We start from the raw sequence: 72,089 nt of genomic DNA on the forward strand, positions 1-72,089 counted from the left end.
GCGGCCAAACCGCCGCGGTCAGAATGCCCTGCGGGGCACCGCCAGCCTGTTGGCGGTGCTCCCGCCGACCAACAAGGACCGCCGGGGTCGGAATGACCCCCATAATCTGAAAAAATATTTATCCATATAGGCATATGCAGTTCATAGTTGTTTGAAAAAGGTGGTTATGAAGGAAAGAGCCAACTCTTGAGTAGTTTTCTGAAAACAAGAAAGTTATCTGTGGCTCTTATAGTTGGGGGTAATGAATTCCATAGTTTGGCTGCTTGGACAGAGAAGGATGTACCACCTACAGTCTTTTGCTTGTATGGTGGTGTTCTAAGGCGGGGTGCCAGTCTTGAGTGGAGGGTTCTTTTTTGGATGTATTTGGTAATTTTCTTTCTGATAAAAAGCGGTCCTGTTCCATGTATAGCTTTGTGGGTGATACAAAGCAGCTTGAAAGTGCATCTTCCGGCAACTGGTAACCAGTGTAGTGCTCTCAAGGCAGGGGAGATGTGGGCTTGCGGCTTTATATGTAGTAGTAGCCTGGCTGCGGAATTCTGGATACGTTGTAGTTTTTTCATAACAGATAGAGATGATCCATGGTAGAGGCTATTGGCATAATCCAGTTTGGATAATACAAGTGAGATAGTAGCTTGCATCTTGTGTGGAAATCCGAGGTGGGGGAAGATGCGTCGTAAAGTCTTTAAGGTGATGAAGCTTGTGCGTGCTAATTTGTCTACTTGGGTATTCATAGTTAGCTTGGAATCCATGGTGATTCCTAGGTTTTTCACTTCCTTGGATAATTGAGGAGGTGGTCCGAGATCTTCAGGCCAGACGCACAGAGGGTCATAATTTTTCCAGTCACCACATATGAGTATTTCTGTTTTGGAGGTATTTAGTTTGAGATGGCTCCAGGTCATCCACTGATCAACGGCTCTGTGGCAACTGAAGATTTGTGAGTTTTCAATGTTTTTGGGGTCTTCTAATTGAAGTAGTATTTGTGTGTCATCTGCATAGTTGTAGCATGTGAGATGGAAATCATTGATCAGTTCTGGTAAAGATATCATGTAGATGTTAAAAAGCAAAGGTGAGATGATTGACCCTTGGGGGACCCCTGTTTTGATTTACTAGTGATTTTCTAGTGTAGTGCACCAGAAGTGCCAGGGCCTGTAAATGAAATGCAACTAGTGGGCCTGCAGCACTGATTGTGCCACCCACATGAGTAGCCCTACAAACATGTCTCAGGTCTGCCATGGCAGTGTGCGTGTGTGCAGTTTTAAACTGCCATTTCGACCTGGCAAATACACCCACTTGCCAGGCCCAAACCTTTCCTTTTACTACATGTCAGCCACCCCTAAAGTAGGTCCAAGACAGGGTGGAGTGTATTTAAAAAGGTCGGACATGAACTGATGTACTTTATATGTCCTGTTAATGAAATACTGCTAACTTCGTTTTTCACTATTGCAAGGCCGGTCTCTCCCATAGGGTAACATGAGGATTGCCTTAAAATATCTTTTAGGTGTAATTTCCCATTAGGAGCAGATGGAGATACGGAGTTTGGTTTCTCTGAACTCGCAATACAAAAATACATCATTTAATGAAGTTGGTTTTTGAATTCTAGGTTTGAAAATTACACTTTTAGAAAGCGTGCCTTTTCTTCCTTAACCATTCTGTGCCTCTGCCTGTCTGTGGAATACATGTCTGGGTGAGGATGACAGTTGGGCTACTTCTGCATTCACTCTAAACAGTCACACAAAGGGAGTTGAGGTGTACCCTGCATATCTTGATGGCCCATCACCATGCTGATAGGTCTTTCTGAGCTAGAGTGGTGGGAGGAGCAGACACTTGCACATGAATAGGGCTTTGCCTTTTCTTACACAGTCTCCAATCCTCTGGAGTGTGTCTAGGGTAAGGCAGGGTCTTCGGCACTGCAGAGACTTCTCTTTGAAGTTTGCCTGCTTCAGAGACAGAAATAGGTAGAAGTAGTGGAGTCGTGGTTCCCACTGAGTGCAACGACCACGACCTCCAACACAGGCCGCTGCAGCATCTCCGAAGTACCGCCACAGCATAAGCCCTGAATGCCGTGTCACCAACATCTGGGACCCCCAACTTTGCCGCAGCACCTGTGGCCCCATTGTGTGTTCGATACATCGCAAATTTGACACCTCGCGTCTTGACCTGCTGGATTTATCAACCCCGCCTTGTCGTAAGTAACCGAACCCTTGCCACTGCATGGGCAGTGCAGGGGCCCCCAGGGACCCCACGACTCCCGTTCCCGCCAGCCCTTCCATGGCGGTCTCTACCGCCATGACAGGCTGGCGGAAAAGGGACTCGTTGCGTAATCCCCTACGCAGGGCTGCACGCAGCGCTGCCCTTGCAGATTATAACCGTCGGGACAACCATGGCGGTAAACCGCCAGTGCGACTGCGGCGCTTCTGCCACGGTCGTAATCCGCAAGATTGCACCGCCAGCCTGTTGGCGGTACAATCGTCAAAAGAGCCCTGTTGGTCTTTAACCGCCAGGGTTCTAATGAGGCCCTTATTCTTGACTGGGGAGAGTAGAATGCGCTTCCAGATGAAAAGTTGCAGATCTTTCTATAAATACCTCCTCCACCGACTTTCAAAGATTTGCTGTAAAAATCTCTAAAAAAATAATTAAACAACCAAGTAATACTCCCTGCCCAAACACCGACTATTGCTTTCACCTATCTATAACATTGTCCAAAATATATGTTAGGCTATACTACAATGATGAATACCACTGCTCATAAGGTGAATTATCAAATGTACAAAAAGTGTTCCTAATTCTATTAAAACCTTAAACGTTATTTCGATTTTTCAAGATATGCCCACCCAAATTATTATTTTTTTTTTTAATCAATTGATTCCGTTTTGTCTTCAGATGTTTTCATGGATTAAAAGAGGTTCAAACAAACAGACATTCAAAAAAGCCTGCAAATGACTATTGTTACTCAGTTCATTCCAGGCAAGGGTAGCTACCCCGTAACAGCGCATTTCTCATTTGCTTTGTTCAAAAGAGGTTTATAACTCAGCATGCTTAACTTTGAGAGGTTGGTGGACAGCCGTTTCACAAGATCTAACTGGGAAGTTTGAAGGTTTAATACAAAATGCTTTTGCAATAGACAATTCTTCCCCCTTTAACTTAAGAACTTCCATGTCAGCTGAATTTATTTTAAAATTCAGATGCCTGGCCATATGCAAGGATACAATCCAACACTTTCAAAAACATGGCATAGTTTATGCCTAAGTAAAGCATATAATCAGCATCTAGCTCAATTTTAGTCAAGCATGATTTTAGTTTGAAGATAATGTCCAGAAATATATGCCCCTTGTGTTAGGATTGGCACTGTTTAAAATAAAGACAGCTATCAAAAAGGGAGGGAAGAGGACACTCCTGGCATATCCTTCTAGTGATGGCAATCAAAACACCACTAGGATTGCCATGGTTTAAAAACAAAGGCAGCAACCAAAATGAAGGGAAGTGGATATCCCTTTATTATTAATCTAGTGATGTCATTCAAGCCACCACTGTTATAATTAGCTGTGCAGACACATCTTGATACAGATTACCTAACAATTTGGGTAACCAGCAGGGTAATCACATTTGTGTTAAATACATTTGCATTGAGTGGTCGAACACCTTATCAGCTGTCAAGCAGACCAAACTGAAGCAAAGCTAATCATCTCTTCTTGAACCATCTAATACTATTCAAGACCATCTTCTCCTGGTGCCTTGCCAGTCGTAAGTGAATGAATAGGAGCAGTTGCCTCTATACAGTAAATTACAAAATTACAGCTCCTGCCATGCTTTGGATAGTTTCTGGTGTCCCAGCTTTGTGAAATAGATCTCTTCTAACCTGAAAGGATTTGTTTCAATTGTACTGGTTTTAATAAAACCTTTAAAAAAATCTATTTTATTCTGGACTCCCTTCTGCACCACGAAAGCATCAAAATCTACTGTAATATGAATGGTGCTTTCCAAAGTCTGGGGAGTGAAAGGTTTACAGGGTTTGCTCCCTTCTGCAAATATTTTCTGTTTATATGTCCAAAGTTTAACAAATTTAGAAACCTCTATGGTCTATTCCATTACAGTTTTGATTGAACCATGTTAAGCCTAAATGTTCTCACTCGGTCCAGTTGAACTGCTTTAGAACTATTTCAGTTTATGGGGAGAGAATCTGTCTATACTTGTACTTTCTGCCTGTATCATCTGGATTTATAATTTCTATGAAAATAGGACTGATCTGTGCCCAGCTTACAAAGAGTGCACCATGCAGAGGTTGAACTCACTTGGGACGGGATATTCATATTCAATGGGAATATGTAAAAGTAAAAAAATGCTGGTCAGTTACCCTGGATGAGAGGCAGGAGAATTTGAGAACCACAATGAGTCCTCTCCCTGCATGAATAGTATGGCTTTACTAACCCACCCCTGAAGTTCTGGAAATTTCATACAGGATTAGAGGGCATTTATTCACATTTTTGTGAGTGGCCAAAATTGTCATTTCCCTCTATGGAAAACACCTACAATCATGGCTTTATGTGGGTAGGATATGTTCACCAAGCCATCCTAAGAAACGATCACATAAAAACTGATTTGAACAAATGATCCTGGACCCTTTATGCTCAGTCCTAATCACAGCTGCAGTAGTTAACCAAAACAATTTAATTATGTGCAGATCACAATCTGGATTCCCTACCTCTCACATTTTAAATAAAAATGTGAAGCCCTTTCTCCGGTTGCTTGTCTAGTTACAGGTTCATCATCAGAACTCTTGTTGGGTGTTGCTTTTTACCACTGTCTCAGAACTTTGTTACTCTTGTACTCCAACTGGATACCATAGTATGCACATACACTCCTGACTTCAAAAGGTCTTGGGTGAGACTTCAAGACTTACTTATCAGACTGTTGTAAGTTTGGAATTCAAGAAAATTAGACAATAATCCCATATCATATTTATTTTTTTAAATATATCTGGAAATGTAGAGCAGTTTTTCTAAGACCAAGATGCAACCTCAAGCATCATTGTAGTTTTACATAAATACAGTACATGGTCTACAGCACACTGCACTATGCTGTTCAATGGACTAAAAAAAAAAAAAAACTTTGCATTAACCTGCCAGTCCACCAGCCTCATCATTCAGCTTTAAAATAACTCACACAGTGGATAGGAGCTCTCTGCTCCAAACTAGTGTCTTCCCCTTGGAAAAAGTTATCCGTTTTACTTTGCCCCTCCATGCAAAGGAGCACCTTGAACTAGAATGTTTCTCCAAAGACAGTAGTTCTCTACTTTAGATAACCTACAGAACTGGTATAATCTTCAGTCACCAAGATATTCTTTATTAGACATTCTGAATGCAGCAACAACTTCAAATTCTTACAGCTGTAACAAACTCACAATTTAGGGTCGCGGGTTCTGTTTGCATGCAGTAGAATGCCAGATTGTGCATTGCGTTTTTCCATTCGGACTACAGAGGAAAGTGTCTCTATTTGCACTAAACAAACAAAGTTTTACTAAAGTGCAAATTAGGCACCACTGTGCCCTCAAAACACTAATCTTATTTACTATAACATCTGATTCAGGGACTCTAATGCACATCTCACAAGCTATAAGTAGCAAGCCAGCAGCTTTAAAGTGGGCAAGGAACCCAGTACACCACGTCATTTAGAGTTTCTGGTTAGCATGATGAGGCGGTAATCCTGAACCTTCAATGCACAAATGGTCCTTCTACAAGTACTGCCATAAAATAACTGGTTAACAGCGAAAACAGAACTCACAATGTAAAAGCTACTAATTGTGGTTTTAAATCTATATGTTAGCTATCCCCCTTTTACTTATATGTCCAGAGTCTAAACAAAATATATGCTTCTTCTCACAACAGGTCTAAACTAAACTTTCTGCTCCCTCTCACCCCCCCAACAAAAAAAAAACAAATAAAATCCGTGGTGGTTCACAAGTCCACTTGCTCGAACTACTAAAATCACCCCTCTGGAATTAAATCCAAGAGATATATCCCCTCTCTTTCTGCTTTCAAAGTTGACTTTAAGATTCATCTACTCAAGCTTGAAAGAGACGATAACCAATACTTACTTACTTATAACTCACTCCTGCACTCCTATTATCTACGATATAAATATGCATATGTCTGAAATTGTCTAGCATGTCTACTGTTAACTTTGTCCAGCATGTATTCTGTCTGATTTAGCAAAAACATGCATCTAACATACAAAAATCTGTGAATTACCACTTAAACTGTATGTGACCTTTTTAGTAGGTCTTTCTGCTGCTGAGTAGATCGTTATTTGAAAAGGGAACACATTTTCATATAGTCCAAAAGATGTCTGGTTTATACACTGTATTTCGCACAATGTGTGTGAACCCAGTCCCTTTTTGGTGTGTTGAGGGGCAATGTCCCAAAAGACCTTCATCCTTGTCTTATGCAGCTTAGCACTTTGCTGGTCTGATGATGTCAAAAAACCCCTAGGATGCCATGGGAAAGCCAGCACCCTGATGCCAGAAACCTTTTATTTTAGCTTTAGGTTGCCTGTTTTATTTTGTCCTGCCCCGGGGTACAAGATGCCTCCCCTTCCCAATGTCGAGACAGGAAAGTGGTCCAGTTGTCTTCTTCTGCAAGAGGGGAAACAGTAGCAGAACAATCCAATCCAGGTTTGTTTGGAGGATGTTGCGCTTTGTTGATATTTGCCTTGTACCTTTTTTTTCTTAGATAGATATCAGAGGCCCAACGATGTGACACAATGCATGTAATTTACAGTCCTTGCTGACCTTACTTTGGGTTATGACAATGAAATAAAGGGCACTGCAGGATGCATAAGGGGCACTGTTCATTAACATAACATGAAGTGTTTGCCATTGTTGTGGGTTCATTTTTACTTCCTTGCTTGGGCACAGCATTGGCTTAGCTTAGGTTTGCTGCCTGTGCCCTTTCACCAAGATAATATGCTCTGTTTTAATTTATTTGTTTTATTCATTTTAGCAGAGCTTGTTTTAGTGTTGTTTTATTTTTCATGAGCATTTGCAAAACTGCGAGAGCGCACTATCAATGTTATGCATTCCATATTTTCATGGTGTTCTTCTGCCCCAGGTTGATGAGAACAGAATGCGAAGAACACAGGATACTATTTTGTATTGCCACTGTAGTGAATCCTAGTTTGTTTTAACGGGATAACAGGAGTTAGCTTAGCCGTAGGCTTGTAAACTCGTGCCCCCGTCACCTAGTGACTTTTAACCTACTTAGCTTTCTCTGTCTTAGCCCATTTAATTATTTATTTCCTTTAAGATGGCGGCCTTGTTTATAGTTAGGCCACTTGTTATGAGTTTTCTTATCAGTGTCACTGCGCCAAGGCGTCAAGATCAAGCACGAAAGACAAACAAACAGTAGGTGTTCACACTTAGGGATTTTCCCTCTCTATACTTTCGAGGGATTCTGTTGATATTAATTGCCGTCCCAAGCATGCCTGTTATCTATTGTTTTGAATTACACCTACGTCAGGGGACCTTGTAGATCTGTATAAATACATCACACTTTAGACAGATAATCAGAGGGATTCCGACCAGGGGGCATCATCACCATCACTGATACCGATGCTGCAGTCATCTTGACGCTGACCCAGTCTTCGTCTCCCTGCGGAGTCTGAGATAGAGACCTCATTCCAAGGTAACGAGGGTTGGGGGCTCCTCTCATGGACACGGCTTTGGCAGATTAGGTTTAGCAAACCCAGCTCTCCTTTAGGTAGGAGGTTAGGCCTATTCTCATTAGGGTATTAGGGCATATTCCATCATATATATAATATATATATATATATATATATATATATATATATATATATATATATATATATATGTATATTTATATTTCTTTCATATATTGCAAAATGGTGGGGGTCTTCATAACAATGACTCTCTTCTTCACAATACTGGTGCTTGGTATATTCATTATCCTAATCATTGCAGCTCATGCAACTTATCACAAATTGCAGTTATGTTAAATTAAAAGCTATTATAACTTTACTGCATCTGTGTCATTGCCTGTGTTTGTATGAGACATAATATATCTGTGAGAAAAGGGTAATCTCCGTTTAACAACGACAACCTTGAGATATCTTACTTTGAGTCCATGCGTTATTGACTGCCATAAATCACCTTTTACTATTGTGTTTCTGGTGAGGTGCTGCTAGTGAGCCGGTAAGGTTGGGACAACAGTTGCGACTTGTTGTAGGAAAGACTCAGGCCCTGATTCTAGCCGCCCGCCAAGCGGGAACCGCCAGAAGACCGTACCGCGGTCAAAAGACCGCGGCGGTCATTCTGGGTTTCCCACTGGGCTGGCGGGCGACCGCCAAAAGGCCGCCCGCCAGACCAGCGGGAAACACCCTTCCCACGAGGAAGCCGGCTCAGAATGGAGCCGGCGGAGTGGGAAGGTGCGACAGGTGCAGTTGCACCCGTCGCGAATTTCAGTGTCTGCAAAGCAGACACTGAAATTCTTTGTGGGGCCCTCTTACGGGGGCCCCTGCAGTGCCCATGCCATGCCATTGCCATTGGCATGGGCACTGCAGGGGCCCCACGACACCCCATACCGCCGTCCTGTTCCTGGCGGTGAACCGCCAGGAACAGGATGGCGGTATGGGCTGTCAGAATCCCCATGGCGGATTCCCATGGGCAGCGGAAAGTCGGCGGTACACCGCCGGCTTTCCGCTTCTGGCCGCGGCTGTACCGCCGCGGTCAGAATGCCCGGCTGAGCACCGCCAGCCTGTTGGCGGTGCTACCGCCGACCCCGGCCCTGGCGGTATTTACCGCCAGGGTCAGAATGACCCCCTCAGTCGCCTACAAACAAAAGTACTGTTATCCTTAAACCAGCAGTCTTGCTCAGAGCAAGAGTCCAAACTACAACATGGTGCCACCAACAATGGTGTTTAGGCACTAATTTATAGGATACCCTGACTATCACTTTCTTACAGACAACAGGTACCCTAAGTACTGTTATACAGAGACGTCCGTGGTCTTTGGGCGAACCCTCCTCGGCTGAACAGGTAACACCTAATTAAGCTGTAGGTTGTTTGAGCTCGAACTCATAAAAAGGAAAAAAACTTCCCTCATTTTGGTGTTCCGTTTGTCTAAACAACTATGGCTAATACCATAGACATTCCTGCAAATGCTAGACATGCACTTACACAACATTTATTAACGCATGGCCTTACAGAAGAGGGCGTGGATGTTACGCTGATAATAGAGGCAACTGAAGCGTACCAAACAGAAATGTTTTACTGTTGGGTCACCTTTCCTGAGGCTGACCAGAGAACGCACACATTTCAAACATGTGACATTGCAAATGTGCCTGTAAGGTACGAAGCATACCAGTATCATGAAATATCGCTCATGTATCAGGAGCATCAGAACTGGTTTGAAGGCGCCCTACCACATGTACTACGACGAGTGAGGCTAGGTCCTTTGAGTAATGAGGGACCTACATGGCCTATGTTTGCCACATATACACCTCACCCAGGCATACAGACCATGCCGATAGCAGATTTACGAGTATTATATAATGAATTAGTGGCATTATTTAGACGATTGGTTCAGTTCGTAATGCGAACATTGAACACTACACCGGCGCGTCCAGCACCGCCAGTAGCTGGTGGTTATCAATTGGCTACTGGGATTAATCCACAAACAGTGCATACTATTATGGGTAAAGAGCCCACGGAATGGGAAAAAATACCGTTCTGGATAGCCCAGAAAACTAATCAGCTGGAAGCTGTGTTTCCCCATACGGGACCACAGGAAAAACATAGACTGCTCACAATGTGCTTGCCATTTGGGATGGTTCCCTCAGTGGATGACTGTGCCACATGGGGTTCAATCTTCGCTGCCGTTTATACTACCACACATGGTACCCAACACTTGCCAATTTACCGGAAGTGTTAAAACAAATACAAAATGAACATGGGGCTGCACCGGCCCTGGATTTGGGGATGAAATTGATGCGTAACTTTGACGCCGTCTCCTCGATAATACTGAGTAATATTAAAGGGGAAGCGGTGGCACTGGCAATACGCCAGCGTCTCCGGGAAACTCCAAATATGGAACAAGCGAGACAGCTACTGAAAATAATTTCCGATACCTATACTAGTATAGGACGGGATAGTTTGGGAGCCAAACCTAAAAAATTGGAGTTACAAAGTACTGCCCATAAGGAAGGTACAAAGCAGGCACAAGAGGGCTCTAAAAAGCGCTGGGACAAACACAAAGATTTAAAAGACAGGAGAAATAAGAGAGCTGATTCTCCACATCCGGAGTACTCCGAAAGGAGGTATAATCTCAGAAATAGTGAGCACATTAGAACTCCAGACAGATATACTGATGCACGTCCCTCTCGTTCCTTTCAGAACGCACCGGATAAACGTAGCGAGAGAGGGGGCCGTCAAGATCGACATCCAGAATAAGTGAAAGAAAAGAAAGACTCGCCACAGTCTACCATTAAAAAAGAAGAAAAGACTCCTCAGCAAAAGCCACAGTTTAAAAAGAAGAAGGTGGCGGCACTGACAGTTAAAAATGCCAGTAGTATTGAGAACACTGTTGAGGAACAAGAAGTGGGCCGTGACTCTATTGGACAACGTGGCAGAGGTCACGATATGTCGCCAGAGTCTGAAAGATCATCTGGATGCGACAGCAACTAGCGATTACATCGCAGTTGAGACGGCGGATGGCCGCGTTCTCCCACCCGATCGGGTTTATGATTTGACAATTCAGATAGAGGGAGACGTGGAACGAATTATTAGTGTCATATTTTGGAATGAACTTACTAGTGATATCCTATTGGGTGAGAGAGACTTGCCCCATGAACAGGTCAGCAGGCTCCTGCATGGGAAAGATGTAATTTTGCCTTCTTTCTCCTATCTTGTTCCAGAAGCAGCCAAAGAAGCCTATCCTGCTGAATGGGCTTTAGCGCAGGCACCTGCACTATACCGTAATCATGTAGGTTGGGACAAGGACTCTCCTTGTCATGTTATTCCCTTAGGTCTACACCCCAACCACAGCCACAATACCCTGTTAAACATGAGGCGAAAGCTCCGGTGAAGGAGATACTATCACAACTTGAGTACCAGGGAGTGACTGAGCCCTGTACATCGGCAATGACTAATCCACTATTCCCTGTTGCAAAGCCAGATCATTCATATAGAATAGTGGTTGATTATAGACACTTAAATAGTTATACACGCACATATGCTATACAAAATTCACATAGCACAGCACTGATAAACAATATAGTGCATAAGAAATATAAAACTACATTGGATATATCTAATGGATTTTTCCGCCAGAATTTAACAAATGAAAGTAGGGACGTGAGTGCATTTTCATTTGGAACTCAGAAACGCTTTTGTCGTTTACCTCAAAGCTATAAAAATAGCCCACGCCTGTTTTCAACCCGTTTTTGCACGAGCTTGATTCCGATGCATTGTCCTATGTGGATGATATCTATCTCACTGACGACGCCCTCAACATTCATCTTGCAAGGGTTGATCGGATCATTTTGGGATTTGCAGACCTCGGTTATAAATTTAATTTTAAGAAAAGCAAGATAGCCTTTCTTAATGTATTGTTCCTGGGATATGAGCTATCAAACGAGGGAAAGAGCCTGGCCGAGCCCTTCCTAGAAAAGTGTGCTCAACTACAACCTCCGAACACAATTAGGAAATTACAGTCATTACTGGGTTTCTTCAATTTTGACAGAACATACATTCCAGATTATGCAGAACGCATCAAGCCACTTTATGACTTAATTCAGCCCAATTTTTCTAGCAGAAGATGGACGATTGAACACACACACATCCTTAGGGACATGCAGCAGGACATGCTAGAAGCAAAACACTTGCATACACGTGACAATAAAACAAATTTGGTCATCAGAATAATTGCTTGTGCCCTTGGGTTTACTTATGTCACTTTTAATGAGGGTGACACAGTGCCGATAGCATATAAATCACATTTATACTCAAATGCTGAAAAACGTTTTGCACCCACAGAAAAGATTCTGACAGCAGTTCAGATGGCTGTCATAAAGGAGAGGCCACTTGCCCAGGGGAAACGTATTATTGTTGTCTACCCGGTGCCGGCCTTAGAGGCTGTCACTAAAGCGAGCGTTCCGAACGCTAGGGCATTACATCCACGCTGGATTCAACGGGCAAGGTCTCTGATCGCCACTGATGTTGATTATGTGTTTGACCCAAGACTTCAGACACAAGAATTTCTCCAGTATGAACAGGAGTACCCCGCTCCTCTACATATCTTGCCACTAGACAGTTATACTACTATCATTTATACTGACGAATCGGCACAACCGGCTGTAGGTACTAAACATCAATACTCGGCAGCTTGCGCAGCCGTGTGCGGGGTAATGGAAGACGGAGTTTTCCATCGTCACAATACCTACACGCAGACCTTAGGGGACTGCACAACCCAGTTGGCAGAGCTTAAGGCTCTTCTTCTAGCGCTCGAACATACTGAGGCAGGAAGCCAGACTTTGATAGTCTGTGATTCATATTACTGCGTCCAGTCATACAATGAATATCTCAATCATTGGAAACTTGAGGGGAAGGGTGGCTGATCTTAAGGATAAGTTACCATGTGTCCATGTAGTTCATACATTAGGACACCAATGTGTAGAAATACACGTTGGCGGCAATACATTGGCTGATGAAGCGGCCAAAGCATCAGTAGCTACAGCTTCTGTGGCTGCAGTGACTCGTTCTCGGATAATGAAATACTGATTGCTGTTAAAGCTTCGGCTGCAGGCAAGAACCTTCCGAAAGGATACCCTACGAACTATACTTACCATATCAGTGCACAGAATGTTGCTTATGCATCAATTCCTGGAGTTGGAGATCGAGTGATCCCCAATGAAGACCAGAGAGTAGAGCTGATTAAGGCCGCACATGAGGGTGTCGCTTCTGCACATGCTGGTATACAGGCCACTATACAATTCTACAGCTACGATACTGGTGGCCTTGTCTATGCAGACGAACTAAGCAGTATGTCCTTTGCTGTGACATTTGCCAGCAGATTAAGAGCTCTAATATCAGACACCCTCCGCAGACGTCCCTCTTAGTGTCTGGCAAGCCATTTCAGTGTGTGTACCTAGACCATTGTGGTCCCTTACAGCCTGATGGTGCATACAAATACATTCTAGTGGCTGTGGATTCCTGTTCTAGATTTCTGTGGGTATGGCCACAGCGGTCGGCTGACGCCCAGACTGTTATAAAAGATTTGCTGATCTTTACCGGTACATATTCGGTTGCAGCATTCCATTCGGACCAGGGTCCTGCATTTGCCTCTAAGTCATTTAGGGACACCATGGGGACGATGGGTGTTGAACTCCATTACTCCTCACCATACCATCCCAAGGGAAATTTGGTTCTGGAGAGGCAGAATCATGATCTAAAGCAGTCCTTAACAGCTCGAGTATTAGGTTCAGGCCGCAGTTGGTTACATCACCTATATGGGGTCCAGAGAGTACTGAATAATCTGCCAAGATGGTCCTTGGGGGGAAAGTCTCCATATGAGGTTCTCTTTGGGATACCTATGTATGTCCCCAATCTTGATGCCCCTGGTATGGTGGCAGCAGAAACACCATTTGACATAAAAGAACGTCTCACTGTTTTACAGGAGCTTCAACAATTTCGTGATGATAAATCATCTGCAAGTGCTGCCACCTTAGGAATAAGGGAATTGGCGAAAACTTCGACTGGCTGGATTCCTAACGTTGGGGATCTGGTTCGTGAGAAGATCGATGTGAAAAAAGAGTTCGGTCCATCATACAGAGTACCTGTACCGGTCTTGGGAATAAAAGGCACCAGGACTGTCATCCTACCACCATTGTCTGGTTCTAAATTGAATAGATTCATCTCCAGTGATGGCATCAAATTACACCATGTGGCCGATTCTTCACAGTAGACCAGGAGGTCCCTTGGGTGGTTCCCGATCCCCTCTCACTACCCAACAGGACATCCATCTACATAGTAGGATGAACATCACTGCTACTGACTATGCAACTATGTCAACTGCTGTTCCAGACACTTCCTCGACCATGGGGAGGGGGGAAAATGAACTTTTGTTGGTTCCAGTCACATCTTCAGTGACCACCCCGCTTCAAGATTTGGCTGTATTTTACACGAACACTTCCACAACTAATGATGTTGTCTATCAAGACCCTCCATTAGGGGTGGATCAGAATACAGCAGGTCCAGTATTTGCGGAGACTTCCTCTGGCTATTTCGTAGACATTGATGAATTTTCTTCGGATTCATCCTCAACTGTGACTGACAAGCTTTCGAAAAGTAGTAAGCTGTATCAATGGCTTAAAAAGAACTATTTGATCTACCCATGGAACTATCTATGGTTCTGTTTGACATTTATTGCATTGTTTTTATGGATTGGTTTTGTGACTGTTTTCATTTTGCTGATTAATGGTCACTATATTCCTGATCGCTCCTCTGTGGAGCCTGTTGATGAAATTAAAACACCACATCATTCTTCACATAAGGTCCGACAAGATTTTTCCCCTGTAAATATTACAGCTATACCAATTACTGATGGGATTGTGTGGGACAAAGTTCCATTTGATATATATGGGCCTACAGAGATTATTCAAGTACCATAAGTGTTCATAATTTCGATGTCTGATGTTATTATACCTAATGTTGTCTCTGATGATTGGGATGTCCAAACAGTTGATTCCATGCTGGCTGAAATGAAGGACTATTCCACCTTTGGAAGTGATGATGTATACCATTATACAATGAATTATGGGGAAATGTTCTGCTATAATAATTGGGGACATCACTACCTACACCGTGCAACTAGATATAGGCCCCTCTTAAACTACACACAGTAGGAACACTGTTCAACACCACAGGTGGGGAGTCCAAAGTATTACAGCGATAAATTTACATACTTTTCCGGGCATGATACAAAAAAAGCAGAGTCGTATTATTTTAAAATACCTCTGGCACCTTTGCTAACAGATACAAAACTGATTTATTCAGATCCCTTTGTTTCCCGGCTCTCACTTGAGGGTTACGAATATTGGAAAGATACTATTGATTTGAAAAGTGTATGGGGAACACAAGATTGGCAGATACAGGTAGAGAAATTAGATAAGTTGCCCTTCACGGTAGCAGAGATTCCTTCAAATATCTGGCTCTTGCACAGCATTATTAGTTTACCGATTTCGACCTTCCGTTTCTCGAGCTGCCTAAAACATCTTGCAGTGGGACAATATGAGCAGCTAGGAGATAGCTTTATTAAGGAAGAGTGGGAGTTGCCCTTTGACTATAGATGTCTGAACGGTGAACAGAAGGTCTTTCTTAGCGGAAGTGAATGTGAGACTGCTGTTCGTCATTCTATGATATGCAAACAGGTGTCTCTTCACGGTCTTTGCAATGCGGGGGTCGCAAATTTGGCCTGTTTTCTGAAGGTTACTCCCGTCCCCTTGATTCGTCCAGTATTTCATGTACTTTCCAATGGCAGTTATGTGGTACTGAACGATGAAAGCTGTTGCGGCTTGCGACCCGGAATTGCCTACGCAATCTCAGTCACGAAGGTTGTTACGTGTTGTGGACATGTTTTGTTTCCCTCCCCACGAGAGATAAAAGTATCTGAAATGTGGCCCCACATAGATACTATTAATGTGAACTATGACAAGTTGAGTAGACTAAAGGCGCTATCGTTTCAGAAACAGGTCGCCTTGACATCCGCAAAAGAGAAGTTTTCTCTCCAGATTGCGAGATCATCAGCTGAGATACAATCCCTTTTAAATACCGATTTCCCCAAACACTTTGGAGAGCTGGTATCCAGAATATTCAATGCTTCAAGCACAACTGGGATTGTTCATTTCTTTAAGGCTGTCGGGTCTGGTTTCGTGTCCATCTTCCAGACTGTCTTCGGAATCATCCCATCAGCCACCCATTCTCTCTTTTCCAGTGTGTTTGGTGGCTTTCCAATTATTTTGGCTTTAATTGGTGGACTACTACTGCTATTTCTTCTGATTCGCGGTGGTTGTTTCTTTCCAGCAACACAGAGCAATGGAGCCACTCCCGCCAACTCCACTGTGCCGTGAGCGCATGGTTCAGATCTTCAGTGCACCTTTGCTGGTGGAACTGGAGTTTGACTGGTCGTTGTCATTCCGGCCTCTACTCTGGGATGTACAACTGGTCTTCCGCTGCATATAGTGTCTCTTTGAACATCTGCCTATGGTCTGTCTTGCTGTTGCACCGACATCTCCTGTGGACCACGAACTGCTGATATCCCCGATGAGGTTTCATACACGGTTATGCCCCTTAAGACTGAGGTTGCTCCGCGAGGCCACCTATGAGCCTTCCGTTATAACATCTAACATGGATGAGGACGCTGCAGCAAGTATCGATGCACCAGTGAATATGGCTCACTTCTTATCTGTGGATCTGTTTGTCCGCCCAGCAATAGATTTCACTTCAGACGATGTTGACTCATTTTTTAGGTCCTTGACTGGTGACTTCGATGACATTCTTTAAAGAACCTGCGTATAACAAATAATTTGAGGAATTTGCTTACCATTTCCCGGTTCCAAAATATGCAATTATAATAAAAGTTTGCTGTACTTGTCATAGTTGATATTAACATCTCTGTATGTATTTTTAGACAGATTTGTTTTAACATATTTTAACACACAGCGATTGTTTTATTATTAGCTTCATTTATTAGCTTGTTTTTTATTTTATTTTTTTGCCTTTTGCTTTTAAGTTCAGAAGCAGCTTTTTTAGCGTTTGGGTTCCTGTACCTTCATCATACCTGTTACGGCAATGGGGAGGGTGTAGTGAATCCTAGTTTGTTTTAGAGGGATAACAGGAGTTAGCTTTGCCGTAGGCTTGTAAACTCGTGCCCCCGTCACCTAGTGACTTTTAACCTACTTAGCTTGCTCTGTCTTAGCCCATTTAATTATTTATTTCCTTTAAGATGCCGGCCTTGTTTATAGTTAGGCCACTTGTTATGAGTTTTATTACCATGTCACTGCGCCAAGGCGTCAAGATCAAGCACGAAAGACAAACAGTAGGTGTTCACACTTCGGGATTTTCCCTCTCTATACTTTCGAGGGATTGTTGATATTAATTGCCGTCCCAAGCATGCCTGTTATCTATTGTTTTGAATTACACCTACGTCAGGGGACCTTGTAGATCTGTATAAATACATCACACTTTAGACAGATAATCAGAGGGATTCCGATCAGAGGTCATCGCCATCATTGCTGATACGATGCTGCAGTCATCTTGACGCTGACCCAGTCTTCGTGTCCCTGCGGAGTCTGAGATAGAGACCTCATTCCAAGGTAACGAGGGTTGGGGGCTCCTCTCATGGACACGGCTTTGACAGATTAGGTTTAGCAAACCCAGCTCTCCTTTAGGTAGGAGGTTAGGCCTATTCTCATTAGGGTATTAGCGCATATTCCATCTTATATATATATATTTCTTTCATATATTGCAAAATGGTGGGGGTCTTCATAACAATGACTCTCTTCTTCAAAATACTGTTGCTTGGTATATTCATTATCCTAATCATTGCAGCTCATGCAACTTATCGCAAAATGCAGTTATGTTAAATAAAAAGCTATTATAACTTTACTGCATCTGTGTCATTGCCTGTGTTTGTATGATACATAATATATCTGTGAGAAAAGGGTAATCTCCGTTTAACCACGACAACCCTGAGATATCTTACTTTGAGTCCATGCGTAAGCGACTGCGATAAATCACCTTTTACTATTGTGTTTCTGGTGAGGTGCTGCTAGTGAGCCGGTAAGTTTAGGACAACAGTTGCGACTTGTTGTAGGAAAGACTCAGTCGCCTACAAACAAAAGTACTGTTATCCTTAAAGCAGCAGTCTTGCTCAGAGCAAGAGTCCAAACTACGACACCACCACAAGACTGTGCAAAGAGTGTAACACTTTTGCAAGAACAAAACAACTCCCTTAAATAAACACCTTGTAGGACAAAGGGTTTCCAGGCAGGATTTTGCATCTACACTGCATGTCAGTTTGCAGCCAACCTCAGCTGTTGTGTCTATACTAAACCTGATCTGGAGACTGAATGCCTGAACTTGTACTAAGGTAACAGGGGTGGGGTTGCTCTCATGGACACTGCATGGACAGATTGGGCATACACTGCCATGCTCTCACTAGAGGCTAGAGAATAGGCTCTTGTAGGAAATATATATTCATGTTTATTGAAATATGTTGGGATTAGTCATCTTTACATCTTTGATCTTCACAAACCTGTTTTTGTTATCCTTCATTATCCTAATAATTGCAGTTCATGCATTCCATTGTAGATTGCAGGCTTTTCAATGAATGTATTGAACACCATCCTGCATCTCCTTTCTTGTCTGTGTGTGTGTAAGAGACTTGTATTTATAGACAAAAGGGTAAGGCTTGTTCACCACAATTTCCCTGAGGGGTCTTAAGAGTTTCATATGCTAGGCTGTCACAAATCACCTTTACTGTTTGGGTGAGGTGATGCGAGAGAGCTGGGTGGTTTAGGTCGGGGAACTGCCAACTGGTGTCAGAGTGACTCAGTTACCTACAAGCAGAGCTGCCCCAAATCCAGCAGTCTCATTGAGATACGAGAGTCCTTACATCACCATCCTATGGTCACAAAACAGCATTGCTTCTAACCATACTCAATGCTGACATGGTCTAGATGTTTCATGACAGCGCATGGCTCTTATTCAACATTTGCTTACTCTGACCATAGTAATTTAGGAGATTATAGATATTATGCAGATGTATGATCACTTAAACCTTCAAAATATGTTTGGGATATGTAAAAAGCAACATGTGATGTTTGAAAATAGCTAGCATTCACATGTCATAGGTAATGAACATTTATCAAGATATGTTTTCTTTAAGATTACATAGAGAGACATGACCACAGAGCAAAAGAAGCAGCACCAAATAAGGGAGGACCTTTACTGGCACATCCACAAAGTGCCCAAGGCATTTAGGAAGATGGGGAAGACCTTTAAGAAGGAGAAGGTATTGGGGACTTCGAGTGTATTCCCACAAGGTGCACCAATCAAGGGAATGCCTACCATCAGCAAGGCTCGGGGTGCAGACAAGGGTGGGTTTGCAGGAGCAGGACCATCAACCAAAATTCACACACACTAAACTGTCTCCCATGCTCAAACCCAGGACTCACACTGGACTTCGAGCAGGACATGAAAAAGAAGTAATAGGCCTTAAGTTTTGTGTTGCCAGCCTGGAGTATAAGGTGGACAACATGCTCATCCTGCTTCGGCAGATTAAGCAGTCAGTGCAGAAACAATAAGGGGCAGGATAAGCCACAGGTTCCCTTTCTTCCCTTCCTCTTGTAGATCGTTGTTTTTATTGTCAATGTTTTGAATAGCTTAGTTTATGTAAGTTAAGATAGTGAAGGATAGTGTTAGTGGTTTGTAGTTATTGATAGGTGTGGGTAAATTTGTAGGGGCTTGGTTTTATTAGGAGTATTTAGTGGGTGGAATGGTTGGTGTGTAAGTTATGTGTTCATCAAAACATCCTAAAAAACATTTATTTTTTTAAATGCAACAAAAATGGTATTTGTTTAGGCCTTAGTATTTAGCTTATATATAGCTGTAGTTGCAGTTATATTTGTTTGCTGATGTGTTTAGGGGGTGTGAGGACTGTTGTTTATCATGAGGTTTTAAATGTATAGAGCAAGGTAGGTTAAGTTAAGATAGTTTTAGTAGGTTTTAGGTAGTAGTTAGTATACGTTACTGCAGAAAGGATTGTTAGGTTTTGTATGTTAGGTAGTATTAGTTACATATATTTGAATATTAATTATAATTTGTTGTTTGCTACATATATCTCCATTTTGATTTACGGTGTAGGAATTACCATGTCTGCTCAGGCAGGTAATGTTAGGTACATTCTTTTGTCTTCGCTAGCAGTATTTGGCTACATTTGTGACTAGGTGATTTCCTTATGGACAGGTACCTGTCAGGTTGGCCATGGAAGCACACGAGCTATCTATAAACAGTTGAGGAATGTATGTGACAATCTGGATGTGAATAGATGCACCGACCAACACAGGTATTCACATACAGTTGCTCTGTGTAGGTAAGTCATGTGACATGCAATGGTGGGATGTTCATCTTATTGCACTCACTCTAATCGAAGGATTTTTTTACTCATACATTTATGCCTGTCCCTTCCAGACTCATACTTGCATCATTTGCTTGTCACAACAATGCTGTTCGGTTGCTACTATCGATGGTTAAATCAGCCACCTGGATGTGAGTAACATCAGCTTTCACAATGACTGCATGATACTTGTTGCATTTCATGCTTGGGAGCCTCGGTAACTGCTTGCTAGTCAACATGCATGTCAAGTTTAGCATAATATGTTTCACTCTGTCTGTCTTCCTTTGGCAAGTAGTCACTGTACTTGCATCACACAATACCACATTTTCAACTTAGTTCTGTCTCAGACACACATACAACACACAGGTTGTAGTTAGTGCATTTATTTACAAGTGAAAAATGATATGTTGTTGAAAGGGACAATTTGTGAGACAACAACCCCAACAGATGTTTCAAGCCAGTGAATATCCAGACAGAGTCCCAGGGGTGAACATGTCATGGGATATGTGTATGAGGGGAGTGCTTTAGGGAGGAGGAGGACCACATTGCCATTAGGGTAGATTCGGCACATTGACATTGACAATCCACAAATGTGTTCAATGGAGGGAGAGTCAAATTGAGGATAGTGGTGTTTTTTTTTTTACACTGACATGTTGTTAAGCACAAGGTAAATGAAAAAGTGGGTATGTGTCAGAGAGAAATGCTTCTGGGTACTTTTTCTGCAAAAAGACGTGCAGTACACATCTTCTTCCTCTGATGTATGCGGTTCCTCCTGTGAAAGGGGTGTTGTAGATTTCAAATTAGAGGAACACACCCACACATCAGGGACTGCAGATTCATGGTGGTGGCAATGAGGGAGTCCTGCTTCTGTTTCACAGACTCAAGGACATTTTTGGTTGCCCCCAGCTGGTTGGCAACTTCGTTGGTGCCACTTTGGCAGGGTATTTGCTCATGTCTCTGCCTCATGACACCAGCGATGTCAGCCGGGGACTGCTGGAGGTCATGGAGGTCACAGTGCCTAATATTGCAGAGGAGTCGTGTTTATTTGGACAAAGGCACCTATGAACTGCTTTTAGGGTACCCCCATGCTCTCCATCCCCTCCTGCACCTGATCTGCCAGCTTCTGCTGGACTCCTACCACAGACCTTTGAAAAGTTAGTTGTGGGTCCTGGGAGCCCATGGCTCTGAGTGGGCTGGCAGATGGTGTCAGTTGGACGTTGGGTGGATCATCTGGAGACCCTGCAATTCTGTCAAGTCTCCCTGCTACCGGAGGTGGTGTCTGGCTGGTACCCAGGATTTGCTGGAGGGTGTCCAGGTTAATGGTTTGCATCTCATCATCCACATTGTCAGTAAAGACCTGGAAAGTCGGCTAACCAGGAGGTATGGGTTCATCCTCTGCAATGAGATAGGTAGTAGACAATCACTGACATTCCCCCCATTTATCACACTCAGAGATGTTTATCAGAAGAGTGTCACATGTCATGTGACTTAGGCACATGACCTTGTATGTATACTTACCTCCTCTGATCAGCCTCTTTTGGGTCCTGGTACATGGGTTTGTGTCACTCAGTGATGCTACCCAGATCATACATTAATTCTCACATGCCAACAACACATGGACTATGTGTGACAATATCCAATGGTGCTAAATGATGCTTTGTTTTTGAAAACTATGGTTCTGGCATCACCCCTAATGGTAGTAGTGTTCTAAATAGTGGGAAGGACTCACATATGATTCCCACATCACTAGGCCCACCCACATCAGCATGGGTGCTTCCATTACCCCTGTCATTTGTGATGGCAAAGTGGTTTCTGGTATCCCTTGTCAGGTCTCTGTTCGACTTGGGACAATGTTGCATCATACCCCTTCCTGAAACGTGCTACATATTCCCTCAGGTCCACATGACACATAGATTGCAGTCCCCTAATAGGCTGTTCTCTGCCATCCCTCCCCAGGTGTGACACAAGCTTTGCATAGTGAGACCTAGAAGTGCATGTGTATTTGTGTGGCTACATCGCAGGAAACATCCATTTCCATCTCCCCAGTAGGCACAGTCTCTCTATTAAGACCAAAGGACAGTCAGCACCTATGATGCACAGCAGTAGCAGTGGCCTACCAAGCATACACATCATCATTAGCTTGTAAACATGTGGTCCTGTGGTGTGCATCTCTTGTGCCCCTTCTAGTCTGACAGATTAGTTGTGAGGGGTTACTATGGCCCTTTCCATGGCAGCTGACACCTCTCAGATGAGTTGTTTCTTCTGTGACATAGTCATTCCATTTAGAGGATTTAAATTCTAAATTTGTGTACATGGGCCTAAGTGGGACCAGTAGATATATGGTGCAATGTGGCCTTCATTATCACATTCAGGTTGTGCAAGGTAGCAGTGTGCATGCTTGGTGTATTGTTCCAGTCCATTTTTTTGCTGTGTATTCTGGGAGTTGTAGTTGTGGTGAGTACTGTTGTACATTGCACTGCAAGTGCCAGAATACAAAGAAATGTAAACGTGGACTGAGGCTGCACTTCACACATTGTATGGAGTAAGGTGACTGATCTGTACTGGGCTGTGCATAGTGTGAGTGGTCATTTCGCATTACATGTATTTGGTGTTTAACCATAGATGTGCCAGCACACTACCCTTTGGCCTGCTGATCGTGCTTTGTAGCGCTGGGACATAGCTGCTTGCACCTTACCACGTAACCTAGTTGCCACAATGCCCCTTGCTATGACTTAGCGCGTGGTTCGTGTTGCTTAATATAGGCCTTAGTGTTGCTGGGGTTGTTCTTCGGTCTCTGGTCTCCCGGACCCTCCATGTCTGCTTCTGAAATGTGTTCTGTTGCTTTTTTACAAAATCTGGAGTTTTCAGACTGTTTTTTGATGCTTTTGGCACTCATAAGTGACACTAGCACATCTTGCATCAAAATACATACCACCATTCAGCCTAGAGTCACTTTTGCAGCAGTAGCACCATTTTCTTTTCTGACATGGTACGCAGGCTATGTCACTTTTTTTTTATGCTGACAAGATCTCAACATCATGGTGTGCTGTTTTGCAAATATGGTGCAAGCATGGCACCAAGGGCCAGATGTAGGAAGGAAAAGTTTTGCGAGTCAGAAATTGCGAGTCATAGCAACTCGCAATTTCCGACTTGCAAAATGGGATCCAAGAAAAAAAAGCGACATCAATTTGCGACTCGCAAATGATGTTGCACCGCAGATTGCGAGTCCGCTGTTAGCGAGGTTGCTTTTTGCGATCTCGCTAAAAGCGAACTCGCAATTTGTGAGTCGGGTGTCGCAAACTGTGACTGGGCCGCAAATTGCATGCAGGTGCAGCAAAACAGTTGGAAAAACACTTCCTGGCTCTTGTCAGAGCCAGGAAGTCATCAAATACACCTGTGAGGAGGGAGGACCACACTCTTTTCTAACTGCTGTGCAACTACCTGGAGAGAGGAACAGCTGCTACCATGGAAGACACAGGCAGTGCAGGAAGGAAGAGGAAATTAAAATTCTCAGAGAAAGAACTTGAGGTGCTGACAGAAGAATGCTGCCAGCACCATGACCAGCTTTTTGGAAAGGCAGCCCTGAGTGTCCCTGACACTGAGAAGAGGAGGATCTGGCAGCAAATTCAGGAGAGGATCAATGCCATTGGGGTGAGCCAACGAAGCATTGATGAAATTAAAAAAAGGTGGTACGACCTGCGCTCCAGGACAAAGGAGAGGGTGGCAGAGCGCCTTGGGGAGATGAGGGGCACAGAAGGAGGCTCGTCCACCATCCCACCACCCACAGCCATGGAGGAATTGGTGGAGCAGACACTGGAGCCTGAGGCTGTGTCAGGAATGGGAGCATTGGACACGTCAGCGCAAGGGACATCCAAAAGTGAGCACCATGAAACATGCATGTACACCTCCACAATCAACCAGTACACAGCAGCATGCACATCCAGACTAGCTCCATTCAAGACTAGCAACCACCAGAATGGTGCATTATGGGCAATGTAGTACAGTAGGCAGCATATAGGCAAAAGATTATTATGAGGCATATAACAGATGTCATAGACTGACAGTGTGTTCCCTATGTCCCACATGTCTCCCACAAGAGACCCCCACCAGCCACAACATCCAGGGTGAAGACAGCAGGCCACAGGCAGTGCAGGAGGCTGCAGCAGCCATTACAGGACCCAGCACGACACCACCACAGTCCCCTCCAGATGAAGAACAGGACATGGAGGAAGGAGACACAACACCTCGTCCCAGCCACACTGTGAGACAGCAAGAGCCAGAAGCACCACGCGTCGCAGACGCAGAGTCCAAGTCCACGCGGTGGCCCAGGAGGACATAGGGGAGGCATCCATGTCTGCAGTTGAGGCATCCCTCCTTTCTGGTCAGCGCCTGCAAACAAGGCAATTAAGGATTATCTCAGGTGCAATGCAGAGAATGGAACACAATTTCACAGATGGCCTGGCTGATGTGAACTTACAGTTCACAAGACTGAATGACAATGTCAGTGACCATACACAATCAATCCACCAACTGGTGACGGAACTGGTGGCTGAGAGACAAAGCGCAAGGCGCCGTGAGCGCCACCTAGTTCAAAGATTTGACCGCATGGCAGCGTCCATTGTTCATCTGAACACCACAGGCCTGTCAAGTCGGACCGTGAGTTTGCAGGTGGAACTGGGCCACTTTGCAGGGGATGTGGCGCGGGGACTGGGCCGCCTTAGCCACGCTGTGGACATGTTGGAGGCCAGGCAGGTGGCAAGGGGCACGGTTGAGACCCCTCAGGACAGTGAGGTGGGGTCCACTGTCAGCAGTGTATCTGCCACAGACACACGTGTACTGTGGAGTGGCAGTGCACGTCAGGGGTCTGCTGACCCACCTGGGAACAGCCATGGTGGGCGACCCAGGAGGAGGAGTTAGGCACAAACAGTGCAGGACTCATGAGGCACATGCAGTTAATGTGTCCTCATTAAGGGTGGACATGTGGAGCCCCTTACGGACAGTTATGTTAGTTTGTTATTAGGTTCACTAATTAAAATGTTTTGTTTGTTCCACTACACAACTGGGCTCTTTGTGTGTGACATTGGTGAGTGTGGTGTCTGTTGCCACTTACCTTCCAAAGTATTGGGTTGCAATGTGGTCCAGTCTCTGTCTGCCTTGATTTGCAATGCTTCTTTCTCCAGGCTGCCGATGTGGTAGCTCTTGCTCGTCATCCTCCGAATCTGGGTCTGCAGGGGTGAGATGTAACCTACGTCTGGTGGCAATGTTGTGCAGTATTGCGCATGCGCCAACTATCTTGAATGTTGTTATTGGGGCATACTGGAGGGCACCTCCACTTTTGTGGAGGCATTGGAATCTTGCCTTTAACAGTCCAAAGGTCCTCTCTATGACATTTCTGGTCCGCCTATGTGCACTGTTATATCGCCTCTCATTCTCATTGCTGGGTGTTAGGCACGGGGTTAGTATCCAGGGTCGTAGCGCATATGCACTGTCACCTGTTTGGCAAAAATAAGCAATGTTAGCAGGGCATGGATGGCTTTTACAGTGACCTGTGTGTATGGCTTCAGGGTGTCTTCAGCAATACCTAAGAGATATCTGTCTCCAAACTCCCCATGTTCTAGGCATTGGTGTATCCCACTGTTCCTGAAAATGTAAGAGTCATGTGTACTCCCTGGAAATTTGGCTGCCATGTCAGTGATGACATAATGGCCGTCACATACCACCTGGATGTTCAGTGAGTGGGTACATTTCCGACTGCGGAACAGATATTCCAGATTTGCAGGGGGGCAAATTTGTATATGTGTCCCGTCCACACACCCTATTACATGGGGGAAGTTGGCAATTCTGTAGAATTCCAACTTGGTGCTGTTAATTTCTGCCTCATTCCTGGGCAGGTATATGTATCTGGACATGTGTGTTTAAGTATGGCATCTAGGAAACATCTGAAGAAACGTGAGAGGGCACTTTGGAATACCCCACCTGCCACTGCAATCACCCCCTGATAGCTACCCGAGGCCAATAGGTGCAGTGAGCATAGCACTTGCACATGTGTGGGGATGGCGCTGCCGCGCACAGTCTGGCGTTGAAGCTGCAGATTGAGTAGATCAATTAATTCTAATATTGGTGCACTGCTGAGTCTGTATTTGTCATATATCTCCCACTCAGTTTGTTGGAAAAGTATCTGCCTGGTTCTGTATATCCTCTCCTGTCTCTGGCTCCTCCTCCTCCTCTGATGTGCGGCGTGGACTCTCCTCCTCCTTGCTATCACATATATTTCAGCCATTTTGAGTAACCCAGATGCCTTCTGGGTCTCCTTTTATACTTTGGTTCTGGTTACCACCTGCTCTGACTTAATGGTAATTTGGGTGTGCAAAATGGGCTTTTTGCAACTAGTCGCAATTTGCGAGTGGCTTTTTCATATGATTTGCGACTCAAATTACGGCTTCCTATTTGCGGGACGCAAAATCAGGTCGCAATTTTTGCGAGTCGGTAATGGCTTGCATCGCAATTTGCACTACGGAAATGGGATTTTTGCATCCCATTTCCTATTTTGTGGAGTCGCAAATTGTGATTCGGGCCACTTGCGACTCGTAAAAGTTTGAAACATCTGGCCCTAGGTTCCTTTGTACTTATTTACGTAGTCCAAAATGCCTTTGTGAAAATACACTTTTGTGACTGCACCATTTTAGATTAGCACATTGGGATGCCTTCATTTTTGCCCCTGTAGAACTAAACAGGAGAGTTGTGAAGATGTGGAATATAGCAATGCTATGCCTACTTTTATGCCTCAGGCATGTTTTCTTTTATCCACCCTGCAATACAAGCAATGAAAGCAGTCATGTTGAGAGAGTTTTTTCCAGCCATGAACAGTCACATTAAATGAAATGTATTTATGGACCGCCAGGCTGTTATAAGCTCCACATTTGTGGTAATGTTTTGACAATGTGAGTTCACTCAATAACATAGACCCTTGTTTTTCATAACTTACCAAAATATGTGAGTAGCCCATAGGTCACTATGTGCCCATAAATACCCAAAAGGAGTTTTAAAGCAAAAGCAATGGGTTTAAAAACACCTGCCCTGCCACAATCACACTGCCATAAAGTTCTCAATATGGAACTTTGGTATGTCCTGTTCTTTAATAAGAAACTATCAATGTTCAGTGTGTCATACTGGCACCAAAGTATGGTAATTGCTTAAGAATATTAATATTGCGACTGCTAGTGATGCATGTTATGGGACTCCCCATCCGTTATCCTTCTCTTTCTATATACTTTGTGAGAAGTTAACTTGTTGGTTGCCGGGGGGATTGACCTCTATGCAAGGCAAAGACACAATCCCCATGAGAGGGAACCACAGAAAGTCCAAAATTAACCTGTGCTTAAATGCCTAATACTGTGGCACAAAAGCAGTCAGGCTTAAATTAGAGGCAAGGTGTAAAGTATTTATGCAGCAAACACACAATAATAAAGTGCAAACACAATAAAAAAACCACATCACTTTAGAACAATAGAGTAGCATCTGATAAATAATTTGACACCACAATCACAAAAATGTAATTAGTAGCACTGGAGCTATGCATTTTTAAAGTTTATGGGAAAATCTAGTGCCTAAAAAATCAAAGACCTGACCGCTCAGCACTAGTCAAGCAAGACCTGGTCAAAGTTAAAAAATGTAGCCTACTGCAATGGATCACAGGTGTCTGATAGAAAGGGTGATGTGGGCACAATCAGTGCTAACTTTTGGACTTAGAGAAATGCTTGGAGAAAATAGTCTGAAAAGGTGAAGTTCAGTGGGAAAGTCTGGTGGGGATGTTCGAGTCTGAATTTTTCGATTTTGGCTACTTTGGCCCTTTTAGCACCACCACCAAGGATCCAGGACTTGAGAAGCGATTACAAATCATTCAGGCTGATTCCAGTTATGAGTTTGTTGATTCAAGATGGAGGTAGCCTTTTCTGTCTGAGGGGCACTGAACAGGAGACCAGCAAACTAGCCCTTGGAGTCACTCTAGTAGTACTAGGTGCAGGTGATGAAACAGTGCTCAAGCAGCAGGCAAGCCTCTGAAGGTTCATTGCATGCTCCAGGCAGCAAACCAGTACTTCCAGGTGAAGCACAGCAGTCTTGTGGAATACACACCAGGTCGCTGCATTAGACAGACCTGTGAGTCCTTTCTCAGGTCCAGAAAGTGAACTTAAGAGTATGTCTGGGAGTCCCCATTTTATTCACTGTGCCTTCTTTAAAGTAGGAGAAGTTTCTAGAGAATTCCCCTTGTAGTGCTTTAAGTTTCCTGACTCCCCTGTTCTGGCTCCAAGCTGGTTGCATGAACAATGCAGGTCTGACTAGTCCTTTTTGTGAAGGCAGAGCCCAATCTAATCAGTTGCAAGTGGGGCTGAGCCCAGCTCTGTCTCTAATCTGCTAGTTTATGACCTTTCCTGGCAAACTAAACCCTTCCATTGTGTGGCTGTCTGGGTAAAATAAACAAAGTCAAACTGCCAACTACACCCAGTCATGTGACCCGGGATAGGCTGCAGGTACCAAATAGTTTAGGGAAGGAAAATGCCAGCTTTCTAAAAGTTCCTTACATAACAACTTTAGTAAAAGTGTCATTTTTAAAATTGTAACTTCAAATCCATGTTTCCCATTACAGAGGAGTTTTAATTACAATTTCTCAAGCACCAAATATTGAATGCTTGCCTGTTCCCAATCAAAGGTTAGCAACTCAGTCTTCATCCTATGGCAGAGGTAGGACAGCAGTGAAAAACAAATTTGTAGTTTTTCACTACCAGGGCATGTAATATTTAAAGGTTCAAGTCCAACCTTTTAATTCCAAGCACCTGCCTTATGGGCTACCTCAGGCCTACCTTAGGGGTGACTTAGACGCACTGAAAGGAGAGCTTAAGGCTTGACAAGGGGTTTATATTACCAAATTGACTTGGCAGTTTAAAACTACAGTGAGGATGCAATGGCAGGTTTTGGACATGGTTTAAGGATCTATCTATCTGGGTGGCACAGAAATTGCTGCAGGCCCACTAGTACCATTTTATTTACAGACCGTGGGTATATGTGACACCACTCCACAGGACTTATAAAAAAAAAATATGCCAATCAGGTGCAATGCAGTTCTACTATGTTTTGTGGAGAAAGCACAAGCACTTTAACACTGGTTCACATTGGTTAAATATACAGAGTCCTAAGGCCAACAAAAGACAACAAATTTCAGCAAAAAGTGGAGAGCAAAGACAAAACATTTGGTGGAAGACCACCCTGAGGATGCTAGGTCTAACACAGTTAAGGCTTGGGAAGGGGGGCATGTGGCTCCCTTCTCCTTTTTAATGTCTTGCTGTCCAGGGGAGTAGGGCTCTTAGGGCCTAATGAGATTTGGGGAGGGAGGGTGCACTGTCCCTCCTCATTTTAATGTCACATAGCCGTGGGGACGCTGACCTTGGGGTCACTATTGGGTCAGGGAGGCTAGCTGCCTGCAGGGAGTTTGACACAGGGCCTGTCTGCAGGCCAGGGCAATATGGCCAATCACCAGATGTGCATGGCTGTCTGTCTTTCTGCCAACCGGCCATAGAGCCCCCTTCTGTGCATGGCTGAAGTCTGTGAGCAGCCTGGGTATGGCTGCCTGCAGAGGCAATGGCCAGGTCCAGTGGCCAGCTCCCTGCTGAGCATGGCTGAAGCCTATATGAACCGTGGTGTTGGCTTCCTGCAGAGGGTTGGCTACAGGGCCTTGATGCAAGCCCGGCCCTTCGGCTAACCTCAGCTGTGCATGACCAAAGGTTAGGTGAGGTATGGAGTTGTCTTTATGTATGGTAACAAAATATTACTTTTCATTTAAAATAAACCCTAGAAATTCACTGGAAAAAGTAAAACATAGGCTAAAGTATGGTTTTTGTTAGGGGAGAATTTCAGTGGCAACTTAACGTTTTAAATGTACAAAGCCACTGATATTCTCCAGTTATAGTCATCTCTGGTAACTATAACTCATGCCTTAAGGTAACTATAACTCATGCCCACGCCATACACTGTTAATTACCCCACATGTTGCCTCTCTCATGACATATTCTGTGACATCATTGATAAAATCACAGCAACATTTGCAATTCAATTATTATTAGGAAACGTGTATGGTGAGGATAACTATAACTGGTGAATTTAATGTTACTTTAACCCTTTAACCTTTGTTTTTTTATTAATATATGTGTATATATATATACATATATATATATGTATATATATATATATATATATATATATATATATATATCTTCAGAATTTCCAGTTAGTTTATTTTTATTGCATGCTCCCAAAAACCTTCAAACTCATTTCGACTGTTCTGCAGCCTTGCTCACTGATATTGAAGCTCCATTTTGGAAACCTATTTATACTAAATAGCATGTGACATCGTCATCACCAACGTGAAAAGACTTTCACCAGGAATCGCGGTATAGCGATCAAACTATTATGCAACAGTATTAATTATGATGTTTTAACTTAATACAATTAGGTCACCATAAAGCAAAGTTTTAACATAAACACGTACATGAAACGCAAATAGCACAAGACGTCAAATACCTGGAAGTTAATTACATTCCCATCAGTCTGTTGCATCACTATCATGCACCTTTCCAAAAGAATTAAAGAATTTGAAAGATTATTTTTCAGTGGGTCTCTCCATTACATTTGGCTAACAAAAACAATCAACTCATCAAGCCCAAGTGGGTCACATATTTCACATGCTATAAACATCATGGTATTAGTGCTGTGGCTTCTGGTATAAGAATTCATCCAATAAGTTTGCAAAATTCCAGCACTCAGAGCCTGAAAGCCAATGGTTGCAGCAGGCTCACCCATTGCCCTTTGTTGTTTGCTATCATGGGCAGAAGCAAGATGTAGAAATCGGTTTCACAGACCAAAGAATGAAGAGAGATGACACAAAGCTACTCTAGGAATGTATGTATATATTTTTGGTATGATTTTATGAGTTGTGATTTTTTGGTTATGCCTTGAGGCTAGCGAGACGACTAAAGCTGCCTGTAGTCCGAACCTAAAAAAAATATAATGCAATATCAATTTAGCAAACATATAGCATGGGATATGCCATCAAAGCACAACTGATATCCTATCTTCCACATTAAATGTAGCAAGAGCTAAAAAGGCACTTGTAATATGGTGGAAGGGTCACCTGTGACATTTTTGACATAGTAGTCCATCTGCCAAACTCTAAATAAGGTTTATGATTATATTGCAATCTCAGTTTAGAGAATGTTTGTGTGCTAATGCTTGTTGATTGGATGTAAACTTCTTGCAGCTCAGTTCCATCAAGATTGCAAATTTGAGCCTAGATTTGCAAAGGTTTTGCATTGGGTTTCCATTACTTTTTTAATGTAGACCCGACTCAAAATCCTTTTTGGGATTTACAAACCAATGCAAATTGGTATTTGTGTTGGGTTTTAAGAAAAGGTAATGAAACCAGCGTAACGTATGTTACTCTCCATCTAGGGGAGTTCCACAGGTTGTAGATGGACGTTCCCGTGCAACAATCCATGTTTTTGATGCAAAAGTCTATGGGCCAGATGTAGCAAAATCCGTTTTTGCGACTTGCAAATTGCGAGTCTGAGCGACTCGCAATTTGTAAGTCGCAAAAACGGATGCAGAATGGTGTCTCAGACACCTTCTGCGACTCGCTATGGGGTCGCAAAGACCCACCTCATCAATATTCATGAGGTGGGTAATAATTTGCGACCCCATAGCGAGTCCCTGCACTCACAGGGATGGTGGCCTGCTGTAGTCAGCAGACCTCCATGTCTGTGACTGCTTTTTAAATAAAGCAGTTTTTTTTTTTTCATTTTGAAGCCCGTTTTCCTTAAAGGAAAACGAGTTGCAAAATGAAAAAAAATCCGAAACCATTTGGTTTCGTATTTTTTCAGAGTAGGCAGTGGTCCATAGGACCACTGCCTGCTCTGAAAAAATATTTATGTCGACATTTACAAAGGGGAAGGGGTCCCACGGGGACCCCTTCCCTTTTGCGAATGTGTTACCACCAGTGTGACACTGGTGGTAACTGCGAGTTGGTTTGCGACCAAATTCGCGGTCACACAGCTACTCTGAATTGCGATGCGAGTCGCAAATAGGAAGGGAACACCCCTTCCTAGTTGCGAGTCGCATTCCCAAATTGCAAGTCGGTACCGACTCGCAATTTGGGAATGAGCACTGCGTGAGGCCGTTTGCATGGCGCAAACTGCAATTTTCGCAGTTTGCGCCATGCAAACGGCTTGCTACATCTGGCCCTATCTCCTAATGATAGTAGACACAATCTTGTGCCAAAAAGTAACACTGCTTGAAAGTAAGCATTAAGAATGAGAAATGCTTTTATTTCTCCTAACGTTTCCAACTAAGCATGTGTGCTGCACTGTACAACACACATCCAAAGTGCGAAATGTTTTGAAGTTAGATACTCCTCCAGTACAAATCCTAAGCCATACTCCCACAGGAACCATTGCAGGGTGGTACAACGGTGGATGTGTGGTGCTTGACAGCCTAACTGTACGCCTCTGCCCGGGATAGAACAGGATAGTGTCATATCCCTGTACTTACGGTGCTTTCCTGCTGTCTCCCTGTCAAGCAACGCAGCATAGCAACTGTGAGTGCTGCGCTGTGTGACAGATTTGTGAATCTGGGCGTTGGTGTTTGGTGGTCCAGCCATTGTCCATTAATATAGTGGATTAAGAAATTTGGTACAGATCCTTTCCCTGCTCCTTTGGCTCTTGACTTTTGTATTTTATTTTATTCTGGGCGCAGGTTTCAGGAACAAATTACTAAACATACATCTGTGTTCACTGTAGAGAGTATTAAGACAAATTCTTCCTTTCTTTCTATCAGTATTTCAGAATTTAGTTGTCCGGTCTCTTATTTGAACTAGTTTAGACTATTGTAATATATTTTTGTTTTGAGCTCATTCAAGCAAATGGACACCTGGGTAACTACATGCGCAAAACTATTTAGTCACTCAAGCCTTATTGACTTCCATGTTTTCCCCTCCTTCATGCCATGTTGGGGGTAATAGTAAGAGTGGGGTGTGTGGTGTGCTTGAGTCAAATTTCTAATGTGAGTTTGAATGAGAATCATATTTAGGAATCGTATTTAGGAACCCTGACCTCTAACCAAAAAAACCTGGTGTACAATTCTCCTGCAGTCCTCAAATTGGTCCAAATCTATAAGCAATCCAAAATGTGATTTTTGCAAATTGACTACCCAACTCAGCCGTAGCAACTGCAGCCACCGTAAAATATATATATGTACAATAGAACCCACAGGATCGCAAAGGGCACCAACAAAGACAACAGTAGACAGATAGAAAGATGTAACCAAATAATCTTACAGGGTATTACTTATGCATTTATTAAATTTCCTCACTCGTGGCGTTTATTGTGTTAATTTATAACATGCAATAATCTCAAAATTGTGCATGAAATGATTCCAGATCATGCTCCATGTTCAATATGCAATGTGTGTGATAATATTAGGTCCAGTTCTTCTGCATTCTATAGGCAGCACTGCACTGACACGAACTCACTACATTGCTATGGATTTACAGTTATAATTGCATCGTTCAGTAACAAATATTTTCAAACAAGTGAAAGCTCAAAGTGTTGGAAGTTAAATATTTCTCATTGATAAACAATCATTGCGTTGTCTTTGAAAAACGCTATAAATATTGACAACGTGAATAAATTAACTTTATGTGAGAAACGGAAAAACGTATCTTTTGTACTGTCAAAATACTTCTTACCTCATGATGGTCTCTTTTCAAAGAGATCTCTAACTAGACAAAATAATTATAGCTCAAGTAGGGGATTTGATCAAGTAGAGGATTTGATTTCTGAAATACCTCTAACTATTGCCTTGTACAAACAAGTAGTTTGGAGGCATAATTTCCAAATATGCACATGCCAAGAATCTGTAAAGTCTCGCCCAGCACTCAATAAATAAGTTTCAATTTGGCAGTAGCAGGCATGCTTTGAAATGAGTCCATGAAGCCTAGGGAAAGACAAAGTGCAGTCGGACTCAAAAGCCTATTTTAATTTGCGTTTTCTTGCAGAACATAGACCTCAATCATCACGGTGCTATTCTTTTCTAATTCATCGGGGTTCACATATAAGCATGTCATGTTGTACATATTATGTACCAGAGTGTATAAAAATACTGGCTTGTGCTAATTTAAATCAAGTTGTTTGTTAGCAGCTTTTCAAATTCAAAGGTTGTACTAGATGTCTCTAATTATTTTGGCAGCGCTGGGCGCGGCTTTTTAGCACCAAAATCAAATTGAGCCATCGAATCAACTCAGTCACATCCTTCTGCTTTCATATACTCAGACTTCTGGAATATCCTCATATGAATTTCAAAGGACTGCTGCAAAACGTAACTCATGCCCTGGTTACCACAAGACTCGACTAAGACAATACCCTCTACGTCGGTACCACCCAGAAGAACATAAAGAAACTACAGCACATCCAAAATATCTCCCCCAGACTCATCATGGACATTCCCCACTGAACATATTTCCAGTCACCTAAGAGACCTCAACTGGCACCCTGTCGAAAAGAGAATTAACTTCAAGCTCATTGTCCACACTTACAAGGCCCTCCACAACCTATGACCCGCCTACCTCAACCACTGCATCAACCTCTACTCACCCACCAGACCTCTCCGCTCCGATCAACAACTGTTAGTCACTGTACCCCGCATATGAAAGATTTTGGCTGGTGGGAGATCCTTCGCCTACCTCACGGCAAAGAGCTTGAACACCCTGCCCATGAACCTCAGGCAGTCACCATCGCTACACCAATTTTGGAAGGACCTTTAAACCTGGCTCTTTAACTGAAGCTCAGAGGATAAATCCCCTTAGCCCCTTGTGGGTGAGTATTTGCAGTTTTTAAACCCTGATTTGATTTTGATTTGAATGTGCATTATAATACTAAACAGTACCTGCTGCTGCACAGGAAATAGAGAAAAACAACACTCCCTTCAGATACTATGGTGCTAAATGGAACATGAATGCAATTTTGCTCTAATTCCAATAAAATCTTTGAGTGGTTGTTGGACTTTTGCTTATGCAGGGTCATCCTGAATCTTTTTGCCTCCTGCCTCCTATTTTTTTCTGACCTCTCGCTGTTGGCTTTTGAACTCTGAGCACTTTCCCACTGCTAACCAGTGCTAAAGTGCATATGCTCTCCGTGTAAATTGTATGTAATTGGTTTATCCATGATTGGCCTATTTGATTTACTAGTAAGCAGTGGTGTAGCGTGGGTTGTCAGCACCCGGGGCAAGGCAAGTAATTTGCGCCCCCTAACCCGGGGCAAGGCAAGTAATTTGCGCCCCCTAACCCGTGGATTTTAGCACTCGAGTCTCTCCCAAGATGTTGCGCCCGGTGCGGCCGGCCCCCCCTGCATCCCCACGCTACGCCACTGCTAGTAAGTCCCTAGTAAAGTGCACTAGAGGTGCCAGGGCCTGTAAATCAAATGCTACTAGTGGGCCTGCAGCACTGGTTGTGCCACCCACATAAGTAGCTCTGTAATCATGTCTCAGACCTGCCATCTCTGCTAGGAGGGAGGGGTGGAGTGGCCACTCTCATCTGAAAGGACTGTGCCTGCCTCTGACAATGCCGGCTCCAACCCCCTGGTGTGTGTCTGAGGCCTTGCCTGGGCAAGGCAGGATTTCACAAGTAGGTGTGAGTCCCCTTTGAAGAAAGGTGACTTCAAAGACTAAAATGGGTATAAGAAGGGCACCCAAATCTACAGACTTGAGAAACACTTCTGGAACCAAGAGGAACCTCTGCCTGGAGAAGAGCTGATAGCTGAGGAAGAAGTGCTGCCCTGCCTGTGACTGTGCTTTGTGGAGCTTTCCTGCAGTGCTGCTTCTGCCAGAGTAAGAGGGCAAAGTCTGGACTTTGTGTGCCTTCCATCTTGTGAAGAAATCTCCAAGGGCTTGATTTAGAACTTGACTCCTGTTGTTTGAAGTCTCAGGGACAGCAAAGACTTCTCTCTGCCAGCACCTGGAGTCTCTGGTGAGACTCCTGCCCCGACAAATGGTGCCCTATCCAGTCCCTGGGCCCTTGAAAGGAAAGCTGGTGGAATCTAAGGAAATCGACTTCGGACGACTCCGGACCGACGCCGCTGCTGAATCCGGTGACGCCACCTGCACCCGACGCCGTGACCTTCGCTGGAACGCGACGCTCTTCGCAGGCCCAACGCGGCAGCAGCCCCGCTGAAGTCCACGACTCCGTGGAAGTCACCGCACCACGTCGTGACCGACGCCGCTCTTAGTGCACGGATTCAACATTTCGCACAGATGCCGCGATCCCCGACTTTGCGCATCGGCTTGTTTTCACTCTTTGCCAAAGGTACAGTACTTGGGGGTCTACACGACTCCGTGTCCGGCGCCGCTGGTGTTGGCTTGTTGGGAACGACTCCGTCACGACGCCGTGTTAACATCTCATCGAAGCATTTTTGTTTCTAAGCGCTATTTTTGAGTTTTATCTTTGAAAATTCATAACTTGACTTGTGTATGTCGGATTTTTGTTGTTTTGGTCTTGTTTTGTTTAGATAAATATTTCCTATGTTTCTAAACCGGTGTTGTGTCATTTTGTAGTGTTTACATGAAGTTACTGTATGTGTTGGTACAAATACTTTACACCTAATGCTCTGAAGTTAAGCCTACTGCTCTGCCAAGCTACCAAGGGGGTAAGCACGGGTTAGCTGAGGGTGATTCTCTTTTACCCTGACTAGAGTGAGGGTCCTTGCTTGAACAGGTGGGTAACCTGACTGTTAACCAAATACCCCATTTCTGCTCTTTTGCAGCAACCGCAGTCAATGTATATAGTTGTCTTAATTCACTCTTTTCTGTAGTAAAGCAGCATTGGATACTGCAAAAAGAAACAGAACAAAAAGGTACACTTACATGATTTGTAATATGGCGTAGAATTGCCTTGGCATAAGCTCATACAATTCAGCTTATGTTTGTCACACCACAGTGTAGTATTCTTAACGAAGTTGCAAAATGAGTGTTCCCTTACTCAACTGACACACATTCTGTCTCCCAAATATGTTGTTGCATAAGTTATATGTGAAGAATGTATGCCTGTAAGCGGCAGTGTGGAGCCTGTGTGATCCACTACCTGTGCGTGTTCCATAATTTGTGCCACCTGCATACTGGTCAGGCCCCTATGCACCCCACAATATGGTGATGAGGACACGGCTCACTAATCCAGTTGCTGACCCACCCTTACCACCTCGCAGTCATGTCTGCCTTCTGAAAGCTACCAGCCCCACAACCGGCCTGCTGCAATCCCAGTGCACGTGTCTCGCTTCTTTATTGTGAGAGTGCACTGAGCTGCATGCCATGACTATGGCTCACTGTTGTTCTGCAGTCCCGCTGAGACTCCTGCAGAAGCCCTGACATGCAGGCTACACATCCAGGCTGGTCAGGTGTGCAACTTTGATGATGGCATTCACTTTGATAGCCTTTAATCAAGCAACAGCAACTTTGCACTGCTGCTACGACAGTTATGGGGAGCCTTCCATTCTGAGCAGTGTCATTCTTTTGAAATGAGCCTGCTTGCAGGTAGCTCACTGGGTGACCTATTCCAGCACCCTACACCTTCCTTGCCCAGTGGGACAGGAACAGCCTGTCACATTGTCCACAGCACATTTATGCCTACTCAAGCACTCTATTTGTCAGTGACTGTTCTTCTTGCACCTGAGCACCTCTACTGGGACTCCCTATGCTTCACAGTGAACTCCATTTAGTTGTTTGACATACTGTCTTCTCTGTACTCAGTGGGAGCAAGGTGGAAAAAGTAGAGATCTTGTTTTGAGAATTGCCTCACTGCAACAAAAGAAACTGATTCAGAAGCAAAGTGATCTACTCCCTCACTTGGTTAGCAAAAAGGCACACAAGATATTTCTGACTCTCACAGATACTAGCCAGACAATGACTACAACACTATGCTAACCAGAATGAACATGCAATTCAGCACACAAACTCTGACTAGTAGGGATCCATTCTGTGCCATGTGAAACAGGACCTGAATGAGTCCATAATCACCCTCTACAGTCAAGTGGAAATTAATTAATGTCAATGATGAGTACAAGCCCAAATCATTCAAGAGACCTACTTCCACCACCTCACAGAGACCTTTTGAAAACTGCTACCATGTTTCTAGCTGTGATGGCTGCCCAGGGGCATCAAGTCTCAAACACGTCCATCTGATCTATGTAGTCAGTCATTCCCCACGCCCTCTAAAGAAGGCACAACCAAGGTGCAAACTATACATTCATGGACATCCGATAACCAGTCTTAGAGATACAAGTGACACAATATGTGTCCTGTCAATGATCCACAGTAAGAAACTACGTTATATCCCTGTCTCACCAACTACTGCTACCAGGATCTATGTATATGGCAGCTGCACCCTGATTGGCCTAGATGAAGTCTTCACAACTAAAATGGCACACCAAGAGGATCCAATCTCTGTGCTGTTCTTTGTCACCAATGCCAATGGAAAAATGCTGACTAGCTTCACCGTTGCTGAATCCTTAAAGGTCATTGACTTTACATTTGGAGTAGAACAATGAATCATGCTTTTTAGAAATGGGGTCTTTTGTTGGTGGTCAGGTTACCCCTCTGTCCAAGCAAGGACCCTCATTCTAGTCAGGGTAAGTCACACACAATCCAAATTATCCTGTGCCCACCCTCTGGTAGTATGGCACTGACCAGTCAGGCTTAACTTAGAAGGCAACGTGTAAAGTATTTGTGCAATAAATCATTCAACACAATATAGCACCACAAAAATACACCACACAGAAAAATAAATAATATTTATCTGGAAAAATGCAGGTCAAAACAATTAAAATGCAATAAGTATATGTTGAGATACCACTGGAAAAGTGATATGAAGTCTTAAGTCTTTTAAAAGCAATCAAAGTCTCTTTCAAGCACAAAGTACCTGGTTTGCGTGCAAAAAACTATGCAAAGAGCCGCAGAGGAGGAGATGTGTGGAAACAAAGGGGTGTGAGTCAATTTTCAGGCCGCACACTGCAATGCGTCGTTTAGTTTTCTCACAGGGACAGCTGTGCATCGATTTCCGGTGCTCGGTCATGGATCCTTTTCGGGTTGTGGGCTTTTTGGATGCCCTGGGGATGATGCGTGGATTTCCTGCACTGGCAGGACAAAGTCACAGGAGCTGCGTCGATTTGGTGGGCGTTGCGTTAAAACTTTCTACTGCATGGCAGACGCTCCTTCGATTTCTATCTGGAAGTCGGCTGCATCGGTCCGGCTGGGCTGTGCGTCGATTTGGTGGGCTGTGCGTCGAATTTTGGGTTGTTACGCTGGCACTGCGTCGATCTCCTCGATGCGAAGTTGGGCTGCGTTGTTTCGGTTTGGCGTGCAGTGAATTTTTCACCACGATGCAGGCTGTGTGTCATTTGCGGCAGGCTGTGCATTGAATTTTACCGCACAAGGAGTCCTTCTTGTAGAGCTGAAGTCTTTTTGGTCCCGAGACTTCAGGGAACAGGAGGCAAGCTCTATATAAGCCCTTGGAGAGCACTTCTTCACCTCAACCAGAGAGCAGAAAGGCAGCAGGGCAACAGCAAGGCAGCAGTCCTTCACAGAATGCAGACAGGTGAGTTCTTTGGGCAGCCAGGCAGTTCTTCTTGGCTGGATGCAGGTTCTGGTTCAAGTTTCTTCTCCAGGAAGTGTCTGAGTTGGTAGGGGCAGAGGCCCTGTTTATTTACCCAAATGTGCCTTTGAAGTGGGAGAGACTTCAAAGAGTGGCTTAGAAGTGCACAAAGTCCCCATTCAGTTCAATCCTGTCTACCAGGGTCCCATTAGGGGGAGTGGCAGTCCTTTGTGTGAAGGCAGACTACTGCCCTTTCACATGCAAGTGTCAGGCCCTCCACCCTCCAGCCCAGGAAGACCCATTCAAAATGCAGATGTATGCAAGTGAGGATGAGTATACTGTGTTTGGGGGGTGTCTGAGTGAATGCACAAGGGAGCTGTCAACTAAACCCAGCCAGATGTGGATTGTAAGGCACAGAAGGATTTAAGTGCAGAGAAATGCTCACTTTCTAAAAGTGACATTTCTAAAATAGTAATATTAAATCCAACTTCACCAGTCAGCAGGATTTTGTATCACCATTCTGGCCATACTAAATATGACCTTCCTACTCCTTTCAGATCAGCAGCTCAAAACACCACTCAAACAATATATGAGGGCAGCCCCAATGTTAGCCTATGAAGGGAGCAGGCCTAACAGCAGTGCAAAAACAAATTTAGAAGTTTTACATTACCAGGACATGTAAACTACACTGGTACATGTCCTGCCTTTTGCCTACACAATACCCTGCCCCATGAGTTACCTAGGGCATACCTTAGGGGTGATTTACATGTAGAAAAAGGAAAGTTGTAGGCTTGGAAAGTACCTTTAAATGCCAAGGCAAATTGGCAGTGAAACTGCACACACAGGCCTTGCAATGGCAGGCCTGAGACAAGGTTAAGGAGCTACTTAAGTGGCTGGTACAATCAGTGCTGCAGGCCCACTAGTATCATTTAACTTACAGGCCCTGGGTACACATAGTGCACTTTACTAGGGACTTATAAGTAAATTAAATAATCCAGTTGGGTATGATCCAATGTTACCATGTTTAAAGGGAGAGAGCATATGCACTTTAGCACTGGTTAGCAGTGGTAATTCACACAGAGTCTTAAAACCAGAAAAAACAGTATCTAAAATGTAAAGGGAGGCAGGCAAAACGTTAGGGGTGACCACCCTGAGGCTGTTCTGTCTAACAATGCTCATGTAGGTGGATGCTGCAGATGTATTCCAAAAGCAAAAAGAACAGATGATGGATGGAACGCTGAACAATGCAAACATTCATCCCCGTCACAAAGATCTGTATTCAATCCATCACTTTTTTATCCACCACGCCACCCCAGTTTGGACCCAGTCAAATGAAAATCAGTCTTGACCCTGTTCCCTATGGAACAGTCAAGATGTATTTGCATTTGGCTGGGTCCGAACTTCAGACATGTTTTCAACTCTATCTGGAAGTAATGAAGGGAGGATACATACCAGAGCGCATGCGTATGTGAGCCTGCATATCCTAATTTATGAATAAGAACTTTGAATATGTAATTTGCTTATTTATCGAAGTGCAAAAAAAAAAATACATAGAGCTACTCTTGAATACCAATAAACAGATATATATAACAGAACATCAGGGTATAAATATAGTCAAAAATGTATACCGTATGTCAAACTCTCATTATGCTATATGTCTCTCCTGGTGGCAAATAATACAATACTATGATTCTATCACTTCAAAAAACATATATTATGAAATCAATCACATAGTTCATCAGTATTTTATTAAATATAATAAAAAGACATAAAACAAACAATGAGCCACAATACTATACAAAAGGAACTGAAATATTAATTGATAAAACAACCTTAAATAAAGATAGACAAGCCCAATCACTCAAACATCAATCATACAGAAACTCACATCCACATTCTGAGGAACCTATACACTGAAAAAAGGAACTAATATATAGAACTTCCTATATCAAATACATAATTGAACATGAAAATTCAATATAACAATAAATTCACTAATCTAATATAATCAAAAAACATGTAATGTGATAACACAGTATTGGTACAAATATAAACAGAAAACTGTAGGAACCTATAGCCTATGCGTCTTTCGATATTCCTCTCATTGGGAGGCTACCTTCATTAGGGCGGTTCCAATCCAAAAGTTCATGTGTGGGCACAAAAACCACAGAAGAGACAGGCGCACAGAGCAATACCCCAATTCTTTAGAATATCACCACATCGATAAAGGGTATCTGGTACAAAAAACACACAAAAGACATCCTTGAAACAAGGGAGTCCATATATCCTGAAATACTAAGTCCCATATTTATACTTTTTGACGCACAACTGCGCCAACGCAGTTGTGCGTCAAAAATTTTACCACCGGCTAACGCCATTCCAACACGCCATGCAGGCGCCTTATTTATGGAATGACGTTAGCTGGCGCTGCGGACTGGTGTGCGTAAAAAAAAATTACTCACACCAGGCAGCGCCGGCGTATGGGAAAATGGGGGTTGTGCGTCAAAAAATGGGGCAAGTCAGGTCTGAGGCAAAATTCAGGCCTCAAACCGGATTTGCGCCATTTTTTTTGACGCCCAACCTCCATTGACATGACTCCTGTCTTAGCAAAGACAGGAGTTATGCCCCCTTGCCCAATGGCCATGCCCAGGGGACTTCTGTCCCCTGGGCATGGTCATTGGGCATAGTGCCATGTAGGGGGGCCAAAATCAGGCCCCACATGCCACAAAAAGAATCTGAACAAAATACTTACCCGAACTTACCTTTACTTCCCTGGGATGGGTCCCTCCATTCTAGGGTGTCCTCCTGGGGTGGGCAAGGGTGTCAGGGGGTATCCCTGGGGGCAGGGGAGGGCACCTTTGGGCTCCTTCCGAGCCCACAGGTCCCTTAACGCCTGCCCTGACCAAGGCGTTAAAAAACGGCGCCCATCAGGCTGTGCGTCGTTTTTTAAGGCCCACCCCCTCCTGTGCGTCAAAATGACGTCAGAGTATAAATATGGGGCACAGGCCTTAAAGTCATTTTTTGGAAAGGAACGCCTACCTTGCATATATTTAACGCAAGGCTGGTTCCCCCTTCCCAAAAATGACGCACATGGTGGAATTTTGACGCCCGCGGGGTCGGACGTCAAAGTATAAATATGGGGCAGGGTTTGCGCCGATTGTGTGTCAAAAATTTTGACGCACATTCGGCGCAAACAGAGTATAAATATGCCCCTAAATGCTTCACAATACAGCACCAATGTGAATAAAGATTAAACACACACACATATATATATATATATATATATATATATATATATATAGATATATATATATATATATATACACATATAAATGTAAATACAGATAGAAAGCCAAAGATGACACATGCACCATAAGAACAAATATAAGAAAAAGAAAGAGAAAAAGAAAAGAAAAGAAAAAAGATGAAGAAAAAAAGACGAAAAGGGGGAAAAAAGGTAAAATAATCATAAGTGCAAGAAATATCAGCAACATCAATAGTCACTAGTGATGCCTGAAGACACATGCCAAAAACATGCAACACCTGAATAGATTGCACAATAACTTTCCACATAGGGTGAGACTATGGTGCTTATCCCCTTACTTTCATCACTATGATATCTTTACCTTCCAAGCACATATAGGCAAGCTTTTCAGTGGGAGAGAAATGATTCCTAAAAGCGGTATATCCAGGGTCCACAGCTAATTTAGGGAACGCAACAGATTGTAATGCCCAATTATCTATAAAATAATCATGTGAAATGACTACAAAAAAGGGGGGAGAGGAGGGCTGCAATCTTCATTGGATTAAAGTACCTCCAAATATAATGGCTATTCTATGCATATAGCTTCTCCAAGTGGCTGGCTCCATTATTTTGTCATTCACAGCCATTGTGGTGATAAACGTGTCCACTACAAAGACAATAGACAAAAGATAATAGCTCTGTACATTGTGCCGTAAAATATGGACATACCATTATTTATATTTGAATGTTTATTGACCCACTATACTAAGTGGCAACATTATTTTTTAAATAATAAACTAATCATTACATTCCACTAGCTACATCCTGCCCCTTGTGAGGAAAACGCTACTCCTATCGCTTACCTGGTACGCAGTTCACAGCTTTGTATGTTATATTCCTAACGTGCTTCCCGGACGAACATGGCCAGTTTTAAACCTCCGGTCACATGGTACTGGAGGTTTAAAATGGGCCCCAGTATTATGTATATTACAATGGTGCTCTCGTACTGGTCGCCATCTTAAAACAGGGCAACATACCCTGTACTATAATAGCTCACAAAGTTTATGTGCCGGTAGAAAACAAACACTGCTTCAACAAAGAAAGAAGAAAAAAACCTTAAATATAACAAAATGTTCTTTAAAAATATATGACATAGAGAGTCATTATTTTCCTCAAATGGGATGATGTCATTATGAAATTAGTGAAGACCCTGGACAGGAGAGAGCAGACAAAAAGAATACAATCGCCATCCTGAGAGGGATCATAGAACCTACTTCCAATATAGTGCAAATAGAGTCATAATTGACGGATCGACTCCAGATGAAAGAAAGAAAGGGGGGGGAGGGGAGGAGGGAGAGATGAGAATGAGAGAGAGAGAGAGAGAGAGAGATAGAGAGTAGATATAAAAGAAACCAACAAGGGTTCCCAACATCTTGGCTCAAGAAATACAGCTAGGGCTTCAAAAGAACAGAGGTTAAACATACAGAACCATTGCCATGCATTGGAAACATATACAATAAAAATCACATCTTTGTTCTGCAGATGTTATTACAGTTCCATAACTCCTAGCCGTTGCTTTCATTCAGCCAATCCCATTTTCCCATGGGATGTATTCATTAAGCCACTTTTATAAGTATCTAGAGTAAAAATCCAATCTAACTCTCCTCTCTTCCTGATTTTATTGTCTTCAATTCCCCAAGTGTTCCTAATCTTTTCCAAGATTGCCCATGTGAAATCCTCTAATTTATGTCCCATATTTTGCCAATGTTGGACCAAGGGAGCTCCCTCCCTATTGTTGCGTATATTGGACATATGTTTAAATATTCTCACTCTCAATTCCCATCCTGTTTCTCCTTCATATCCCAAAGGGCAAGGGCAACAGATCAAATATACACAATTCACTGTTCTGCAATTAGTCATATCTGTGAGTTTAAATTCTTTATGTTTCCATTGCAGTACATCGCCTACAATCGCTCCTGAACAGGCTGCATGTTCCACATTTATGATTACCTCTAATGGGTTGCTGTCACGTAATCGACTTTTGACAAAAGCCTCTATCTTTAGGTATACTTGATCTAACCAGTCTATTACGAATGTTCAGATTTTTTCCTGAATGCGAGAGAGGTTGTTCAAGGGGAGATAGGTTTTGATTACTATTAAGAATATGCCAGTTATTCCAAATTATTTTTCTGATTTTCTCATTCAAATTGGATTGCTGTATAACACACACCATTTGTTGCTTTGGGTCTTTATTTCGCTTTTCAAACATACTGTCCCTTTTGCAAATATTTGGCTCTCTTATAAGACTCCCTTATTAGTCGTTTAGTGTAGCCCCTTAACAGAAGCTTCTGTTGCTGGATTTCTGCATGATGGTCATAGTCTCACAAATTAGTACAATTTCTACGAATACGTAAAAATTGACTGAGGGGTATTCCTTTCTTTAGGCTTCTCGGATCAAAATGGAGTATGGTATTTTTAGCAGTAGGTTTAGTGTATAAGGACACCTCAAGATGGAAATTACGGTGTCCTATCCAAATACCAGAAACCAGACCAGAAACTCCACCTCATCCCTGCTCTTATGGATAGTGAACCTAAGATTGGGGTCGCAGGCATTAATCCACTCACAGAATTCATTGAGTTGTTCCTCCTTTCCTGTCCAAATAAAAAAGATATTGTCTATATATCTGGACCAGAACTGAACATTCTCATAAAAGGGGGCCACTTCATTATATATATGGGCTTCCTCAAAATTGCCCACATAGATGTTAGCTACACTCTGGGTACATGCTGCCCCTATACTGACTCCTTTCATTTGTTGGCAACGTTTCCATCGAATTCAAAATAATTCTCTAGAAGGACAATGTTAAGACATTGAAGAACAAACTTGAGGTGGTCAGTCATCCCTTCCCTTTCAAAAAGTCGGGCCACAGCCTGCCAAGCTTCCATCTGTGAAATGTTAGTATAGAGACCTTCACTGTCCATAGTGACCAAAATCTGGGTAGTTGGATTGAAGGCGATGCCTTCTAATTTGGAAATGATGTGCTCAGTATCTCTAACATGTGCAGGGAGACATACCACTCTTTGTTTCAAAAACTTCTCCACATATTTTGATAAAGGTTCAGTAATTTAACCTATTGAGGATACTATCGGGCAAAAGGGGGGATGAACCTCATTCTTATGTATCTTTGCTACCCTATATAGAACAGGAGGTAACAGTATAGGTTTCAAACCTGTCTCTATATTGTTAGCTCTTCCTTCAAAAAATCTTTCCAATCTAATACGCCTGAAAAAAAGGCGAACAGATCTGTAATCAATCCAAATTGATTTATAGGAACACTGGGAATAAAGGAAAGTCCTTTTTTAGGTAAGGTATCAGTATCTATATCCATATGGGCAGAACTGAGATTGAATACCGGAATGGAATTCAGTCCCTCCCATACTGTTGTCTCCTTGTTTGTAGTACATGTTGAGGATTGTCTGTATTGTGATACCTCCCCCTCTGAAAGTTCCTGAACCTGGTCCTGTGCGCTCCTCTTCTGGATACAAAATGGTTGGAGCGGTTAGGTCCCTCATTCTGTCCCTTCCTGTTACCATATTGATCAAACTGATTAGAATTACTTTCTTCATCTGATTCAGAAGTATCGGAGAAGGTAACAATCTTTTTGCTGGTCCAGAATTGGCGATCCTGTTCTGGTCCATTCTGATTATGGCTCTGATAATACTTTTCCGACAGGTATGGGTAAGCTCGCTCCTGAGAGAACCATCTAATGTCCTTCCTCAATTTATCTGTCTTCCTTTTAATAAGGTACATATTGAAAGAGTCTAGTTCTTGACTTACAGCTTCTAGTTGTTTTTTCACTTCCTGTAGGGAATCCTGTGCTCTTAATTCATCCTCCAATGTTTTAATTTCTTTGGTCAGTACTTCAATGAGCTCTCTCGCTGTCTCCACAATTAGAATCATCCAATCCCGGGAGCATCGATTAGATATCAATTAACATTTTTCCAGGAATTGTCTGATTTCAATAAATAGACCTGGTAAATTCCTCACTCTAAGACCTGCTGGAATGACCCCTGCTCTCACGTACTCTAACATGAAGTCAGCGTGTAGCTCAGTTTGTTTCGCTTTTTCTTTAGCTCTACTAGTTTATACCAACCTTCTTTTGTTTGGTTAAATCCAGCAACTCCCCCAGCTCCAGTCATGGGCTGTTCAAGGAGTTTAGAGAAATCATCCTCACTAAAACCAAATGTTTTAATATTATCCATTCTATATTGATCATATGGTCTCATTGAGGGACCCTCTTTGGTTTTGTCTTCATTTGCTTAGTTATCATCTGACTGATTAGCCATAATTTTAGCATCATTAATATTTACATTATTTTATTAGGACAAATAGTCAAGGAAGATACTTTGGAAAACAGAGTATTAAAAAACATATAATTTCTGGAATGCCTTACTGTTGGGCCAAGTTTTCAGTGACACTTGGAAGCTGATGTCAGAACATCTATCCAATGCTGCACCCAAGAGGAAACATCCCTAACCACGAGTTGTAACAATGAGGACATAGACCACATTTGCCATGCAAGTGTAAACACACTTGCCAGGACAATAACTGCCTTTTTCTGTGCCTTGACCATGAATGGGCCAAAGTACGCACATGCGTGGATGAGACATGGAAAAGGGAAGAGAGCAGGATAGGATGAGGTGAAGTAAGTGGGGTTAGGGCAGGGTTGGGGGGTGATTTTTAGGGGTGGGGGTGCGGTAGTTTCTTTTTTAGGGGCGAGATGGGGGTTAGGGTAGTTTTATTTTTTGAGCTTAGGGTGGGGGGTCGAGGTAGTTTGACTATTAGGGGTGGGTGTCATTTTTAGGGCTCAGGGTGGGTGGGGGTATCGGGGTAGTTTAGTTTTTAGGGGCAGGGTGGGGGGTCGGGTAGGTTTATTTTATGGCTTAGGGTGGGTGGGGGGCTGGGGTAGTTTAGTTACTATGGGTGGGGAAGGTTTTAGGGCTCAGGGTGGGTGGGTTGTCAGGGTTGTTTAGTTTTTAGGGGCTTGGTGGGGGGTCAGGTAGTTTTTTATTTTAGGGCGGGTTGGACCAAGGTAGTGTAGCTATTAGGGGTGAGGGTAGTTTTGGGCCTCAGGGTGGGTGGGGGGAGTTGGAGTACTTCAGTTTTTAGTGGTGGGTAGGGGGATTAAGATAGGTATTTTTTTAGGGGTTACAGTGGGTGGGAGGGCGAGGTAGTTTAGTTATTAAAGGTGGGGAAAGGTATTAGGGCTCAGGGTGGGTGGGGGTGTTGGGGTAGTTTAGTTTTTAGGGGTGGCGTGGATGGGTCAGCATAGTTTTTTATTTAGTGCTTAGGGTTGTTGTTTTTGGGGGTAGTTTGGGCCTCAGGGCAGGTGGGGTGTAAGGGTATATTAGTTTTTGGGGGTGGGATGGGGAGGTCAGGGTAGTTTTTCTTTAGGGTGTAGGGTTGTAGTTTAGCTATAAGGAGTGGAGGCAGGTTGGGGCCTCGGGCATAGCAGACTTCTTGATAACTTGCATAGGCTTTTTGCAGACTCAAGTAGACCAAGTCTTTTTTCTGACTGATTAGAGATGTTTGTAGACACAAAGGGAGAGTTAAATAAATGTGTTATAGGTGAGAATAGCAATCTGTAGTGTACTTTCAGAGATTTTGATAGTCAGTAATTTCCAAAAACCTCCACAATTATTTTTATAGCTTAAAAGCAGTTCATGAGAAATGAGAATTTATTAATTTTGATCTAAAAATATGAATAATAATACTTGGATTTGTATAGCGCAGCTAATCACCTCTGAGGCTATCCAGGTGCTGTCTTTGGGCTCGAGGAGATTAAGGGGCAAATTTAAAAGGAACTGGCACATCAGCTCTGATGTGCCAGTTTCCTTGCCTTTCCCTGCACTCCCTTACAATACAGCACACCATGGAGCTTGTTAGCACAACTGTGCTAAAAGTTTTGGTGCAATTGTGGCACTTTGCTTTGACGATTGCTCCACTTTGAAACTGCGGCACAGGGTGACATCCTGTTAGTGCTGTCTTAGCGTAAAACAAATTAAGAGAATTAAGGGGAGCTAAGGGGCTTGTAAGTATGCCCCTAATTGATTTGCCCGAATCACAAGAAGTTGAATCGATGCCTATAATCTAACCTGCATTTGCAGCTCATACGTCGGCATCTCTGCCCATTGCGCCAAATTCTCTCCTCAAAGGATTTCTCAATTTCTTAATCTTCACAACTAATTCAAGTAGGAAAGAAATATCCTACAAAAAGTATGAAGGGGAGGAGTCTAAAATATCTCATTCTTTTCCACTGGCATATCTTGCAATTTCTGTTGTGGAGACGAGGCTAGATTGTCTTCTTTCATTTCTACAGGAAGTGTGAGTATTATAGTGCAACTCTAGTCGTGGAATGAGCAAAGTAGTGCCAGTCAAACTATTTCCTTTTTAAATTCTGCTACTTCTGTGCAAAGAGGTAACAGCTAGTTAGGAGAAGATCCTTTTTGGAGAGTTATATAATGTGGCTTGCTCACTTAACGACTGAATAATTGCATCCCAGGGACTACAAGTGTTAAATTTTAGGGTTACACCCATAATCAATATTATTTCCTACATCCTCGTTCCTTTGCGACTGAAAAAATGGCACAAATTAATCTTAGAGATTTCTTTGCATCATTTATTTTGACACCTTTAAACACCTGCTCAAAGCAGCACACCATTGTTTTCAATGGGCCTCAATGGGCTTTGCAGGATTAGCGTCAACATTTTTGATGCTAGTCCTGCAAAGCTCCAAACTAGCATCAAAAATGTTGATGCTGGTTACCCTAACTACTGCCATGGTGCACAGTATCTTAGATATGGAGACCACATGGTGGCATTAAGGAGTTACTAAGGAGCGCAAAAAAAGTGGTGCTGCACTGGGTGCATTGCCACTTTTCTTAAATCAATCACTATAGTTACTTTATCTTGTTGAAGCCTTAGTTTTTAAACGTTTAATGGAAAAATAAATGTAGGACAAAAGAAACCAACAGTACTAAGGGCCTTATATAGAGTTTTGCAGATGGGGTGCTCTGTCATAAACTTACGGATATCCCTCTTTCCATATTAAAAGTGGCATAGGCTTTAATGCCCTTGCAATTTAGCAGAAAGGACATGTTCCATGTTTGTGATAGATTATTCCATCCTCTAAATTGCAAATCAGTACGTAGATAATTTAGGTGTACATTTCAGAACAATGGGATATAGTAAGTCATTTTGGACAAAAGTGATATTAGCAATTGGTCTTAAAAAACCGATACAAAGATCCTTATTTATACTTTACAGAATGTGAAGGTCCATTTGGTTTATGAGGCCTAACATATGAAACACATTCATTGCATCCAAAAAGTGGCAGCCCATCTACATTTTAGGCTCTGCAGCTGTAAGGATACATCTTTTTACCTCACCTCTATTCATTGATTTCCAGTAGAACTGAGAGTGTTTCATTCTTTATAAGTTCAACAAAGATTTTTAAAATCTACAGTCTGACGGCCGTCTGTTGACGTGTGGTCTTCATTATAACAGAGACCAGAAGTGTGGTTGTGGTTTCACTGTGCTTGTTTCCTTCCTCTGCAACAACCAATCACCATTAATCATCACCATTAAGGGTCTCAAAAACACTTTATAAGCTTACATGTGCTCACATAATATTTATTTTTATTATTTATTCGACTTTATCCAAAGTACTTAAATATATACGAGAATAAGAGCTACAAAGTCAATGAAAATGAAAATGAAACAACAGTCTGGCTACCAGCTATAACAGATAGTAAACACTTTTTTTCAGAAGAACCATAAAAAAGGACAACGTAGAGGCAGATCTGACAGCAAGAGGAAGGTTTCTTTATATACTGACATTCAGTAGCTGGAAACAGTATAGGGGGGCTGAACTCTAGGAGAAAGGAAGGCCATATGGGGAAATCAAGTATACAAACAGAGGGTCATATAATGTCTTTTAAAGGCGACACATTAGAAACGAGTAACACTGTATAAGAAATATTAACCATCTAAACATATGCGTACATGAGGAAGTAGATGACTGAGGAGGCAGAGAAAAAAAGAAGACATACACAAGTATCCTAAGTGGACTGTGGTGGGACTGTAAAGTATTTAAACAAGCACACATACAAAGATGAATAACAATTGAAATCAGAGAACATTAGCTTTTGCAGAAGCGTTTTCAAGGAGGAAAAAAGCTAAGTACTTCGATTTTACTAATGCTTCAAAGATTTAAGACACATGATTTAACAATAGAAGTCATTATAGGAGCAAAGTTTAAAGAAGAACTGTAACGGAATCCCAAGTGTCGGCCAAATGAAGAATAAGGAATACAAATATGCTGGAATGAAGCGGTGTAACAGGACAAGCTGAGTGCGCAGGGAAGGAAATAATATCTCTTTTACGGGAATTCAATAAAAGAAAATGTGAGTCATCGAAGCCTCAGTCGCATGTAAGCAGATCTAGACTTGTTGCTGAAGAGGAGCAGAGAAAAAAAAAGCATTTTGGGACTCATCGTCATAATAGGTAGATTTTAGACAATGAGCCGAAATAATAGGAAAAGTGCACCAAGAGAAGAGACGCTTGCATTTCTGAATGTGGTGAGTTTTTCATTTTGACCATGTTAATGATCATTTAAGTTTTTTAACTATTCAGAATATATAATGACCCGAGAAAAAATGTGATACTGTTGATCGGATGATAAATTGAGCCAAGATACTTTTTGGGCTCTTTTGGGTTTATGTTAACTTAATTGTGAATATAGTCCTAAATGTCATTATTGTGTGTCTCCCATGAACCTATTTAACGTTTTTTTCAGATATTAGACCAGGATAGAACCTGATTTATTTTGGGAGAGGGCAGTGCAGAGCTACTAACACTCAAATGCCACCTCTTCTTGCTTATTATTCCAATATCTATATGGATGTTTTTGCATTTACAAGCACTGTATACCCAGACCACATGTCATTACGTTTGCTACTTTACATTCCCAATCATAATGTGCATTTTTTCATTTTGTGTGTATAAGGGCTAGTCCTTATTCTTTTAAGCACATTTTTCGTTATTAAATGGAACCACAAGTGACCTGCTAGTCAGTGCAATGCTGCCACTAGCGCCTCACTTTCCACAACCCTAACAATCCATGTTCTCTCGTGCAGACTGTCTCTCTAGTTTACCTCCGGGTCACACACATTTACTTTCCCATTGGAGGTGTGATTGCAGGCAGCCACCCACCCATTGTACTTTGGATGGGCAGTGACTGCTAGGCTAAGCTTTCTTGGCCTTGCTGCACAGAGGCAGGGAAGGTTAAAGCAGCTAGTGACATCCGTAGCTGCCTCCTACCAGACTCTGCATCAGGTCACTGGCCTTATGGCATGCCAAGGACTCAGTCCCAACATCCTGCCTGGTCTGTTATCCTGCATCCTGTCCCAAGGCAAGGCAGGAGGTAAAACAGACCTTGGCAAAAATGTTATTTTTCCTGGTCAAATCTGAAATTTTAAAACTGCACACTCAGGCTGCAGAGACAGGCCAGAAGACATGCTTTGTATTGTCACGATAGAGATGCTACAATAGGTGCTGCAGCTCATTAGTGACATTTAACTTACAGACCCTTGCTACACTGGGTAACAATACTAAGGACGTAGGTATAAGTTAAATGTGCCAATCACTGATTCTAACTAATTTTACAAGGTTTAAAGGGGCATAGCACATGCACTGGAGCCTTGGTAGCAGTCACAGCATAGCCACAAAACAACAGCATCCAAAAATGGATTGATCATGCAAAGCATGCATTTTCTTACATGCATACATCTTCTTTCTCTGTTTCCAATGTCCATATTTACACATCCATTTTTTTCTCTGTCCTTATAATCTCTTCCTCACTTATCTAAATTCACCTCTTTACCTCCCCTATCTTTCTCTAACTCTGTGATTACCTTTAAATTTCTACCTCTCCTCCCCTCTTTCTAATTCTACCCTCTCTACCCTCCATGCCTGCTTCTGAACCTCTCCACAGTTTTTTCTTATCCTGTTACTGCATCTCATCGCCATCTACTTCACCTCTCTCTATAATTCATGTCTCTCTTTACCTTTACTTTGTGTAGTATTGGATACTGATGTCACTCTCTGACATCAGCATAGAATGATGGTGTAGAGGATTCCAGGGAGGTTGGGGGAGAACCTAGAATACCTTGTGGGGGATTGCTGAGCTGTTTCTCACTATGTACTTCAAGAAATCTTCTCACTTTCAACTACTATGGCGTGGAGCTTACCTTATTACGCTTGCGACGACTGGGGTTTAAACTGGATATTTCACAGCTCAACATCGTCTCAACTGCTGCCTTACCCTCAGATGGCAGGCCAACCTGGTGAGCTCTCTCATCACCTTGTCAAGTTATTTGTTTAGACATCTCCTGGACAATTTATTGTCTTATACGCTGTCTACCGATTGTCAACCATTAACTGTTTAACTTTGGTTTCTCACCGTTTTGGCCCTGTGTTATCTACCTTTTTCTGTTGGATTCACGAGGCTTCCTCCTCATGCATTGTTTACCTTTAGACATTGCTATATCAGCATGCTCACACTTATCCTTGGATATGTCTGGGTTACCACAGATGCTTTCCAGTTGCCGTGGAGTTATCTCAGCGTCTCCTCTGATTGACGCTACTGTTGCCTAGAGAGGTCTGTGGATGCTGTTTCCATTTGCTGTGGCCCTGCTTTCTGTGTTACGCTAGGCTAGTTGGTGCTTTTTCATCTTTACATTGCTGATGTGCAAAGCTCATATTAAAGGATGTGCATAAGTTTCAGAACATGGTTTTCTGCGTTTACACATTGCTGATGTGCACAGCTTCTTCAGTCTTATTAAAGGTACATTCCTGACGTGCCCGGTTTTTAAAAATCTGTCCTTTAGAACATCGCTTCTACTATTTAAGAATTTTGACTTAAAACAGTACTTGTACATGCACACTACCTTGTGCACTGTTGAAAAAAAAGGAAAAACTTACTATTGACTATTTAGGCCACACTATAACAGACGAGGGTGTAATTCCGAAGGCTGATCTTGTAAATACCATTCAAGGAATAGTTTCCCCCACTACTAAGGAAGAGCTTATACATTTTCTGGAGACAGTATTATCACAAATGTGTTAAAAATATTTCAGAGATTACATACAACATGAGGTGTCTCCTGAAGAAAGAAAGTCACTTTGTATGGAATAATGAGTGCAAGAAAGCATTTGATGAAATTAAATGCAAATTGTCTCAAGCACCCAAACTTAACAATTTTGCCCCCCAAAAAAGCTCTATTATTACCACAGATGCCAGTCTCAAAGGTATTGGGAAAGTATTAAAGCAGGGAGGTAGTGGTCCTGAAGACACTATTATGTTCTTGTGAAGGAGTCTCAAAGATTCAGAATGCAAGTACTCTGTGATTGAAAGGGAAGCACTGGCTGTATATTGGGCAATTAAAAAGTGAAGGACATTTTTGGGACGGTAAAAAAAGATCACAAACCTTTGTGTGAGATATTCAATAAGAAGGGTATTGGCTCAGTTTCCTCTAGAATTTCAAAATGGGTGGTTAGTTTACAAGATTATAGTTTCAGTGTAAAGTACATTCCTGGTGTTGAAAATGTTATTGTGGATAGTTAATCTAGGTTAGTGCATGAAGACAAGGATGAACAGGATAGTGATTCTACCAATGATTATACAGAATTAGTTTGTGAACTGACTATGAGATAATATCAGAAAACAGATGACGTGAGGAAGTAAAGGGAGATCTAACTTTATAAAATGTGATCTTATTAGGCTTGACTGGAAATACAAACAACAAGGGGGAGAGCAGTGTAAGGACTTTTGGTTGGTCAAGAGTCAGTTAGCAACCAAGGATGGTTTACTGTTATGTGGCACTAGCCCAGTCAAATTAAGAGAGAAATTGGTGAATCTAGCTTGTAAGTGTCATTTGGGCATCTCTAAAACCAAGGAAAGGTTACGATCCAGTTATTGGTGGCAGGGCATGGACACTCGAATTGAACATCTGGTGAGGAAAGGTATGCAATGTGCTTTGAGTGAGAAAAGTTTGAAACCAAGAACTCAATCTATGATAATTAGGAATCGTCCCAATAAACAGTGGAAAAATATTGCTCTAGACATTTTAGGGTCCATACATGGAGATGGTCAGGCAAGTTACATCATAGTTGTAATGGATATGTTCTCCCATTGGGCTAACATATGCTTCTCCAGAGGCATTGAAACACATCATGTCATACATTTTTTAAAACATCTCTTTGTAAGGGTAGGTATCCCTGGAACATCACTAACAGATAATGGAGAACAACTAATTTGTAAGGAAATTGAGGATTTTCTTCATGGTTGTGTAATTATACACAAAAAGTGCGCTCTATATCATCCTGAATCCAATGGAATGGTAGAAAGGTTTAATCAGGTGTTGAAAAAGACCATTGCTTTTGCTAAAAACAATAGCAAAAGTTGGCATGTAGAAGTTTAAAAAAGAATTGGGGTGTACAGGTTCACTCCTCATACAATCACATGAATGTCCCCTTTTTATTGTCTCCTGGAAGACATCCCAATACCGTGTTAGAACATTCATGGGTAAATACATTTCTAAGGGATAATAAACCAAGTGCTGAAACCAAACTGTGGAGGAAGAGAGAATCCTTAAGAATTAGAAATAGGAAGATACATTTTGATTGAAAACATTTTTAAGTTGACTAAAGTAAATGTAGGTGATTTGGTTATGATACAACTTCCTGGTTTGCAGGTGTGCAGTAACAAACTGTCAAAACCAACGAAAGACATCAAGGTTTTCACTAATGCCATTAGAACTGAAGATTATCGTGTGTGGAATCTCAGCAGAGTGGTCTTGTGTAGAGGCAACATTTTACAGGATACTGGAAATCATTGTTAACAAGTTGGTGATAACGAAAACAAGGTTGGCGCATTTAAAGTGAAGGACAATACCTCTTTCAAAAAAGGAGATGGTGTACCGCCAAGAAGGTTCGGCAGAAAAGTGCAAAGTCTAGTTTACCTAAATGACTATGTTTAATTTCTTCTTTTGTTATTTTCATTTTTAGTTTTCAGGTTTCATTTCACTCTGAAGTTTAGGTTTCAGTTTTGTAAGTACTCATGTTACTATGATTGTATTTTGGTGTTACAGTTTTTCATTATGCTCTTTCTGTGACAGCTCATATGTTTTTGTGTGTTAAAAGGAGGGGGTGTAGTACTAGGTACTGATGTCACTCTGACATCAGCAGAGAATGATGGGGCAGAGGATTCCAGGGAGGTTGGGAGAGAATCTAGAAAACCTTGAGGGGGATGGCTGAGCTATTTCTCACTAGATATTTCAATACATTTTCTCACTTTCACCTACTGCAGTGTGGAAGGTACTTTATTACACTCGGTCTAGCCACTACACCTCTTTTCCTCTTAGGCCCCAAGACTCTTTCTACCCCTCACTCTCGCTCATTGATTTTTGCCTCACCACTCTCATTACCTGACTGTTCATTTTATACCACTTCTCATTTTATCTCTCTCTTTACCTCATCACTCCTGCTCTTATGCACCTCTTTACACTTATTCAGGTCTCAGTGCCTATCCTCTTTGAATGCATACCTTTATTTTGTTGTGCCTTTTTACATTCCCTAACTCACCTTTCTATATATTTTACCACTTCTAAACATAATCCCACTGTGTACCCATCCTTCTCCCACTTTCTATCTTGCTTTTTCCCAATCTCCACCTCACCCTAAAATCAAAAATATTTATCTGCTCTTCTTTCTGTATCTTGTCCTCCTTCTACTACTCAGTATTTTTCTTTCTGACTACCTCATCCTTATCTTTACTTTAGGTTTCTTCCTACCCTATCTAACTATCTGATTTGTATCTCAGACTTCTTTCTCCCTCTACTTCACCTCTGTCAGTATACCATTATTTTAGCTTTTTGTAATGTTCCTTCTCTTATCTTCATATTTCTCTTACTCAGCAGTGTCAGATGTCAATTTGTAGCTAGAGAAGTATATGCAGGAGGAGACGACAAACAAGGCACAGAAGAGATGTAAGGAGAAAGAATCAGATTTCACTGAGTGGAGTGGTCAAAATCCTCACAGCAATGTTTATATAACGACTGTCATAGCGAGCAGGCAACTTGAGAGGGGAGAATTATTTGTTAATATTTTAAAGTATATCTGGCAAAATACATGGATGCAAACTCAAAAGGAAATGGTTTATCAATATTAGTTTAAGTTTTTGTTTTCTGCTATTTGGCTGATAGCTGCTTGCCATGTGAGCTTTCAATATTTTTTGAGCACCCCAGTTTGTAATTTTTTTTTGTGTAATTGAACATTATTCCTCGAATAGCTAGAATGGAGAATACATTCACAGTTGTTCTAACCAAGGGACTCCCAACAAATGTCTTGCCCTTAATTCCAAAAGGTGGCACTGTACAATAGTATCTCACAGTAGCTGGCAGTGTCCCCTGGCTCTGATGTAGCAGTCACTCCCAATGCCCTGATATTGCCCTGCTCAATGTTTCAAAGAGGTCATTACAAAGCTGATTTATTATGGAAACTCCTGCACTGCTTTCCTTTCAAGACAATTCCGAATGAACTTCTGTGTGAAATCAGGAGCCTGGGAGATTAGGGAAAAATCGACAATTGCCCTCAGAACTATACTGCATCATGCTTCACTGGCACTATGCCTCCTTTAGTCCCTTTCCAGACTGAAAGATAATGTGCAGAAACTCCAGATAAGGAAACATTCATAGCTTGACATCAATACATTGACATTTTCTCCAACTTGTGCATGTCCTAACGGGTGTAAGCAACTTACCCTCCACTGGTTCAAATATTCAACTTTTGCCATGGTGTATCGGTATAAAGGGTATTTGTCACAGATGGGTCTTTGCCAGTACTGTTGCAATATTGGTGTAAAATTGATTTTCTGTAGTGCAAAATTCGTATTCTTACTATTGAATCCCAGTGGAACACAAACATCAAAACTCGATCCATTTCCAGTTTTGGTGTCAAATATTAACCCAGCCATATTTCTTTTTTTGATGTGTCCTTCGAATGTAATGTTTGTTGCTGTGTTTAACGTGCATATGAGTACAGTTTTAGCAACAGGCACTTATTGAGCAAGTATCTTGCCTCTGATTCGGTGACTGATTTCGAAGTGAGTATAAACATGGATACAGGGGAACATTTCAATTATCAAACAGACACAGGCATATGCTAATGAGTCGAAATATGAAAAGACGTATGCTTATTCTGTCATAATCATGGTAGCAAGCATTTTGCAAAATTAGATGTGTGTTATGGGGGTCTTGCTGGTGATTGAGGTAAAGGAAGATTTAAGTATACAAGTGTATATAAAAGCATTGTTTATTCACTTATGATCAATTTCAAAGTACTGAGTTTTCAATCAATATTTTGACAAAATATAGCATGAAAAGCAATGGTTTTGATGCGAAGCATAATTATTGTTGAAAACAGTGGCCCATATTTATGAGCTTTTGACAGGGCAGCACAGCAAGTCACCTGTACACTACCATGCAGTGGTATCCAATATATATTTTTGAAAAGGCAATGAGCACTGGCACTGAGGTCTGGACATCAGGCCTTGGTGCACTATCTAAGTAAAAAAACAGCAGCTTGTAGTCCAAAATGGGGCACAACATTGGGGAAAACCTGCAAAAAGACTGTTTTCTTATGTGTAACCTCATAGATATGTGTGTGAGGCTGCACTGATGTTGCATCATAAAAAGTAATGTAATGGCGGTGCAGGCAGTTCATAAATATACCCCAGTGCGTGCAATGATTTACATTTATTTGTGCAAATATGTTTTTCATGCTAAACCTCAAAGTTGTAGGATATCTGCAAATATGTATTGAAATAAAGCGAGTACACGTACCAAAATGCATATTGATATGATATGCCAATCCCCTCAACCCCAGTCTATCCCAAGCACACCTTCATACGAGCATTCACCCAAATCAACACACAGAAGTGGCTCAGGCAAACACCACACTTCATCTCACAGGCAGTCACACAAGCACCATCCCCATGCAGACACACCAACATCCACTGTCTCCACTATGTCCCTCTCCTCCTCCTCCACCTCCCTCCCAGTAGCGTCTCCACTCCCACCTGCATGCACTACATCCTGATCCACTACCTCCATCACCAGCACGCCTATGACCACATGACCCTACCGGCACTCACCACCCCCACATCCATGCACATGTTCCCTGTGTCCTCTCCCACTGTGTCTGTGACCCCTCTTCCCAAAGTACACAAATGCAAGTACCCACCCACCCAACAGCCATCCACCTCACACCAGCATCCAGCCCATGCACCTGCACCCAAACTCAGCAGACACCTCCTACAACCACTCCCTCTTCCTCCACTCCCAAACCTTCTCCCTCTTCCTGCCCCAGTGTCCCAAAGAAGCTTTTACTTGCAACATTGACCTGTTTCCTACCCCTCCCCCCGTCATTCCCCTTGGGCCAGGGTGCCCAAAACCCAGCCCAGCACCTCAGCCACCAAGTCCACATCCACTGTGGTTCCTGCACTTGTCAGAAGCTCACTGGGGGCACCTGTCAGACCAGCCAGTGTGCCACCAACCCCTGCCACGGCCAAGACCATTCTGCCACCTGGCAAGGTGAAGAAGGGGACAACACCCAGCAAGGCCACCTCAAAGACTCCAGCTGCCAGACCCAAGGTGACACCACCATCTGCCAAGGTGAGGAAGGGGCACAAAACACAAGTCAGCGCTCTTCAGCCATCCCAGGCTGCAGGTGAAGCCACCACTTTGCAGCTGTAGCCGCCGCCGGATGGACTATAGCCCTGCCTCCATGGACTATCAAGCATCCTGGTCCATGCAAAACTGTGCCTTAGGCACTCAGGTGAGGGACTGTGAACTGCCACACCGCAAGTGTTGCATCACTGGGCACAAGGCCCCCTCCAGAACCAGTGGAGATATGCATCCACTCACCCTATCCTTGGCAGGATGAAGGACACTGGGCACCAAGCCCCCTCCAGAACCAGTGAAAGAAGGCATCCACTAGAGAGACGGTGGCTTTGCACTCCCCAGGACCAAGCAGTGGGCAACCCTCCCACTTGAGGGACTTGAGAGACTGTGGCCTTGCACTCCCCAGGACATCACTGTGGGCATGAAGACACCTCTAGAAGCGGTGGCGTTGTCCCATCTTCCGGCTGAGGTGCCCCCCCATTCCCCTTTCCCCTGAGGTGCCTGTGTGTTTTCGACCTGATGCCCCTGCAGTGTTCTCTCCATATTGAGGCAGGAGTCAAGTGTGGCCTTGGCCTATGAGTTTTGGCCCAGTGGCCCATGAAATTTTGAGAGGACAATGTACCGCCTTATGTACATATTGTGTATTTTTGTAAATACTGTTTTTCAAGTTATTTCGTATATCTGACTATTTCTTATATATCACTAATTTGACTCAATTACTTTTGTAATCTATGCCCGAAAGATCTTCCGTTGGATCCCCGCCAACACCAGAAAGACTGTGACCCACGCCCTCGTCACGAGCCGCCTGGACTACGGTAACACCCTATACGCAGGAACCACAGCTAAACTCCAGAAACGTCTGCAGCAAATACAAAACGTCTCCGCCCGCCTCGTCCTCGACATACCCCGCACGAGCAACATCTCCGCCCACCTGAGACGCCTGCACTGGCTTCCCATCAACAACAGGATCACCTTCCGGCTCCTCACCCACACACACAAAGCCCTCCACAACAAGGGACCCGATTACCTCAACCGTCGCCTCAGTTTCTACATGCCCACCCGCCAACTTCGCTCCGACAACCTCGCATCCGCCGCACCACGGCAGGTGGGAAATCCTTCTCCTACCTGGCAGCTAAGACATGGAATTCCCTCCCCACCAACCTCAGGACCACCCAGGACCCCCTCGCATTCCAGAGGCAACTCAAGACCTGGCTCTTCGAGCAGCAGTGATCCCCCTCCCCCTAGCGCCTTGAGACCCTTACAGGTGAGTAGCGCGCTTTATAAATGTTGTTGATTTGATTTGATTTGCCCTTGTGTTTTAGCGCTTTACAGGGTGTAAATGTAATGTTGATGCGTGAGTTTGTGTGTATGGTGATGTGGGTGAGGGTGGGGGTGGGGGTGTTGGGTGTTGCATGTGTGTGTCACTCTCTTTTTCCTCCCTCCTCCCCTGTGTGCTAGGTTCAGTACTTACCGTGGTCATCGCCACCGCTGTTCGTACTCCTGGTAGATGAGAAGATAGATCAGCATGGGCAGGACCTGCAGCTCGGGCTCCATGGCGTCCTAGTTCTTAGTTGAGTGTCGAGAGGTGAGTGCTTTCCCTTCTGTGTACTGTTTCCGCTGTGCTTTTGATGGCGTTGGTCACGCCCCGGAAAAGCTGACAGATGGTCGGGTTGTAATGGGGTGAGCGGTACATTGACTTCTGCCTGTCTGTTGGCGGTTACCGCCGCGGTGTTCGTTGTTACCGCCCTGACGGTCAGAGTGTTAAAGTGGCTGTCTGTGTCGGCGGTTTCCTCTATTAATCAATGTCTAATCCAGCACAATAAGTGCTGGTCCCCAAAAATGAGTGTTGGTGTCCCCCACCACCATCCATCGGCTCAAATTATGCACTTTGACCACCAAAGAAATCCATGTGAGAAACATTGCTATTATCGCCAAACAACAGAGGACAGATGCCCCTGTAAGATCACTGAATCGCTAATTTCTTAGGCCTTTCATTTTCAATGGCTAGTGAGATTGACAGACAAGGTTTACTCCTACAGGTTTGTTGTAGGGTAGAACATTATTTCAAGTAGGATATGGGTCATTCTCAATAAATGAATGCCAAGGAGTGCCATCTTTTTATGAAAACGAGGTAAGACTATACCACAAAATAAGTAAAACATTTGTAGTAATATAAAAATATCGCTCATAATAACAGTATGATGGCCCACTGATGCTTTGTGTCATCTTCTCTGACATCGGTCTATTTGCAGAATGAGTCAATCTCAAGCAATGAAATGCATTTTAAAGTATCCTGACGCACAGTGTCTAGGTATGAGATACAAAAGTGTCAGCAGCTTGAATGTCATAGGCCCTCATTAAGTATGGTCTAGAATATGTGCCTGTACCTACCCAACCCCAAAGTTACAGATAGTGGGGATAGTAGTAACTCAAAGACTGAGGAACACCCAACCCATTGTGATTTGAATTCTGGGGGTCTACTGAAATGTGGAATTACCCATTCAATCTGCAATTCTGGGTTCAGTTATCCTGGTTAACATCATTGTGCCACAAATTTGTAACTGGTGATATCTGTAGCTTTTAGTTGTCAAATTCTCCAGCTGAAAGTAAACAAAGTGACTGCGTTCCTGTAGATTCAGAATACTGATCACTGACAATTTAGAAGTCATGTTGCTTCAGAAGAGGATAGTCATCTCTGTCTGTTAATGAGTTTCAACCTGACTCAAAGGGATGCCGTGTCCTGGCTATCAAAAAGCTTTGAACTGGAAAGGTATGCATAGACTTCAACATGTTGTGCAAAAAATACACATTTGCCCCAATTAGCAGACTTCTAGATCACTTGGACATGCAGATGGCCTTTTTGGAGACTCGTGTAGACCATGATTTTTTTCTACCTGGTTAGAGACGTTTGTAGACACAACGGATGAGCTAAATAAATGTGTTAGAGCTGAGAATAGTAATCTGTAGTTCTCTTTCAGAGTTTTTCGTCAGTAAACTGTAAAACACCAACACGGTTTTGCTTTTTTATAGTTTTAAAAATGTCTCCTGAGTTACAAGGGTAAATGTGAATTCCTTGATTGCATAAGATATTTCAAGTACGAGAGACATCTCTTACGATATCTGTTGAGGGGAGGAGGCTAAAATATTCTCACTCTTTTACACGGACATATTTTACAATTTCTGTTGAGTAGAGGAGGCTAAATCGTTTTCGTTTTTATCCACAGGAACGGTGAGCATATTAGTGCAACTGTAGCCATAGAAATGGCAAAAAAGCTCAAGGTCAAATAAATTAATTTGAAATTATGTTACCTCCTTGAACAGAGGTATCAGCTAGTTTGGAGAATATACTTTTCTGTGAGTGATATAATGTTGCTGACAAATTCAATCCAAAGGACAAAGGGCCAGATGTATCAAGCCATTTTGAATTCGCAAACGGTGTGAATGCCCGTTTGGGAATGCAAAAATGCTTTTCAGTATTTATGAAAGCCATTTGCAACGCAAATTTTAGGAATCGCTAAAATTGCGATTCCTTAAATTTGTGAGCCAGTTCAGAGAATTGCAAATTGCGATTCTCTAAATAAGAACTCGCAAATGAGGAGTCCTTATTTGCGATTTCTAAACCACATGTATCAAGCAATTCCTTAATGTGAATTTGGCATTAAGGAATCGCAATTACCACCAAGTTAAACTTGGTGGTAACCCTGTGCAAATTTTAAAAATGCATTAAAAATGCATTAAAAAAATTGACATGTAAAGCACACATGCCCCTTTGGCATGTGTGCGCCTTACATGTCCCCAAAAACTTTTTGGGGTGCAGCAGAGGGGGCCTTAGGCCCCCAGCACCATGGGGTTTTGCATTTCCAAAATTGCGAATTCCAGTTAGGAATTCGCTATTTGGGAAATACAAAATAATCGCAAATATGGGCCTACAGGCCCATAGGTGCGAATGGGGGGGCTGTATCGCTATTTGCTATTTGGTAATAGCATTTGCAATATTTAGGAAATCGCTATTACCTAATCACAAACATGATACATAGCATTTTGCGAATAAGAAATAGCGATTTCTTAAAATTCGCTATTACCGATTCTCAAAAGGCTTTTTTGATACATCTGGCCCAAAATGTTTTAAATGTCAGGGTTACAACCGTATTCAATATTTGTATCCTCGATAATTGCTCAGATTTCTCTTCACCCTATTCCTGGGTGTTGTGATACAATGATTATTTTTATTGTCCTAGAATTAGCAGAAGGCATGTTTAGTCCCTTTATGCTGTTACATTTCCATCAATCATAATGCACATATTGTGATGTAAAGTGTATGACGACAGCATCAGTTGCACTGTGGATATGTGTTTATTGACAACTGCTATCAGTGGTTAGATTAAGTATCTTGAGTTACTTGACCAGAAGTGGTACACATTGAACGTGCACATTGGCAGTAGTTTATCTCAGATTGAAAAATACCGTGCATTTATTATTATTAAATATAGTTAATTTTCCTGCCCTCAGTGTCGGTTATATGCTCTTGGGTTAGTACAAATTGCCTCACCCACAACTTGGCAAGGCTGGTGTGGGAAGCACTTCTGACACTTGGGCCTTGATTTATACTTTTTGACGCAAACCTCCGTTAACGCAGGTTTGCATCAAAAAGTATACCGCCGGCTAGCGCCATACCTGCATGCCAGTGGGGCTTCATATTTAAGCTATGACGCTAGCTGGCGGTAAGGCCCAGTTAGCGTAAAAATTATTGATGCTAACCGGGTGGGGGAGGCGTAGGGAAACTGGAGGTTGTGCCTGAAAGAATGGCTCTAGTCAGGTTAGAGCAAAAAAAAAATATTCTAACCTGATTAGCATCATTATTTCCACACACAATCCCCATGGACATGACTCCTGTCTAAGTAAAGACAGAAGTCATGCCCCCCAGCCCAATGGCCATGCCCAGGGGACTTAAGTCCCCTGAGCATGGCCATTGGGCACAGTGCCATGTAGGGGGGCCCAAGTTAGGCACCGCTATGGCACTTTGCAAAAAATAACAAGAGAAATACCTACCTTTACTTACCTGGGATGAGTCCCCCCATCCTTAGGTGTCCTCCAGGTGTGGGTTGGTAGGGGTGTCCCTGGGGGCACGGAAGGGCACCTGTTGGTTGTTTCCATGGTCTCTGACCATGGAAATGAGCCCACATGCCCCCTAATGCCTGCTCTCACCCAGGTGTGAAATAATGGTGCCAAGCAGGCTTAGAGCCATTATTTAAGGCCCTCTTCCTGCCGTGCATGATTTTTGCACAGGAAAATAAATAAGACGCAAGGGCCTTAGAGTAATTTTTTGCCCGAGGACGCCTACCTTGTATCTCATTGACGCAAGGTAGTTTTCCGCAGGAAAAAAAATGACTTTAACTCCAATATTTTAGCGCTAGACATGTGGAGTTAAGTTTGCTCCGGATTTGCATAAAAAAATGACACAAATCCAGTGTAAACAGAGCATAAATGTACCCTTTGGAGTCTTTTGCTCGTGTCTCAAAAATTGATTGGCGCTACAGTCTTTCTTACCTGGTAGAAATTTATTTTTCAAAGTGAAAAGTATGCTCGCCCTGGTGCCACAATTTACTGCCGTTAGTGTATCTTGTTCTGTGTCAAGCCTTAGTTTTCAATCATTTAATTGAAAATGAAATACTTAAAATAAAATGTAGGACTAAAGAGATTAGGTTTAAATTAATTCATTTGAAAACGTATAGTAGACAGAAAAATTCAACCTTTAAAAAATATTTTAAAAATGGTATTGTTTTTCATTATGAAAGAAGCACGCTACGGCAAATAACAGTATGGTTAGACCCTGTGACAAACATATTAGCCAAGATGCTGGTTTTAAAATATGTTGCTGTCGAGATTCAATATATTGTGGCCAGAGTTAGTTAATTCTAGATAAAATTATTTTCAAACAAAAATTTCCAGCCAGCACTACTGAGGGCTGTATCTAAAGTTTTGCGGACGGGATACTCTGTCATAACCTGACGGATATCCCGTCTTCCATATTAAAAGAGGCATAATCTATAATGCACTTTATTATGCCAGACAAGACATCCACCACATTTGTGACAGAGTATTCCGTCTGATAAACTTTAAATCAGGCCAGGTAAGGGAGGTGCACATTTTTAAAACAATGGGATACAGCAAATACTTTTAGACTAAAGAGATATTAACAATTGGTCATAAAGAACAAAACCGAGATCCTTATTTTTTATTTTACGGAATCTGAAGAACTGTTTGGTTTATGAAGCCAATCATAAAACACATAATCAATGCATCAAAAATGCTGCATCCCGTCTACATATCAGGGCCTGCAGCTGTAAGCATACGTATTTTCACTTTAGTTCTATTTATTGGTTTTAGTAGAAGTGAGAGTGTTTCATTTGGTATGTATCCAACAAAGCTTTCTAAAGTCTACCCTTCTCATTCCTAGGAGATACCATTCTGTTATGTATTACTCACCAGTTCTTCTGATCTGCTGGCCTTCTGTTGTCTTCATTCTGACAGAAATCAGAAGTCTGGCTGTAGTTTCTCTGTTCTTATTCCTTTCCTCTGCATCAACCACTCTCCATTAGGCATCACAAATAAGGGTAGCTTACATATACACATGCATTATTTATTATTATTATAATAATTATTATTATTCATTTATTTATCATGTCACCTTTACCAAAAGTACTTGAATACATATGAAAGGGTACGCATCGCACCTCTGTCACCTCACTGTGAAACTTCATCCCCAACATCATTCACTAGAACCCAGGAGGTGGGGCTCCAACAGTGTTTGATTGCTCCAAGTGCTGGAAGAAGCTCATGGCATGGGAGACATGGCACCTCTGCCCCCTTAGGGAAACTCCATCTCCCAACAACTTTCACAAGAGCCCAGGAGAAGTGGCTCCAATAGTATTTGACCACTCTTAGCACTAGGAGAATCCCTAGCGCAGGATGCACCGGGCGGGACTGTCTGTGCCCATCAGAGCCCAGAAGAGGCTGCGATTGGTGACCCCTTTTGGCCCTGGTATTATTTTCTCTTTAACTAGTTCTTTGGTTTCCTCACGAAGATTAAGTAAGTATGGGGAAAAAGAAGGTACAGCAACGTGCTGGTAGGGACAGACGTTTTAGTAATTCAATTGCAAACGCTTTAACAAGTGCCATCAGCGTGATGGTGTAACAGATAAGTTAACACAGTCACAAGGGCTGGTAAATATATTTCTGGGGTTACCACAAGTGATAATACTGTCACCTTAACTACAGTTAAAACTCAGGTGACATCAGAACTGCACTTGGGAAATTCAAATAGAAAAGTAACATGGTCTAAACCCAGTGTAATTTATGCACCCCTATTGATCGAGGTAGACAAGCACTAGGGCCTCAAGAAAAGCTCTGATTATTTTTGTGTTTCACCCCCAACCAAGAGGACAAAAGGCGTAGGTGTCCCAGCTAATAGTGCCTCAAAAATGTTAAACTTTGGATCTATTGCAGTCACTCATAACAGTAATAGTAAAACCTCTGCCAAAGAGGCTACAACTAAAGGAGGCTTTAATTTGGTGCTCTGTAATTTGTAGGCACAGCTGGCTATTTTTTATGGAAATGGTGTCAAGTTGCCTGGGGCAAATGAAAATGTAATAATGGGGCTCCACTCCACCGTAGGGAGTGCATTAGATCCACATAAAAGGATGTATCAACTTCTACATAGGAAGATAGCCTCCCTTCTTGATAAACTATCACTGTCAGCACTCAAATAAAGGAAAGGATTTGGCACTCCACTTTGAGTATTTCTGATTGTATTGCCCCCTGTACAATGAAGGAACATGGAGCATTTTACTCTGTGGGATGAGAATAAGCGTGCTTTTGAATCTTACCATGCAGCTACTCCATACACCATTGTCTTAAAAGGATTTTCACTTTTGTCTCTGGTAAAGTGGAAAGGCACAACCAATTACTTAATAAAGTTATCCATTGGTTAAATTCCCAAGTGAGAGAACCACTTTACATAAAAACATTCATATGGTTTAAAGAACAGTGCACACACGTTTTCATCTTCCTTCACAGGAATCAAAACGCTTCAAAGAGATCAATGGACCTTTGGACTCAGTGAAGAGTGTGGTTAACCATTTCACAATGATTTCAACTTACACAACAAATGTAAACATGATGACCAATGTGGCCACAGAAGAAAACCTTAAATCAGTAAAAGTTTCAAGGCTTTATTTCACATCTACAAAGCTAAAGTTACATAAATTGTGGGCAGAATCAAATTGTAAAGATAAATCACAACCATTGGTTGCCCAAAAGGTGAAACACGTTTAATCTACTTAGTATCAACACCATTAAGCATTCGAGGAGAATAATACATATCATTAAAATTATTATTCGAGCAATAGAAACATGTCTCAAATCAGACTGTGTTGACATTTCACAAGTCAAATTAAACAGAGTTTTAATAATCAGGGGTGGACATGGGTTATCCCTATGACTAACCAAATTAGGACATGCATGTAGGAGCGAGCTAACACATGTGGACAAAATACAAAAGAAGGCAAACATTAAATTGGAAAACATCTATCTCGGGCTAAAAGAAACTAACTAGAAAAATAAAGTAGACAGGTGTCAGAACGTAAAAAGGCACGTCAAGGCAAATAATTAACTGGGAGATATACCTCTCTTAGAGACAGCATTCAAGAGATGCCTTCATCAGCAAAGTATGTAGATCATCAGCAAAGTCTGCTAGAAGCACCACAATAAGCTGCACACAGAACAACCAGAAGACAACAAGAGGACAACTAGAGAACAACTAACTGAAAAATATGAAGCCCATCCCTAAAGTAAAGTTCAGGAATGTCTCTGATTTGACAGTTCAGTGACTCCACATCACGCAAAAGGGGCAATATCCAATCAGTGTTGTTAACCCAGATGTCTTCATTAGAAAATATGAATGATTTTTTATGTGTTTTTAATAATGAATTCTGTAGAAAAAGAATAACGTAGAGAATAATTATGTGCACGTTTGAAATTGTGATCTCGGAGAATGGCCACCAGTGTTTACGAAATGTACTAAATGAATGATTAACACATTTGAAATATTGAAAATATATTAATAGAGTAAATTTAATGTTCTGAAATATGTTATTGCCTATTAATTGTAGGCATTAGCTTAGTGAGTGTCTTGGCCTGGTTTTGACAGGTCTCATGCAGAAGCTGTATTTCTGAATGTCTAATGGAAAATGCTGACAAAGTGAACTAACTGTGAAAAACTCATTGTTTTAATAAAATGCTTAACCAAAGCTTTCAATGAGAACCGACGGACAGGAGATGAGGTCTATTGTAATGTATTGAAAAGTGTGGAAAATGTGCTAGATGTACTTTCCCAGGACGCAAACAATGAAGACACTGACTGGAGACGAAGATGCAACAAATTCAGTACCTGACGAGCCGGGTGGTGATAACATCATAAAGCAAACCAATCAATGACATGAGAAAGAAGAAATATTAGAATGTATAGATTTGGGACAGTTAATTCATTGGATGGGGTAATAACATACGATTAATTGACCAATTGGAATTTAGAGGATAGTTTGGGTGACTTTGATTTAAAAAAGTGACAGATGCAATATTGAAAAGACGAAGAGATTTGAGATTCTGTCATTGGGTTCATACTCTCTGACTGAGAGCCTGATGTGATGCTGATGGATTGATGACCTGAGGACGAAGACTGATTCTGTTTGCTGACCCATACTGTGGATAGTTAGATATGACAATATGACTGAAATGTATTTTAATGCCTTTTCTGTCTAGGTACCAACTGCGCTGTCTTAGTTATTTTTCCTTAGCTAGATGTTTTTCAAATTCTTGTTCTAAATTGTTTTGCATGAAGCCCCACATGCTGATGCTAATCTGGGTGAGATGAGGTTTTCTATTTGATGATTGACAGAATTACAAAGACAAATGTTTGACGGACTATTTTGCTGGACGTAATGGACAGTGTCAAAATATTGAAGCTGACTTTATTATTGATCTGCGCGAATGCTCTAGAATGTATTGTGATACAAGCCTTAATCAGATTGTGTTTTTGGTGTCTTTTGATTATTTAATACTGCCTTCATGTGCATTGTGAATTGAGTTTGAGTTTAATCCTCATGACATAGGGGGTCATTCTGACCCTGGGGGTAAAATCCGCCAGGGCCAACGACCGCGGGAGCACCGCCAACAGGCTGGCGGTGCTCCCTTGGGCATTCTGACCGCGGCGGTACAGCCGCGGTCAGAAACGGAAAACCGGCAGTGTACCATGGGGATTCCGACCCCCATACCTCCATCCTGTTCCTGGCGGTTTTGGCTGCACTGCAGGGGCCCCCGTAACAGGGCCCCACCAAGATTTTCAGTGTCTGCCATGCAGACACTGAAAATCGCGACGGGTGCAACTGCACCCGTGGCACCCCTTCCACTCCGCCGGCTCCATTCGGACCCACCATCCTCATGGAAGGGTGTTTCCCGCTGGGCTGGTGGGCAGCCTTCTGGCGGTCGCCCGCCAGCCCAGCGGGAAACCCAGAATACCCGCTGCGGTCTTTGACCGTGCACCGGTATTCTGGGGGTTCCAGCCAGGCCGGCGGCTTCTGCCACCGGCCGGGGTCAGAATGACCCCCATAGTATTGTAAGCAAAAGAGAAATACAAATTATTAAACTTTTACTAAGGTGTGGTTATTCATGGCTGAGAAGTCATGGTGTGTGATAATTACTGACTCTATTGATTATTGATTTGACTAATGATTATTGAATATTGTATATTGATTACTGTGTCCTATGCTAGAGTTATGGCAAGATTATTTTAAAAGAGTCAAAAGGTTAATAACCTATACGCGTCCCATTATACGTTTACTTATTGAGGACTGGCGTGTTAACAGTGTCTAGGCGTGAATCAACTTTGCCACATTGCTAAGTTTTCTCAGGTTTCGGCTAAAGTCATCTCCTTCTTTCGAGTGAATCCAATAGCCAACTATAATTTTCGATAACTTTGCAACAAGAGGAATTCTTCCCATGGTTTACAACGGACCTGTCTTCCTTCCATGTGATGGTCCATGTTGAAAGAAACTATTTATTTCACGTTCAGTCCACAGGCATGAATGTTCCAGAATCAAGGTCACTTAGGAACAGTCTTATGAGATTTAAAGAACTGGACACTTTAACAATCATATAAACATCCTAATGAAAAAATTCATGTTAGAGAAAAAGAATGATTCATCACTTTTACATGACTGCATATACGAAGTCTGCTAACACAAAAATTATAATGCGTTAATATCATAGTAAATAAAACACACATAATATGCAAACGTATAATTGTGCCATTAATAATATTTCATGAGAATATGTAAAAACAATTCTAACAAATTGTAATCTTTGTTAAAGCATCACATTAGCTACGACAGAGAAGTGCATTTCTTTTTATGTGCACATAACTTTGTACTGATAAATCACACAACAAACATTAAAAAAGTCAATTTCCTTTGAGTACTAACAGTTACTCTAATGTTTAAAATATAGTTTGACATCATTTAAGTCTTGTCACCACTTTGTCAATCCTGGTAGGCACAATGGTGTCTGCTACAAAATAAAATATGAGCACTTTTAAAATACACGTCAGTGCAGCTTTTTTCTACGTCAAGGCGTCTGGGTCACTAAAAGCATTAATAAATTTTACTCGCCAAAAGTAGCATGGATTGGCAACAGCATAAAACTGGATGAAAGTGATTGTGTCATTGTTAACTTCAGAAATGAATTAATGGTGACAAGCATTTTCTCAAGACTTTAAAATGACAAAAACGAGTCAGTAAAAGAGAAGCCACCCCCTTCGGCTTTTTTTTATAGGCCAAGGATTTTCTTGATCTAATGATTACTTCAAGGGTCCAAGGGTAGGGAACTACTTCAGTGCAACAGATTCCTTTTCAGAATAGATATGTCGCCCTTGCCGAGTGGGATCTTGTTGATTGACAAGTAATACTCTGTCCCTCCACAGTTAGGGGCATATTTACAAGCCCCTAGTGCCACCTTACGCCACCCTAGCATCATTTTCTTTTTTATGATAAGGCAGCATTAAGGAGGTCTTTCTCCCACATCGTATTTACAAAGCGGTGCAATGCTTGCATTGCTCCACTTTATAAACCCTT

This window comes from Pleurodeles waltl, chromosome 4_2, assembly GCF_031143425.1.
Source record: "Pleurodeles waltl isolate 20211129_DDA chromosome 4_2, aPleWal1.hap1.20221129, whole genome shotgun sequence".
NCBI lineage: Eukaryota > Metazoa > Chordata > Amphibia > Caudata > Salamandridae > Pleurodeles > Pleurodeles waltl.